This window comes from Ruditapes philippinarum, unplaced genomic scaffold (genome assembly GCF_026571515.1).
Source record: "Ruditapes philippinarum isolate M1 unplaced genomic scaffold, ASM2657151v2 ctg220_1_1_1_1, whole genome shotgun sequence".
NCBI lineage: Eukaryota > Metazoa > Mollusca > Bivalvia > Venerida > Veneridae > Ruditapes > Ruditapes philippinarum.
The window spans coordinates 22,916-95,004 of NW_026858141.1; the positions used below are offsets into that span (position 1 = coordinate 22,916).

Below are 72,089 nucleotides of genomic sequence, written 5' to 3' on the forward strand. Positions count from 1 at the left end.
GCTGACTTTTTTTGCTTTGTCATTTGGCTAGTCCTTATTGATTGCTTTGTTACATTTTTGCTAAGAATATTTATTTGACATATTCTTGTTTTTGATTTTTTCCTTATTTAATATTTATATATCCGCCTCTTTAAATCGTTGTGTACTCGTCAAATAGAATTCAGTAAAACAAATTTCAATGACCTCATACAATCGGATGATGTTTAAAAAAAAATGACTTTGAGCTTTCATAATTTTATTTATTGGCCGTAAGTTTCATAGCAAAGATGCCATGAATCAGGGACACATAGTCCCTTGCTGACCATTCTGTTACAAAATAAATCATGGGTGAAAAAGTTACAGGTTGTGGAAAAACTAACAGGTTTGTAACATGACAATAGTGAATAAATAGTGCATAATATTTATATCTTGGATATATGCTTCACAAAGCTGCCAACATTGCTGACATAAGAATAAAATTTTGAATGTCTCCTTAAATTTTCGGAAAATATTGAACGCAGTTACATTTTTGCAATAAACAAGCTAGTATGACTTTTAGCATTAACCGCTTGCATCGCCTTTTCTATTATAGTTTAGTTTATACAATTTTATTTGAGTTTTTTTTAATCGATCGTGTTGGAAGTTATCAGCTTATTGAAATTCTCTTAAATCCGTTCCTGGAACGAACCAGTACTAAGCAATAAATGTAAAGTTTCTTGCTCAAGGAAACAATGGCTTGCCCCTGACTGTGTCCGATTCCACGCGGTAGATTACTATAGCATTTTCTATTTATCGCTTAACTCAATAAAAGAACAATTCAGCTCTGTTTTGAGAATAAAATGATAATTTTATCATTAAAAACTGAATAACTCATAATTAAGCTTAAATTACATTATCTCCTTCCAGTCAAAGATGGAGTGATATATCTTAATAAGGATATACATATATTTAATATTAAAAATATTCAAGTCACTCGTCACAAATGTTGTTCCTTTGCACCTAAAAATTACAAAGTTTTGTCAAAATGTCTGATTATAATGCAAATTAAAAAAAACCCACAGTATGTTGTATCCTTAACAATTAACAATGCGGCTGTGTATTTGAAATATACATTTATATACGAATACGAATACGAATACGAATTTTATTAAGCATAAAACATTAAAAGATATATATATACTACTAGTATTTGGATTTTATTGTATTCTTTATTATATGAGAATATAACCAATGTGATACAATATATACAATATATCAATGATACGAAAACACAGTTAAACATATTTAATTAAAAACAGAGCACATTGCCATTCTCTAGAGACTATGTATCTGTATCTGATAATATCAAAATATTATACTAAAATCATTATTATGTGATGTTGTATTAAAATTCACTCATTAATCTACATTTTGAATATGGTAAAGTATATTCAACGGTTTGCCGCAACAATGATTTTACCTTAGTGTATTTGGTTGTTAAGAATATGACATAGTCAGGATAAGGATCAGGACAAGTTATAGAAAGAGAATCGAAACATGATGCTATCTGATTTGTACGAGGGGAATGTAGCCCCCGAGTATAAATCAGACTGCCGAGTGTTTTGACGTTTTTCTTTGCATCAATACAAACACGTTCCATGTCGTCAAAATATTCAACCTCAGAAAAAGGTAACCAATGTACGAGCATCTAAATATGACTTCTCTATTGTTCGTCGCAAAATGTAAACCCCAGAAAAAAATAACCAATTGACGAACATGCTCTAGACCGTAAGTATGGGATAACTAATACATGCCCTCTAGTGAACGCACTGTACATATATTGGTATACGAATTAACTCTGAGCAAAGTCTCCACACTAAAAGATCAAGAAATAACATGAATGTAGAGAATGTAACAAAGAATATGATTGCACAGGACATGATACGAGAGAACACTGTAAACTAATGTAAATAAAATGCATTGACAGCTACAGTAACTACATATTTGTTTTAATGTTTCCAATTTTACAATGTATCAGGTAACATCCATTTCCCTTCAATTGTTAAAAGGTTTTAGAAAGGGAATAAACTGGAGCTCTTTAAGCGTGAAAAAAACATTATTGAACAAATAGTTGAACATTTTTCCTATATTAATTCTATGAGGCATTTCTCTTTGTTTGCCTTAAATGACATTGTTATCTACGGAGTGAAATGAAATTAAATTGTATAGGGTTGTACCAATTTCCGATGAGTACGTGTTGTGACTGGGACAGAAATCGGTTTAAATAGAAACGCGGAGTGAAAATCGATGGTGATTTATAGATGGTACAATAGAAATATAATCTATGGCATTTAATAACAGTTCTGTTTCAATTAAAATGTCCGCGTGTCTTTTGTAAATGTGTCCGATGCCATGTCAAAATAACATTGAATTTTTAACTTATTGGAATATTCCTATATTTTAGAACTAATGCTGGAAAGTGACGGATTTACATTCAAATAGATATTGTGTTAATTTAAATAAATACTTAGATAAGAATTGTAGTGTATATAAAAAGACTAAGCTTATTATTCAGTGTGCACACAAGTTACATTGAGTAAATGCAAGTACACATATGAAATAGGTTATTTGCTGATTTAATTGAATCTAGAGAGAGAGAAGGAATTAATGCTTTTGTATAATTAATAGTACTAATTTCAAACGTTGGAAAAATTAAAAGGATATTGGATTAACTCTAAAGTGTTTGGACACGTACATGCGCGCATTACATTTAACTATTATTAACACACAGTATTATCAACTATAGAATAAAAGCAGTTAAAATTCAAATATTGAATGTGATAATTGGTATTAATAAGTAATTAAATCATAAGCTGGGTGTGACATTTAATTAGCTAAACGGGCAGTCATATAAGGAGTGTATTTACTCGCAATGGTGTATACAAAACATAAACGTGTAACGTGTTAAAAGGATATTTGGATATGAATTTCGTACGGGTTCGAGTCACTGAAGATAGTTTGTTGTTCATTTCTCTCCTTATTTGTGCCATACTTCCTTCAGGTAAATTGAGTTTTCTTATACTTCTAGAAACACAACTTTAACTTTGCTATTTGTCTTGATTGAAAATAAATCTGCAAATGTATATTATCACTTTGTAGACTGTCAAAATTATAACGAAACAAGGTTTTAAACATTCAATTTAATTAACGAAAGACTTATCTCGTAATCAACTATATTGTAAATACTAGTATCTTAATAGTTTTTTTTTGTTTCTCTGAATATATAATACGAGCAATGATTTTTCTTCAAACTATAATTAAAGTCGTGCTAAAATCAGTTGTAAAAAAGCATATTCAAAGCTGTAGATATATGTTTTATAAAGAGTAATCATTAAGATATTTGTAATATAATGAAACAATGTTTATTTTAATTAAAAGATTCAACGAAGTATTATGTAACCTTTCTCGGAAGAAACGTGACAACTTCACCAGTTGGAGTTTTCCTTCAAAAGTTGACAGGAACAGCCCCAGGTATCAAACACGATGTCGGCGCGTGCACCCCCAGTGCCTCAAATTGGGGTATTTCTTCAGACTTTACTGCATCTCAATTCGATGCACCAGACTGCGGGTTACTTGTTCCAAATGGAACTGAGATGGCAAAGAAAGGAATTAAAGTTGAATCAGTAGATGACTTCACATTACATGTCATTCAAACAGATTCCAGTGGTTCCTGGAGTGATGGTTACATAGCTATTCCATATGATCACCTAGGAGCAACATATTATGTCATAACGTATTGCGCAACGGGTGGTGTGTGCCAATTTGCTATATTAGCAACGGATAATTATACAAAGGTCGAGGTCACGTTTTCGAATAGCGTTCAACCTCGTGCAGTTTGTATCAACGGAAGTCCAGTAGAAAATGCCGCGGCACCGGGAACCGCCATTCCTTTTGAACTAAATGAACTAGATGTTCTACACTTTGAAAGTGAGAACGATCTAAGTGGAACATATATCTCCGCTGATAAAAATATAGCTGTTGTAGTTGGCGCTCGGGATATACCAAAGAAAGATGGTACAACCTCTCATGTAGTAGAACAAATTCCACCTATCAGAAAATGGGGTACCGAGTTTGTTGTTGTGCCCAATATTCTAGATGAAGCTGGAGATATAGTAAAGATTGTAACACAAAAAGATAACACAGTTATATATATTCTTGGATATTCGCCTGTCATTATACCGAAAGCAGGAGATGCAAAAGACTTTAGAATTGACTGGAAAATGCATACAACAATTCATTCATCAGAACCTGTCCTTTTAATTCAGGTTATGAATTTGAATCTGTATAACAGTAGCAATGCAAATGATTTATCAGGGTCTTCGGCAATGGTGATTGTGCCGCACATTGAGCAATGGGTTGATACTGAACATCATTTCCAGTGTGCCGTGTCATCTGCAACAAATGAAAGCCTTATAGCAGTAGTTGCAGAGCCTGGCATGGCTGTATTATTTGACCCAACTCCTTCTGTTCACTATTCACCGTGGGAAAGTATACAAGGAAGTCAGTATGAAGTTCTGATAGCCAAACCATCTGCAAGGGAGACCTCATTAAGTGGGGGAAGGCGAAGCATGTATGGTTTTTGTGAAGGACAATATGCAGTACTCCTTGGTGTTAAATGGGACTGGGAAAACGAGGTAATGTATCCTTCGTTGACTATTGTAAAATATTTATAATCAGCTCGAATGTGTATATGTAAATACAATTGTAGGATGTCAAGGCATGAAGTAAGCTTTGATTTTAACTAAGATTATGAAATGGGACATTTATATTATTTCGATCGGTATAGAAATATTTATTTCTATTTGAATTTTATTATTTTCGAATATTTGACACCCAAGTTAAGTATCTAAAACCTCTTTTTAAGCATCTCTTCTGTATATTTTATATAACGAGCTCTCAAAAGTGTGTAATTTTATATTGGGCTGTTGGTAACGAATATAATATTCAGCTGAATGTTGTTTTCTTTACTGTCCGATGATATATGAATGTTCTAATATAAATGTAAGTATATCACACGATGATATGTCAAGGTATATCAGTGAGATATATAGAATCACATTGTTTATAGGTGTTGAATATATAGAGGATATTCAAGTTTTTTCTATAAATGTCATCGGGTGATATTCCTGGTATTTCTATTATTTTTATCAAAGTACCTGCCTTAGAAGAATTATATAAATATTGTAACTATAGAATACGGATAACGCGTGCGCGATGTCATCGTTAACCCATCTTAAATATCATTTACAGTTGATTTTTTTACTAGGGTTGCTAGGGAATGTTATATTTCGCTTCCTTATATCATGTATGGGTGTTAATTAAGTAAGAAATACAGTTTTGAATAATTCTTTCAATTCTTTATTACATAGATACAAATTAGATCCATAAATAACATAATTGTACACTTTTTATTTGTTAAAGTATCTGACACTCTTGAACATGAAACATTTAATATACTTACAATTTCTATGTACAGAAATATTTTAAATATACTTATAATTTTTATGTACAGAAATATTTTAAATGTACTTACAATTTCTTACATGTACAGACATATTTTAAATATACTTATAATTTCTATGTACAGACATATTTTAAATATACTTATAATTTCTATGTACAGAAATATTTTAAATATACTTACAATTTCCAACATGTACAGACATATTTTAAATATACTTATAATTTCTATGTACAGACATATTTTAAATATACTTATAATTTCTATGTACAGACACATTTTAAATATACTTACAATTTCTATGTACAGAAATATTTTAAATATACTTACAATTTCCAACATGTACAGACATATTTTAAATATACTTATAATTTCTATGTACAGACATATTTTAAATATACTTATAATTTCTATGTACAGAAATATTTTAAATATACTTACAATTTCCATGTACAGACATATTTTAAATATACTTATAATTTCTATGTACAGAAATATTTTAAATATACTTACAATTTCTATGTACAGAAATATTTTAAATATACTTTTATTTATATGTACAGAAGTATTTTAAATATTCTTACAATTTCTATGTACAGACATATTTTAAATATACTCATAAATTCTATGTACAGAAATATTTTAAATAATCTTATAATTTCTATGTGCAGATATATTTTAAATATACTTATAATTTCTCTGTACAGAAATATTTTAAATATACTTATAATTTCTTTGTACAGAAATATTTAAAATATACTTATAATTTCTTTGTACAGAAATATTTAAAATATACTTATAATTTCTTTGTACAGAAATATTTTAAATATACTTATAATTTCTTTGTACAGAAATATTTTAAATATACTTATAATTTCTTTGTACAGAAATATTTTAAATATACTCGTCTGTAAGTAAAAGGGTGAGTTTGAGACATAATTTGAGTTTCTAAACGCAATTTAACACTAAAATGAGCAGATTTTATAATAGTTAGAATTAGAAATGATCGAAAGTCATCACACTATTTAAGATTCAATTAACAGTTTTATTGTATTGTAGAACGAATTCGTCATTAAAGCCACATTATGCCCTTCCAAGGGTATATATAGTGAGTGAACAGGTGAAAGTCAAAAAAGTTACACTTTTCTATCATTCCTTTGAATTTTGTAATTTACTTCTCATGAATGATAAATAACTCATGTGACCCAGTGAAATTTCTGTAAATACCCAGTATGTGAGAAGTTAGCAGTTAACAGTGAGCTAAGCAAAAAGGCATTTCGATTTATATAGGGAAATCAATGATCTGCTGTTATGCTCAGCTGGGTAAGCAATCTAACAGAGCATTCCAAAATAAAGTGTAGAAATGCTTTGCTGGTATACTCAGCTGGGTAAGCAATCTAGCAAGCCATTACTAAATATAGTGTAAAAATGCTCTGCTGGTATATATGCTCAGCTGGCTAGGCAATCTAGCGGGGCGTTCCAAAATATAGCGTAAAAATGCTCTGCTGGTATGCTCAGCTGGCTAGGCAATCTAGCAGGGCATTCCTAAATATAGTGTAAAAAATACTCTGCTGTTATACTCAGCTGGCTAAGCAATCTAGCGGGGCATTCCAAAATATAGTGTAAAAAGCTCTGCTGTAATGCTCAGCTGGCTAAGCAATCTAGCGGGACATTCCAAAATATAGTGTAAAAATGCTCTGCTGTTATGCTCAGCTGGCTAAGCAATCTAGCGGGGCATTCCCAAATATAGTGTAAAAATGCTCTGCTGGTATGCTCAGCTGGCTAGGCAATCTAGCAGGGCATTCCTAAATATAGTGTAAAATACTCTGCTGTTATACTCAGCTGGCTAAGCAATCTAGCGGGGCATTCCAAAATATAGTGTAAAAAGCTCTGCTGTTATGCTTAGCTGGCTAAGCAATCTAGTGGGGCATTCCAAAATATAGTGTAAAAATGCTCTGCTGTTATGCTCAGCTGGCTAAGCAATCTAGCGGGACATTCCAAAATATAGTGTAAAAATGCTCTGCTGTTATGCTCCCTTGATAAGCAATCTAGCGGGGCATTCCAAAATATAGTGTAAACATGATCTGCTGGTATGCTCAGCTGGCTAGGCAATCTAGCAGGGCATTCCAAAATATAGTGTAAAAATGCTTAGCTGTTATGCTCAGCTGGCTAAGCAATCTAGCGGGACATTCCAAAATGTAGTGTAACAATGCTCTGCTGAATTGCTCAGCTGGCTAGGCAATCTAGAAGGGCATTCCTAAATATAGTGTTAAAAATGCTCAGCTGGCTAGGTAATCCAGCAGAGCATTCCTAAATATAGTGTAAAAATGCTCTGCTGGCAAGCTCAGCTGGCTAAGCAATCTAGCAGAGCGTTCCAAAATATAGTGTTTAAAATGCTCAGCTGGCTAATCAATCCAGCAAAGCATTCTGAAAATTAGTGTAAAAATGTACTGCCGGAATGCTGAGCTGTCTAGGCAAACAAGCAGGACATTCTTAAATAAAGTATAAATTTCGTTGGTCTACAACTGATTATTTGGTATTCGTAGACTTTCTAAAATATTTAGTGCCAATGCAGATAATGACATTTTTTACTTCTACGGGACCCTTAAGTGTCTATTTCTTTGGTCTCCGACTGATTCTGGACGATCGCAGACTTTCAGGAATTTTTGGTGTTAATGCAGATAATGACATTTGTGAATTTTGAGGACCATCCAGAGTCCATTTCGTTGGTCCGCGAATGTTTCTGGAACACTCGCAGACTTTCAGAAATTTTCGGTGCCAATGGAGATAATGACATTTTTACTTCAAAAGGACCCTCCTGAGTCTATTTCGTTGGTCTGCGACTGATTCTGAGTCACTCGCAGACTTTCAGGAATTTTGATGTCAATGCAGAAAATGATGTTTCTGACTTATTGGGACCTTTCTGAATCCAATTTTTTGGTCTGCGACTGATTCTGAGGCACTCACAGACTTTAAGGATTTTTTATGTCAAGGCCGATAATGACATTTTTTACTTCTAGGGACCATCCAGGGTCCATTTTTTTTGGTCTGCGACTTAATCTTTGACAGTCACAGACTTTCAGGAATTGTTGGTGCCAATAGAGATAATTACAATTTATGACATTTTTGACCATCCAGAGTCTATTTCGTTGGTCTGCGACTGATTATTGGGCACTTGCAGACTTTCAGGATTTTTTGGTGCTAATGCAGATAATGACATTTTAGGGTAAAAATGCTCTGCTTATGACTAAGGGGTCCTTAAAAAATAAAAAGTCATGATCACTAAACATCCTGAAAGTCTGCGAGTCTCAAGGAATCAGTCGCAGACCCAAGAAATGTACTCTGGCGGATCCCTAAAAGTAAAAAATATCATTATCTCCATTGGCATCAAAATTCCTGAAAGTCTGCAAGTGTCCCAAAATCAGTCGCAGACCAGCGAAATGAACTCTGGTGGGTCGCTAGAAGTCAAAAATGTCATTATCTCCATTGGCACCAGAGATTCCTGAAAGTCTGCGAATGTCCCAAAATCAGTCGCAGACCATAAAAATGGACTCTGGCGGGTCCCTAGAAGTAAAAATTGCCATCATCTCTATTGGCACCAAACTTTCCTGAAAGTCAGCGAATGTCCAACAATACGCTGCAGGCCAATGAAATGGACTCTTAAATGTCCCTAGAAGTCAAAAAATATGATTATTTCCATTGGCACCAACAATTCCTGAAAGTCTGCGAGTGTCCAAGAATCAGTCGCAGACGACCAAAATGGACTCTTGAGTGTCCCTAGAAGTCTTAATTGTCAATATCAGCATTGGCACCAAAATTCCTGAAAGTCTGCGAGTGTCCTTCAAAAAGTCGCAGGACAATGAAATAGTCTCTTAAAGGTCCTTAGAAGTCAAAAATATCATTATTTCTATTGGCACCGAAAATACCTGAAAGTCTGCGAGTGCCTCAGAATTGCCTAGAAGTCGAAAATGTCAATACAACTTTGGCAACAATAAATCCTGGAACTCAGAATTAGTCTGCCAACAGAGCATTCCACCAGGGCATTTTTTAACTATATTTCGGAATGCCCTGCTAGATTGCCTAGCCAGCTTAGCATTTCACCAGAGCATTTTTACACCATATTTAGTAATGCCCTGCTAGATTGCCTAGCCAGCTGACATTCCACCAGAGCATTTTTTCACTATATTAAGGAATGCTCTGCTAAAGTGCCTAGCCAGCTGAGCATTCCAGCAGAGCATTTTTACACTATATCTAGTAATGCTCTGCTAGATTGCCTAGCCAGCTGAGCATTCCACCAGAGCATTTTTTCACTATATTAAGGAATGCTCTGCTATAGTGCCTAGCCAGCTTAGCATTCCTGCTGACCTTTTTAACACTTTATTTAGTAATGCCCTGCTAGATTGCCTAGCCGGCTTAGCATTCCAGCAGAGCATTTTTACACTATATTTCGTAATGCTCTGCTAGATTGCCTAGCCAGCTTAGCATTCCACCAGAGCATTTTTACACTATATTTAGGAATGTCCTGCTAGATTGCCTAGCCAGCTTAGCATTCCAGCAGAGCATTTTTACACTATATTTAGTAATGCCCTGCTAGATTGCCTTGCCAGCTTAGCATTCCAGCAGAGCATTTTTACACTTTATTTCGTAATGCTCTGCCAGATTGCCTAGCAGCTTAGCATTCCACCAGAGCATTTTTACACTATATTTCGTAATGCTCTGCTAGATTGCCTAGCCAGCTTAGCATTCCAGCAGAGCATTTTTACACTATATTTAGCAATACCCTGCTAGATTGCCTAGCCAGCTTAGCATTCAAGCAGAGCATTTTTACACTATATTTAGTAATGCCCTGCTAGATTGCCTAGCCAGCTTAGCATTCCAGAAAAGCATTTGTTCACTATATTACGTAATGCTCTGCTAGATTGCCTAGCCAGCTTAGCATTCCAGCAGAGCATTTTTACACTGTATTTAGTAATGCTCTGCTAGATTACCTAGCCAGCTTAGCATTCCAGCAGAGCATTTTTTTCACTATATTTAGGAATGCCCTGCTAGATTGCCTAGCCAGCTTAGCATTCCAGCAGAGCATTTTTACACTATATTTAGTAATGCCCTGCTAGATTGCCTAGCCAGCTTAGCATTCCAGAATAGCATTTGTACACTATATTTAGTAATGTCCTGCTAGATTGCCTAGCCAGCTTAGCATTCCAGAATAGCATTTGTTCACTATATTTAGTAATGTCCTGCTAGATTGCCTAGCCAGCTTAGCATTCCAGCAGAGCATTTTAACACTTTATTTAGTAATGCACTGCTAGATTGCCTAGCCAGCTGAGCGTTCCAGCAGAGCATTTTTTCACTAAAGCTAGGAATGCTCTGCTAGATTGCCAAGACAGCTGAGTATTGCAGCAGAGCATTTTTCCACTATATTTAGGAATGCCCTGCTAGATGCCCAAAACAGCTGAGCATTACAGCAGATCATTACCTTCCCTATATAAATTGAAATGCCTTTTTGCTTAGCTCACTGTTCACTGCTAACTTCTCACATACAAATACCCATCGGAACTTTCTTGTAATGTTCAATTCATAAAAAGAGTGTGACAGTTGTTTTTGTATATTTTAGGCTGATTTATATTTTATTTCATTTTTTTTTTCGAAATCAACTGTTTGTCAATCACCATAATAACAGTCAATCATTAGCAATATCTAGTCAATTCAGCCCAACTAAACAATGAAAAAAAAAATGAACATAATTTAACTATAAACTACGCTTTGCCAAGCACTAAAAAACTTCTAAAAACATAATGCATACTAGAAAGTGTTTAAATTATCGATATTTAAATAGATGACAATTTACAACAAAGCAAAATGATGTAATGAAACCGCTTTATTTGTCATTAATCGCGTTACAATTCTATACAAAATCGAATTTACAAAAAATATATATGAACTGTAAACGTTGAACATTTTCGACTGAAAATAAACACTTTTCTAACCTGTCAAATTTATTACAATAGCTTTTTACCACGGATCAATTAGAATAAACACGTTCGTTTTCCAGCAGTAAATTGTTCAAAACAACGTTAATTGATCGATTTTGATCGAAGTCTAAACAAAAACTTTTCCTTTTCTATTTAAACGGGTGCTAATATAATGACGCACTAATGTAATATTTATTATGTCTACAGTTCTTTTAATATTTAAAAGCTGGCTTTGTAAGAGAATATTAACCCAATTTACTAAACGTGGCCGACCTCGATACTATGGTGAAACACGTGGCGACGTTCGATATATAAAGAGAAAATTGATATATTGAATGACCGAGTTGAGAAATGTGTTAAAATTGTTCTTAAATATAAAAACAATCCTAACAAACACGAACATTTTGTTATTATATAATTCAAACGTTTTGGATAGATGCCTTCATTGATGCACAACATAATAAAATTACCTGAAACGGCGTCATAACGAAACACACGTTTAACACGCGAAATATTTTCTGTATGGCGTTAAGCGGCAGAAAGAACTAAATATTTTCGTTATTTTAAAGGTACAGTCGCTCTACGTCGCTCCTTCTTAAATAGTGTAAGATTTATTTCTTGTTAGCGACTATGACATTGAGTATGTCTAGTTATGTGTTTATATTTTTTCTTCTTGCAATTTTAAAACAACTAAATGGTTAATTAAATATTGTTTCAAACAGTTCATATGGGAAATAGACATCTTATTTTTTCTTAAGGTTTTTGCGTTCTCGTTGAAAATAAAATGAGCCGCGCCATAACAAAACCAACATAATTGGTTTGCAACCAGCGTGGATTCAGACCAGCCCGCGCATCCGCGAAGTCTGATCAGAAGCCATGCTGTTCGCTATCAGTTTCTCTACTTGTTATAGGGTTTGTAAGCGAACAGCATGGATCCGCGAAAGCGCAGGCTGGTCTAGATCCATGCTGGTCGCAAACCCATAACGTTGGTTTTGTCATGACGCGGCTCAAATGGTCAAAGATCTTCAGTATCCACCCATAGAGCATTCATGATACCTGTATCATACATGCCATTTTCTGAAGCATTCATTTTGTAAAATTCTTAACTACCACCTAAGATGAAATGACAAGAAACAAAAGTAGTACTTTGTTTTGTTTTTCCCATTTAATGAGATTAATTGAAAACGAATGTTTAAATATATGTCATTACATCTTATACATCTATACATCTTAAATCTTTACATATATAGCAAACATAAATCCAGTCGCTTATAATAATTGTCAACTAAAGAAGAAGAAAAAACACTGCATTTACACTGAATATCACTGAAATTAAAAATTGTATGTGGGTATGAGTAGATTGTGTGACTATAATTGTATTTTAATATGTTATTTATGTGCACGATGTACAAGCTGTACATGTGAAATAAATGTTCTGTTCTGTTCTATTCTCTTCTGAACAGACTAGGTCCAATTTTTCAATGTAGCTACATAATACTTAGAGATTGCATTGTAGTTTCTGTATTTAAAAACCTTAAACAAGCAGCTTTAGGCTAAACGTTTACACTGCATTTACAGGATATAATTACTGTTACAGTCAAAAAGTCAAAGTCAAGACAAATAATTTATTAGCAAAACATATACATGTTCATCGTCAAGTTACAATTTAGCGGTACAAAACAAAGTATAGAAAAGTAAGATACATTATTAATTATACATTATGAATTAAAACATAAACATATGTTTCCGTATGTTTCAGTGTACAATTATTCAAAAAATGTATTAATTAGATTCAAGTGATGTATGAACAAATTTTGCTATGCTAACAATTTCATTTCGTGTTTGTACATTTAATTATTGATCTGAATTTATTTGAATTAGGCCATTAGCAATATTATATTGGTTAATATATTTTCCTTAAGTCATTAAATATGGACATACTAATAAAAATGATACTCAGTTTCGATTTGTTTCATATTTCATTTCGTACATAAACGTTGTTTTTCCACCAATATTTCTATGTCTACCTTCTTCTATAGCTCATTTGTGCGTAGAGCACCTACACATTGTTAACAGTTTACCATGTTTAAAATTATTAACACAACTTAAATATTTCTCTTGGGTAAATTCAATTTAAACAAATTATAACAATGTACACCAATAGCTTGTTTTCAAAATTGCGAATGAACATTTCCGATGTCTAGTGCATTATGAAAACCCCAATCCTCTGAACTATATGTAAGAAACGGTAAGGCCACGCTATCAATCTGTTCTGTTACATTAAGGGCGATTGATTCAAAGAATGACATTAACAGAGGATAGTGCATTTAGTGTTTGATAAGACATGTAAGATAAAACGTTTTTGGCTTGATAAAAAAATCCCATTAGACGAGAATGTAATACAAAGATAGGTGAATGACTAACCAACGCTACGTAGCTCATTATGAGAAAAAAATATAGCATCGTTTTATCTACATTCACCACAATACCCCGCTTAGTGCAATATGCATTCAATCCTTCCTTAGCATAAGAAAAAAAAACTGTATCGTACGCAAACAATATTAAAAAATATTTGTATATCATCTAATGAAATTGACTCAATATTATCTTCTTGTAAATTTTCATGCATATCATTTGCGAAGAAAATAGATAAAAGAGGTGATAGTGGCTCCCTTTGTTTAAAGCCCACTTAAGTCTCAAAACTACTATCTGACAGGCAACCGTTTGCTCTTACACAAGATTTCACACAATTATACATACGGCGCAACATTTTTCAACTTTATATGATACACCAGATTCAATCAATTTAAGCTGGCTAATATTCAAATTTGGGATAGAAATCAACAAAAGAACGAATCTGACAAATTCCTAAGATATTTGTGCTGAAAAAAGTTACCTCTAGATTGTTAACGTATTTTTTCTATTTTTCCGGCCATTTTAGATGACCCAATTTCCAAAGACCTCCGAATAATAACTTAGCAAATCTTCTGTCTAAGTTTTGTGACAATTAAGGCAAAATGGGATGAGCTGAAATGAAATAAACAATGTTTTTTAAGGTTGCTTGCACTATATTATTCGAGTGTTGACGTTTTTTGTTAGACTCTTTTACAGCAATGACACCCTTTACCACAATTAATCAGTTAATTGATAAATATCACTCTCCTTTGGTTAGAATAGATTTTTTTAAAAGAAAATCAATCAGCCGACGTAGGTTCTTTTATGTTGTCTTACATGGCTTGTTTAAGTTTAGTTTCGATAAACAAACGGCAAAACATATGTATTATTCGTAAACATTGCTTATTCAAAACTAATTAATGTAAAATGTAATGCTTCATGAAAACAAAATTTCAACGGCTTTTGTCTGCCATTCTGTTCCTTAGAGAGCAACTAGAATTTGTATGCCTCCGAGAAAAGAGGAACGCTTAAAGAAAGAAAAAACATCATATGTTATAATACCTTTAACGGATGTTCATGACTGAGTTAGCATACATTTTTAAATGTGCATTAAGCCTCGGAAATTAAAATTATTTTTTCCTTCTTAAGAAAGGTATACATGAGTTGTATAATGTTAAATGAGCCGCGTCATGACAAAACCAACATAGTGGGTTTACGACCAGCATGGATCCAGACCAGCCTGCGCATCCGCGCCGTCTGATCAGGAGCCATGCTGTTCGCTATCAGTTTCTCTACTTGTAATAGAGTTGGTAAGCGAACAGCATGGATCCTGATCAGATTGAGCGGATGCGCAGGCTGGGCTGAATCCATGCTGGTCGCAAACCCACTATGTTGGTTTTGTCGTGACGCGGCTCAATTTAATAATGGTTTCAGAGCATGTTAGATACTTATCACATGTAGAAAGTAGCACTGAATGTATATTTTTTATTTGTCATAAAAAGTAGCAAGATGTAAACAAAGTAGTATTTTAACTTCCATAAAACTAAATTACTATAACTGAATTTATTCCCAGAAAGCAGCAGAAGTAAATTGTGACACAGATACAAAGTCAATGAATAGCTTTTTTGAAACCTTTAACAGGACATTAAATATAAAATATTGTGATGTGCCACTCCCCACCCATTTTTATGAACTGTTGTTTTAAATAAACAGTGTGCTTATTAATAAAAACTTTTTTAGTTAAGTTCAAAGTTTATCATAAAGTCAAAGAGATACATTAACTTTATAATTCACGAGTAATTTTACCGTTAGATTTATTAATTATTTCTCTATTCAAAGAAGAACATTCTAACTTGTAACCATTGTATTGATATTCCGCCATTTTGTTTGCTTACAAATATGACGTCACACATTAGTTGATTTATGACATCATCATCTTGTGCAAAACTTTTCTTTACATGTGGGGTACAAAGTGGGGTTACATTTAATTTATTAATCTTAAAATTTCATATCTCCACACATAATAACGGTATTTCACTTATTTCATGTTTTTATTAATTCCAATAATTATTAGCTTAATGTAATATGTGTTCAAATATGTTGTTCTATGTTGTATTTTTATCTTTAATGTAAAGTTGTGGGAGGTGTTGGATCTGTAGGAAATCCTTTAGGAGCCTTTCCTACATTTTTCTTAAAGTTTCCCACAGTGTGGGACAGTGTAGGAATCTTGACTATAAAAGCGCAGTTTTCCTGTCGGAAGTGACTCCGCTCAGATCAAAACATTAGAAGCAGAATCTCATTCAGATATTATTAAGAAATTATTTACAAGTTACATCTTTGGTAATTTTGATAGCGTATTGTTTTAAATACTTAAACATTATTTATAAAGATTTAAGTAATAATTTTTGTTCTAAAAGAGTATTTGTTGCATAAATTTAAGCATAGAAACTTCAGAGTTCTTTGAAAGTTTAAACAGTTGTTTTAAATTTATTTTGCAAAGAGCACATGAGTATAGTATATTAAAGATGAAATTTCCATTAAAGTAATATTTTTTATTGTTAATTTTATTGTATTAAGTTGCCGACACCTCACAACGTACGCACACAGATCTATATTTATAAAGTTGTTTCGGTAAAGTCGATATTTGAAATAGTAATTGATATGTTATTTTAACAGCCGTCACTGGTAGAGATATACATCATTTTACCGAAGTAATATAAATTCGGATATATATATAGATTGTTGTTAATACTATATAAGTAGCAGAATTTGTTTAATATAATTATACAACATTTGTTCAAGATTAAATAATATAGTTCATTACGGTGAGTCCGTAAATAAACATCGTTAACTTGAAATTGTCTTGGTTGTTACTGGAGAAGTTTTATATTAAAGACCCTTTATATATCATCCAAAAATAAATTACAATAAACTGATGCGGAGTCATCCTCTGATAGCCCAATCTTAGGAATTTTTGTGATCACTTGGTGTCCGTCCGAGTCCGTCATATAAATATATAAAATACAGAAGCTCTATACCAAGGAGACCTATTCTTCTGAGTTAGCGAATACATGCTGGTAGAATAAAAGACATACAAGAGACAGCGGTACGCAACAATATGTTGAGAAATAAAAAGAAAAGCCATTCTAGGGCATAGTTGGCCTTTAACAATGGAGCTCATATACACCGCTAAGATTTCTGTGTGTGTTATGTAATTTTAGAGTGTAGGGGTACAGAGCAGGGGTGTGGGGTACAAAGTCGGATTTTCTTTTGATGTATTTGCATTTGCTGTCACAAAAACTGTTCATGTATTTCTTTAGAAGTACTTGTTTAGTTGGCAATATTGAGAAATCTGTTCTTCGGTAATGTTGGCAAATATGTCAGTATAATTTATAAATTTATCTTATATCGGATTTTCTTATCTATTGAAGTTGTGTAAGAAGACAATATCATCACCAGGTGACGATGTAGACAATGATTGTGACGGTGAAATTGACGAAGACACCTGTACTGATGCTGACTTTAGTAAGAATATTGCAGACTTTTGTGTTATGATATCACACCTTATTGTCATTTATATTATGATGATTTAACAATATACCTTTACTATGACATTATATCCATCCAAAGGGTATATAGTGAGTGAGAATAAGATTACTTTTTTTTCATAAATATTCTCAATTTTATAAGTAACTTCGCAAGAACGTTAAATAACTCAAGTGGCCCGTGGATATTTTTATAAATATCAATCGGAATTTACCTGTAAGGTTCAATTTATGAAAAGAATGGGGCAATCACCATTAAACAGACAATCTTTTAAAATATATAGTAGATTCATCTCAACTTGACAAATTGAATGAAGAAAATGAGCATAATGTCACTTTTACTTAGAATATGGTTGATTATTTGTTTTTAAGATCCTGTGTGTTGTAATTGAGGTTGCATACCACACTTAAATGAAATTATATATATATGTATATAATTATGCTAAAGCCACCTTATAAAATTTCAAACATCGAAGAATATGTAAAATACGTACTGCAAATATTTGTACAAATTATATGTAATCATTTTTTTTTTGAAAAATTTGACTTAGTATTTATAAAAAAATATTTTTTTACTTTCTCCCTTTATTTACATAAAATGTTAAATTCGGTAATATCTTTATAAATAATGCTTTTTGGAACTTACAAAATTGATAAATCTTAATTTGAGCATCTAATTTATGATATTTAACCATGAAATATTGTGTTACAGGATCTTTAAATAGATTCATATATACAGAGCTTTGTCCAAAGTCTTTGATTAGCGCATAGAAGAAGCAGTACAATTATTTAATATCCCGTATATTTTCCTTTCAGGTTTCAATTTTACCGCTTCTCAGACCAGTGACGGAACCGTAACATACAAAATAGTAAATGCAGGTAAAGCTGGACACATTGATTTTACTGTATCCACATGTGATATTGCAGTGGTGACTCTCAGGACAACTTCCTCTCCTCATGCTTATATAACAGTCAAGGTATTATTTTGCCCATGTTTGATAAAAAGAAATTAATTCATTATCTAAAGCTTGTTAATTTGAAACAGTTACACGTTCTTGATAAAATCTATGAAATATCTTAAAGGCACATTATAACTCATAAACGAATATTTTTCTCATTCTTGAAAAGGGCAAACATATATTTGAATAACGTTTAAGTGATAGTTTAAGAGCATTTTAGATGCTTATCGCCTTGAGAAACTAAACCTGAATAAGAAATTATTTGTCATAAAATTAGCAAAATGTAAACAAAGTGGTATTTTGACTTCCACACAAAATTCTGTATCACTATATTTCTACTTATGGACAAAAAAAGCGACAAACAAAAGAAGGAACAGGTAATTTGCTAATGAGAATCGTCTTTGAAACATTTACGGGGCTTAAATAATAGAAAGCTGCTGCATGATGAAAATATAAGCATTCCATACGACATATTGTGCCTTTAATATTTCCAATTTCCAAGAAATCAATCACAGTCAGAATACAACAGCTCTTTTAAAATAACATGATATGATTATATATTTTTGTATTTTTTTTTTGCTTTTTTTAAAAACAAGATATCCCCGACATCAATTGTTGAAGAGATATGTGTCCCGAAGTGTTTTCCTGCTGCACCGGAAACCAATGTTGTTGCAGACTGTATCAACGATGTACAATACTATTCAATTGAATGGTTTGAAGATAGTGTTGGTTTAAAGCATGTGTTTGTGAGTATATTTCTTCTGTTCGTTTGTTGTTGTTGATATAAAAGTCGCGGTGCATTTTGGGATAGATTGCATAAATTATGCAAATGAAAAAGAGCCGACAGAATCCGATCACGACTCGGGATTATTGGTAAAAAATATTCGGCGATGATTGTATGCAAAACTTTTAGCCCATTTTTTTACATTTTAAAAAACATTTTCTAATTATAGCGTATGGATTTGATGGATTTTTGGCGTTGCTGGCTTTTTTATGATACAATGGTATCGGCGAACGCTTATGGATCTTTAAGAAGTTATATCGGTTTAAGCGGTGTTTATCGGCTATTTAACACCGGTTTGGTGCTTTGATTCGTAGGAATTTACCACGAAGGCGGTCGAGTCATATTCACGAGGAATGTTAGAATTGATTAAATGAAGGATTATATTATATCCTTAACAAAACTTAAGTACCATGATGCAAAACTAACAAAATGTTACATGTATGGTTAGAGTAATTTATTCAAAGTACCTGTCGCATTAACACAGCAAAAAAGTAATAAAATGGTACAGTTTGGTCAAATTTAAGGAAATCAACAAAAACAAATGCCTTGCAATGAATATTCTGAATACAACAAGACTAGTATAGTTAATTACCCAAAAACAAATTGTTCCATATCAAAAATGTTCAAAAAGAACCGCCAAACATACCAAATGTTCCGATATATTCGTGCAGTTTACCATATGTTTCGATATTTCCGCACAACATCAAACGTTCCGATATTATATCGAGAACATAACAAATCCGTGCATCATACCAAACGTTCCGATATTACCGAGATCATAACAAATATTCCAATATATCAGTGCAACATACAAAATGTTCCGATATTACTGAAAACATACCATATGTTTCGATATCTCCGCACAACATATTAAATTTTTCGATATCTCCGCAAATAACATATCAAACGTTCCGATATCATATCGAGAACATAACAAATGTTCCGATATGTCCGTGCAACATACCAAACGCTCCGATATTACCGAGAACATACCAAATGTTCCGATATCTCCGTGCAACATTCCAAACGTTCCGATATTATCGAGAACATACCAACTGTTCCGATATGTCCGTGCAACATACCAAACGTTCTGATATTACCGAGAACATAACAAATATTCCGATATGTCCGTGCAACATACCAAACGTTCCGATATTACCGAGAACATAACAAATATTCCGATATGTCCGTGCAACATACCAAACGTTCCGATATTACCGAAAACATAAACAAATATTCCGATATGTCCGTGCAACATACCAAACGTTCCGATATTACGAGAACATACCAAATGTTCCGATATATCCGTGCAACATACCAAACGTTCCGATATTACCGAGAACATAACAAACGTTCCGATATTATCGAGAACATACCAAATGTTCCGATATATCCATGCAACATACCAAACGGTCCGATATTATCGAGAACATACCAAATGTTCCGATATATCCATGCAACACACCAAACGTTCCGATATTACCGAGAACATAACAAATATTCCGATATGTCCGTGCAACATACCAAACGTTCCGATATTACCGAGAACATACCAAATGTTCTGATATATCCGTGCAACATACCAAACGTTCCGATATTACCAAGAACATAACAAATATTCCGATATGTCCGTGCAACATACCAAACGTTCCGATATTACCGAGAACATACCAAATATTCCGATATATCCATGCAACATACCAAACGTTCCGATATTACCGAGAACATAACAAACGTTCCGATATTATCGAGAACATACCAAATGTTCCGATATATCCATGCAACATACCAAACGGTCCGATATTATCGAGAACATACCAAATGTTCCGATATATCCATGCAACACACCAAACGTTCCGATATTACCGAGAACATAACAAATATTCCGATATGTCCGTGCAACATACCAAACGTTCCGATATTACCGAGAACATACCAAATGTTCCGATATATCCGTGCAACATACCAGTCGTTCCGATATTACCAAGAACATAACAAATATTCCGATATGTCCGTGCAACATACCAAACGTTCCGAATATAACCGAGAACATAACAAAATGTTCCGATATATCCCTGCAACAAACCAAACGTTCCGATATTATCGAAGAACATACCAAATGTTCCGATATATCCCTGCAACAAACCAAACGTTCCGATGTTATCGAGAACATACCAAATGTTCCGATATATCCCTGCAACAAACCAAACGTTCGATATTATCGAGAACATACCAAATGTTCCGATATATCCCTGCAACAAACCAAACGTTCCGATATTATCGAGAACATACCAAATGTTCCGATATATCCGTGCAATTTACCAAACGTTCCGATATTACCGAGAACATACCAAATGTTCCGATATATCCATGCAACATACCAAACATTCCGAGATTACCGAAAACATACCAAATGTTCCGATTTATCCGCACAACATACCAAATATTCCGATATTACCGAGAAAATACGAAATGATCCAATGCATACGTGCAACATTACCAAATGTTCAGATATGTCCGCACAACATACCAAATGTGCCGATATATCCACGCAACATACCAAATGTTCGATATATTCACGCAAGGTACCAAATATTCCGATCTATTCGCGAAATATACCAAATGTTCCGGTATATCAGGGCAACGTACTAAATGTTCCGATATAGACGCGCAATATCCCAACTGTTCCGATATATCCACGCAACATACCAAATGTTCGATATATCCACGCAACGTACCAAATGTTCCGATCTATTCGCGAAATATACCAAATGTTCCGGTATATCAGCGCAGCATACCAAATGTTCTGATATAGACGCGCAATATCCCAACTGTTCCGATATATTCGCGAAATAGAGCAAATGTTGCGATATATGCGTAATACTTACGGAATCAGATGGGTAATGTGATACTTAATCGCATGTCCTATTAAATATGTTATGCTCAAATACTTTAATTAATAAATAAAAGGCTGTTTTAGCTTCCAAATGAGTTGTATTGCAAAAATCATTCATGCCTCGTCTGGTTCAATACTTCCAGAATTTGCAATACTATTATATAAAAGACCAAATGATTAAGTAACATGATTTAATTTTATATTGGCAAGTTTGCATATATATGTTTCTTCGAATACATATAAATGAAATAACAGTAAGTCAATGTTTGAGCATCCCTCATCTTTGAAATAAGAAGTGCACGATTAAATAAGTTGTCTCAGTTTAGTTGAATTATTCAATTTGTAACTTATTAGTAGGGTGATGGGAATTTAAACAACATCTTTTCACCACATGCATGTATCTTTCTAAAACAAATACAGAAAATAACGTTCATATTTTATTAATACTTCAAGCACACTGATACTACGGACTATTACTGGGACATTGATAATGTTTTTGGTGTCGACTACGAGGAACTTGTCCTGTCAGCCATGGCCGGCTCCGCAGCTTTTGTCGTCGGTAAGTTCAAGACGATATTATCTGGCAAATTTCTTCTTAAAGATACCTTTTCTATTATACTATTTCTTTATCATTTCTATAATTATAATATATATATAAACAACTTGAGTCCGATTTTAATATGTTTTATTTTAAAATCATAATTTTACATAATAAAAATCTAGTTTATGACATTTGAATATGTTTTATTTTGGTAACGGTTATGTATTATTTACAGATTTACCAGATAAAGATTGCAGTAAAATGATTTCCGGTTAGTAAGTTTAGATCATGTACTCGCCAAAAGAAAGAAAGAAAGAAAGAAAGAAAGAAAGAAAGAAAGAAAGAAAGAAAGAAAATAAGTGGATAAAAATTCTTCACCTTGTGATTTTTATAAATATTTTTTAAAAATAATTTTTGTTTTAAATACAATACAAAACTAATGTATTGTACATCTTTAATACCATTTTTGGTTTAAATTCGTTATGCACTATTATATGTACATCTATATACTCTCAGTGACCGGCTACAAATCGTAATTTGATCGTATAGTTCAAATAATCCGGTATTTAATAATAAATATACATGTAATTGTTCTATTTATAGAAACGGCTGATGCAGCTGGGAGGAAGTTTATTATACCTGTTTCTGATGGTGATTCTGATTTCACCATTATTCTTACTACACGAAATGATTTAGCAACGACGCTCAATATCCAACTAAATGTTGACAATTCCCTTGGTACAATCACGATGACCTTATCTCAGACGTTAACAATAACAAAAGGGGACATAACCGAGCCTGCTTATAGTAGTGTAAGTCAGTATGAGTTATTCATCTTTTACCTCATGAAAAATATTACAGCAATCTTTTTTTTTTGTATTTGCAGATCCAAGAAATTGATGCCAGAGAATATTTTCTTGCATATCAGACAGGACTGATTATTTTATTATCCTCGAGCAGACTGTATGGGTAAACAATTCTGAGATGTTAAACTATTTGCTACATTTCAGTGCTCACCCCTTCCAAGAACTTTTATACCCAATACAGCAAGTGTTATGTGCTGGGTCGCAGCTCCGGTACTATCTTTTAGTGTTGATACAGTTGTCTGGTTCTTAGGGATGATTGATTACACTAACAAACTTCCTTTAAAAGCCGGGGCTTGGGGCGGGCGGGGCATTAAAAATGTTGTATTTTTTTATTTTCTCTCATATACAGACTCTACTGCTTCTGCGATTTTAAATTGGTTATTTCGTTTATATTGCTGTTAGGTAGCTTTCTTTTCTAAGACTTTTGCAGTTGAAAGATGATTGATTTGAAGGTACGACGAGCGGTGTCATACAGGGCTATTTGTTGTCGCATTTCATAATTTGTCTAATCTTATCAACCTGATAATTGCTTTGCTGATAAACGACCAATGTAATTAATATATATCAATTATAAGTAAACAACAAATTAGTCTAAGTGCATGGTTCAACACAACTGGGCAATTAAATGTTTCTGATACCATAAATATGTGCAATAGAATGTTTTAGTGCAGTTGCCAGTGGGCGTTGATATTTGTCTATCGGTTTTAAAATTAAGATGAATATCTAATAAACTAACATCTTACTTTTCGTGTATTATGACCTCTTGCGGTTGGGGTTAAGGGAAGTAAACTTTTTCTTTCATTAACTTTTTATGAAAGCATAATTGACACATCAGTAAAATGATGGACGAAAATAAATCATTATATATCAATTTATGTGGTCTTTAAGGGGGCAATAAGCGTCAGAAAAATATTTTAATATTTGTATTATAATTTAAATTTTTTATTCTGTAGCAAGGGTAATTCTGTACTTTATAAGGTTGAAGTAATGGTTTTAGAACATTTGATACACATTGATTATATACCGTCCGTGCTTTGCCTTGTGTCCTTCCTGTTTTAGTTTGGGATCCTCCGGGCTCCTGGCCGCTAGTCCTTGTTCCTGGGTCGTGTTGGGTTGCGTTTATTGAACGTTGATCTTAATTACCATTTTTTACCTGAAGACAATAGTGCTGAAAAAAGGTAGCAAAACGTAAACCAAGTTCTATTTTGACTTCCATACAAAATACTATATCAATAATACTGTACAAATTGCAAGAGAAAGTAAATAATGTAAGATAACTTAGTTTAAAGGGTATTTTTTATTTGTAACAGGACACCGATATTGAAAAAGCTTTTACATATTACATAGTCGCAGAATTTAAACATAATAAACCTTAAAATAATTTGTACGACGACAAGGCTTACGACAAGTAAAGTGAAGCCTTAGGGGACACTACAGTTTTATATGGAACTGATATAATTAAGTAGTGCAGAATTTATACAGAGGTCATATACTAATAATACGAGTACCTTGCTCAGAGTTTAAATGTCTCGATTTTCCGTACGTGACATGTTTTTAATAAACTTTTAGGCTATATCATTTCCTTTAGGGGAGAACTACTTTTACATACTTGGTTTATACAGAATTTATTTTAGTTTGATTGTGCAGGAAGCTATAAGTTTATAGACGTACCTGGAACCAGTACTGAATAATAAGTTTTTTGCTAAAACCACTTGCCCCTGACGGGGTTTTGAATTCGCACGACTTGCAATCTATATAGATTAATTGTCCGACGCGTTTACCATTCGGCAATGCTGCCACTAGAACTACTTACATAACCTGTTGGAGTAATGTTCTTTGTTTAAGAAATGATATATCCCAAACTGTGATTTTATTGCTCAATAACATCACTGTTTGGAGTTCGGATGAGAGGAATTATATCACGAGGGCGTAGGGCTCCGGATGATATAATGATGCGCATCCGAACGACAAACAGTGATGTTATCAAGCAATAAAATCACCGATTTGGATATATTATTTCGATTCTAACACGACATCAACAAATAAATGCTGCCGTATCTGATATTTAGCTAAATTGGGTCTGATTTGTTTCCGTACTTATTGTCAGCGCGTCACATTTTTAGTGGTTACGTCACGTGTATAATGATTACGTCACATGTCTAAATATAGAACGTCAAACAGTGATTTTATGTATATGTTAGTGTTCATCCATGCTGTTCTACAGAAATTAGAAACTTCGACGAGAGCGACAGGAGAATGTTTTTAATTTCTGTAGAACAGCTACGGATGAACACTAACATATTTAGTGTCAAGCTTTATTTGGCCCTTGATTACGTCACTACGCGGTACTATGAAGCACTATGAAAAATAGAAGGCGACTATGAACGGATTTCAATATAGTATCGACTTTTTTTCTTCTATGAAAATTAACACACATAATTTTTAAGAAATACAGCGTTTTCATTGGATGACAAATAAAGCTGGACACTAAAACATAATAACACACACTTTCGGTTCTTCTATGTTCAATAGGGAAAAATGCGAGTCGTGTTAGAATACGATATAATTAGTGATATGTACTATATCTATTATAGTATCAAGTATTATACTATATACTGTTGTAAATACTTTATACCTGTTGTTTTCTTGTCAAAATAAGTTTGTAAAAAAAACACCATAATTTACTAAATCTAAAGATTTAGAATTTATTTTGTTTACAGATAACAGTTACCAGTACCAATGGGGAACTTATGGTATACTTGCTGCGTTCTTTAACCAACGGTATTGCACTAGGCTTGAGTATTCTACCCTCTGATATACTTGGCCCTACGTACCTTTTGTTTATTGACAGTGTAGTGAATATAAACGATGATACAGGTCAGTTTTTAATCTTCATAAATTAATAATAGTTTTTTTTACTAAATTTACATATTTCAAAGAAAATAGTTATTTATTGTTATTATCAAAAAAGATAGGATAGAAAACAAACATTAAGTCAAAAATGCAATAATATTTTGTTTGCATTTTTGTTTGATTTTAGAAAACCACAATTTTGTTTAAAGTATACCTTATAAAATGTAAGTCGCATGTTCACATGTCCTTTTTTGTATGGTTTATTCATTTAACTTGTCTAGTAAAATAAAACAATAAGTTTTTGTCTTCAATTTTAATTTCATGTCATTATTTAGCCAAATAATTTACACTTGTGTTGCATCAATGACCTCTTGAACATTGGTCAATCTTTGTCCAAACTGAACATAAACAACATTAAAATTTTATTTTTACTCTTTCGAACTTGAAATCTCTAACTTGAATTAATACCGTCCTATTTACAATGAACTTATTTTGAGTTAATATTGTATAAGTGAAATCAAATAAAATATACTGTCTGACAGAAAGGAAATTGACAGATGTTTCCTAATGGTCAGTGGTCAAGAGGTCAGTGGTCAAGAGGTCAGTAGTTAAGAGGTCATTTTCTTTAAACCCTCTTTATTTATAATAGTACTGTCATTTATCAAAACCCACCTAAACACAAAAAACACCAAGTTAAAGGGAAAAGAATCGTACACATACTATATATGAGCCGCGTCACGACAAAACCAAAATAGTGGGTTTGCGACCAGCATGGATCCAGACCAGCCTGCGCCTCCTCGCAGTCTGATCAGGATCCATGCTGTTCGCTTACCAACCCTATTACAAGTAGAGAAACTGATAGCGAAAAGCATGGATCCTGATCAGACTGCGCGGATGCGCAGGCTGATCTGTATCCATGCTGGTCGCAAACACATTATGTTGTTTTTTTTCGTGACACGGCTCATTTTACATTTTACAGCTGTAATTTGTGAGGCTGTAGCTACAGACAGAGCAACTGTTTCAAATAGTGGGGAATACATAGGTAGAGACGTGTTGACAGAAATCACAAATGGCATATATTCCGAAGGCAATTCATGTATGTGAACATTTTAGAAGATATACTATGTTATCTTTAAGTAAAATAATTTTTCTAGCAGAAATTTATTAAAATCTATAAAAAATTCTTACTGAACATGTCTTATTTAAGTAAAAGACGTACAAACTATGTAGTAAGGAATCAGAAATCCTTATTACGGTCAATTTAAGATGGTTCTTTCTTAAAATAAACTGGCAATTTTAATGATAGTGTGTCCACTAATAGTGTGTAGGATTTAGACTTTACATATCTACATTGTGTTAAGTCAGAACACGTTTATTCTATATTTACAAAAAGACTGTGTAGCATTTATCATTATTTTCAAATATGAAATTTTGAGCAAAACAATTTTAATATATTTTTTATTTTGTCTTATTTTTGACACAAAGAACGCTATCTGAATCTGTAATTTACACCCGAAGTTTACTTTACATAACGTTTGTTTTTTTATTGGTCCATTAGAATCCTAAAGCACATAAGGCAATGACTGGTTGGTTTCTAGTAATCTTTTTAAGCGCGCTATGCCATACAGCATAAGATTAAGTAATATTATTAGCGGACGTTTATAAAAATGCGTCATCAATTCGCTGTTCAGAGCAAAACATCTTTTAGCAACTGAAGGATGAAATATTTCCAACTTGAGCGTTCCAATCTTTTTTTTTTAAATAAATACAGTAAAACTTAATGAAGTGAATATGTAAACAAGTTATAATGCAATAATTTATATAGTTTATGAACCGCCGTAAGAACACGTCCTCGGATGTTTCCAAATTCAAAATTACAACATTTTCATGTATAAATGTTGATTTTTGTTTAAGCCAGTGTTAGAAGGCGTGGACAGTAACCTGTGCATTCCAGTATCGTCAATGAACAGAGCCAGCCATATTTTCAATATTTTCATTCTGGACGTTTTTTTGGGATTCCGTTTTTTCTTTTTTGCGTAACAACCAAATGCATTGGCACAAAAACCTTTTCAGATTTTTTTTAATAAAATACTTCTATTAATCATTTTTTTGTCAAATACGTAGTTTCTAAACTAAATACATATTCAATAAAATAGATCAAAATATTCTTAGAAATTTAGAGTATTTAAAAAATCGTTTATTCCTGATGAAATTAATTCTTCTTTTATCTTACCAATATTGGTTCTGCTCTACACAAAAATCACTTGCTATTGACAAAGATCTTCCATAGACGGTAAAGTCAATCGTAACTCTATATAACGTACGTCTGTTTTAATGAATATAACCTTAAGAGTCGCGATCAATGTCAGTTTTATTGACTGTCACGTGACCGCGTCTCGACCAATCAAAACAAGTGATTATTGCTGGTCATTAAATAAATAAATAGTTTTCAATGTTTTCACACACATTTATAATTATCTCTGTCCGTGAATTACAGATCTTGGTGTAAAACACTTGTCAGCAGACCGCCCACTTGCTGTATTTTGTGGCAACTTTGCCGACACATTGGTGCAAATGCCCCCAAAAGAAACGCTTGGCACGGAGTTTTTTATACCCAGTTTGGATCTCAGCTTACTCAACGCTGTTGCAGAGATACACGTTGTGATTACAGAGGACAGTACGGTACTGGTTATCGGCGGGGACTATGATCAAATGGATCCGGTAGATTTTACCGGAGATTTCTACATCAGAACGATAGAACCAAATACGGTATGTTAGCGATATGTGATGCTAGCTTCGTTAAAGCGAAATGCCTCCAGATGAGTCAAAATATTTCAGTAAAATTAAACTTGAGAAAAATGTACTAAGATGTAAGGAAAAGTAAAAAGTTTCAAGATTCAAGTAATATTTTACATTTAATGCGCGATTAATGGCTGACTTTTTCAGTATATACAATTATATTTCTACTGCGTTAGTAACGCAGTAAAGGCTTTTTTTGCATATTTGATCACTTTTTAATAATTTACGTGGTTTGTAAGTGCCTTTGATAGTGTGTCAATTGCGTTCATTTACTCCGTCTGGGATAATGGTTCGGGGTTTACAAATGACCGTTACAATGTGGGACCAAAAACCTTATGTGTTCAAGCTCGAATACTTTCTGGAGCATTGATTACATACACATGTTACCATTTAAACACTGTACATTTCTAGATATACAATATCACGGCGAGTAAACCGGTTCAAGTTCATCTAGAAATGAGATCGACAGCAGACAGCTGGGCATCAGCGGTGGTTATTCCACCTACCACGCAGTACAGGAGTAGTCACGTGTTTCCGGGATTTAGCAACTCTCTCTTTGGACTGAGGTTGAGGCAAGTATAAATTAAATTTATAATTTGTTTGTTTGTTAGTTCGTTCTGGTTAAATAAGAGATCAGTTGTAGTTGACACATTACTTGCTATGCATACGTCGTCGATTTGTCATGTATATGAAAATTTAAAAGAAAACTAATAAAATATAAACATAAAACCTTACAAGACCTGCCTTTATAATACCCTGTTCCTACCTCATTTTATAGAATTGTTATAATAATGTTATCACGTTACCTTTAGTTCAACCAAGTAATTTGAAATGCAAACATAGTCTGTCCAGAAATATATCGGTAGGGGTGGGGAGGGGAGAGAGAGTTTGAGCCGCTTGTTAATTCACTGTCTTTCATTTTTTTTTGGACAGTTCGGCAGTGGATCAAAATGGATTAGATGTTCCAAGCCTCGTGACTTCATCTGTACTAACTGGAGCATCATCTACCACGCTTACGTATGCTGGTCCGACGTTTTGTCTCTCCGTGTTGGGTTATGTGACGGGTCATACCGGAAAGAAGATTGTAGTTTCTTGTGACGTATTATATGCCGACAATAATGAGGTAATATTATGACGTAATAATACCCCAGAAACAAACCAAATAAATTTTTGCTTCTTAAGAAGGGCAAACATGAAACAATGGTTTTGGAGAATGTTAGATATTTGTTACCTGAAAAAAGTAGTGATATTTGTGATATAATTTTCTTTATAAAAGTTACTATAGTAAAATGTAAGCAAAGTAGTATTTTGACTTCCAAGGGATCACTTTTTACCAGATATTTGTATACATATTTTTTGTTTGTTTGTTTGATTGGGTTTTAAGTCGCACCGACACAGTATAGGTATGTGACAACGTTCCAGCTTAACTGTTGGAGGAAGACCTCAAGTTTACAAAGACATAGCGCTAAAATAAATTCCTTTTAATCTTTATTTATATTTTGACAATTATATTAATAAGAATAAATTATACTTACCCAATGAATATTCACCACCTATAACATTAGAAGCGTTGTTTGTGCCGTGTGGAGGCTGTAAAAAGTCGCCCCGTACATTCAATCAGAGATCTTATATTTCCGATCCTTAAAGATCGTTCTGCACGACATTATTGTTGTGCTTGTGGTAATTTAGTTCTTTCTATTTAGCTATTTTCTTGTTGGGTGGTTCCGGTATTCCTCACTTGAATACCGTTGAATCACCCTTAGGATATGTGGCCTGCTTTTGAATTTTGTCTTTTGACGTCTTATCTGTGATATGCAGGCTTCATAACCTCTGATCCCCTTTCAAAATTCCATTTTATTTAGTTCCGCCCATTGTTTTCTCGTTTAGGGCACACGCATTTTTTTACTTGGGGACCATATGCCGCTTTTCATGGAATGGCACTAACGTGTCACATTGAAAGTTCCATGATAACCGCCATATGAACACATCTGCGGATGTTTCAAAATTCAAAATTGTACCAGTTCATGTTAAATGTTGAATTCTGCTTAAGCCGGTGCTAGGGGGCGTGGACGGTAGTTTGTACTTGACAGTACCGTCCATGAACAGGCTCAATCAAACCGAGCCTGCAACATTTTCAATTTTGCCGTGTTGGGCTTTCTTTAGGGATTCTTATTTTCTCTATTTTACTAAATTAAATACATGCATATATTCACTTACAGATATGCATAGTATCGAATGGAACTGCTGGTGATGGTGTAGACAACGATTGTGACGGTTTAATTGATGAGGAGTATTGCTCTGATAGCCGAGAACCGGGCACATTTGGTGAGTTGATATTATAGTAGATAATTAAAGATCTTGGTACACATTTTTTATGGTTTTATATCATGAATATGATGCTAAAATTAAGATTTATCAATATTAAAGGTTCCAAAAACCATTATTTATAAAGATATTGCCAAATTTAATATTTCATGTAAATAAAGGGAGGTAATTAGAAATTGATTTTCTATAAAGTTTAATAAGAAATGAATGCATATATTTTGATGATTACATATAATATGCGCAGATAGGTGCAGTACATATTTTACACATTCTTTGATGTTTGAAAGTTGTTTTATTAGCATAATTTTATACATGTATTTAATTTCTCTGATTGTGGTTAACCACTTTGATCACAACATACAGGATCTTTAAATGATTGTACATTCTAAGGTAAGGAAAGAAGAAGAAAAGTGCTCATAGATTATTATTAGATTAAAGAGAGTAAATGTAACTTTATAAAGATAAAAGCATGTGTTAGCTATATGTATGCCTTATTGTCTAGCCGTTTGTAAAATTCACCGGTGCGTTTCAAGTCATTGTATCATAATTATCTAAAGGCAGATACAAAATTTTCAGGTCTGATTTAAATTTTGTGTGCTTTCGTTCAATACGTGATGCTTTCAATATTATAATGATACGATGATCTTGACATAATGCATTGTTTTTAGCATGTAAGACGGTTGTTGTTTTGCTATACATTTCAGATTACGATATAGACGGTAGTTTAAATGAGGACTGCTCGGCAAATTCTACTGGTATGGATTAAAACTAGTTTTGAATATCGCCTTTTCTGAAAAATTGATTTACACGTAAAGCATTAATAAAAAGTTGTTACTGCATACACTGCAATTTCAAACGCAAATAATTTCACGCTCCTCCTTGAACACATTGACTCCATGAAAATGTTTTAAAGCTATTTTATTTAACCAATCTTGCGTATCTAAAATAATGCCATTGGTGCGGAGAGAGTGGGGAGGCAAAGATGTTAACGGCTGGAAATTCACCTTATGACCATGACAGTGACGGGGAGACTTTTAACAAGACGTTAACTTTGCTGTATACGAATATAAACATACTTTTCATGCATTATAAGAAAAGTCGCAAATCATAACCATTAGCAAACAAATATCGCTATCAATAAATACTGTTGACAAAGAGGTTAGCAAATCATTATTAGCACAACTGCAAGCTTGATTTATAGTACACTTATATTATTTTTCTTTCTTTCCAAATTGGCTTATATAGCCACAGGTTTAAGCAAAGAGATCGCGATTCCTTTATCAATGTTAACATGTTCTTCAAGTATTAACAATACAAATACCAGTGACCCTTCAATAACCATCGGCCCTGGTGCACCAACAAACACCACTCCAACCAGTTTTCCTACGTTATCACAAGAATTGGAATCTGAAGCTACGTATGATCCTATCATAGCAAGCACATCGGGTTCTATTAGTGTACCTACAACCGCTCCAGCTACTGGGAACGTTACTGGCAATTCCTCAGGTTTGTAACTGATTGCTTGATTATCATTTCTTTAAAGAGTTTCAGGATACAAAATGTTGTATAATTAATAAATTATCAATACTATCTATTTGTATGCTAAATTTGCATACTGTTTATTTATTAGCGAATATGGCGGAATTTACATATAATGTGCATTTGCATCATTAATTCATTTTGCTTATTATGAGATTAAGATGGACATATTAACCTAAAATGATTGTTAATTAAACTGATGAAAAATAAATTAAGCGAAATTAAAATGCAGTTTGTAAAATGATTTAAACGAACTTATACTCATATTACTTTTGTTTGCGACTTAATTCAAGCAAAAACGGTTACTATGAATATCGTTCATTGTTTTGTACTCAATAACCTTCATCATGTCCTTTGTCTTCAGCTGCCCCTGTAAATATATGCGTGACTGAATGTGTGTGTCCGTGCGGATGGGTAAATCCTCCACAAAACTACACTCCTGAAGAACTTGCGGAAATAGTTGAAGAAATACAAGAGAAACTTAAAGTTAGCAAAGCCGAACTCAGTTCAACGGTAAAATATTATCCTAAATACAAACAAGCATAAAGATATCGATGTTAAACTGAATAAACTTTGACAATGTAAAAATTCAGGAATTTAGCTCCCCCCGAAAAGAAATTGTATTCATTATTTACATACTTTATTATAAAAAGCCGAAAATAATGGATAGGTTATAAATTCTTAGTTAAAACGTTGGAACAGTTACAAAAATAGACCACGTGATATAACCACATGATTATCTACCCGGTCCCTCATTTTCTGTATATTTTGAGCATTACAAGTCTCATTCTTACTGAAAACAAAACAAGATATCGTTTAACGTCCGTTATATTACCAATTAACCACGATAAATAAGATGAATGCGATACAAGATAAATAAGACCTAATGGTATCCCGTCCGTTGTTTGCCCGTGTGCCCTGTCCTGTTAGTATCCTGTTGGGCTCCTTGCTGGTGCTAATTTGTTAGCGAAGGATGCGTTCATTGAACGACACCCTTTCTTGTTGATCTTGTTTTTTTAACAACCACGGTGAATTTCAAACCGTTGAAAGTTCGATTTGTTTTTTTTTTGGATGATAGAGGTAATTCAAGTAACCTTCAACCTCCCTTGGCATCATCTTAAGCAGACCTTATGCAGATCTTTAAACATGATAAAAGTGTTCAGTTCAGAATTTCGTAGGTCCTCATTCTGCATTTCAAGCAATGATTTGTCCCCAGAAATGCAATATATGTATACCAAATTATAACAAAAACCTAGAGTCGGAACTAAATAACCTAATATTTTGTAATGGATTGAGAACGCACAATTTATTTTGGAATATATTTGTAGAACTAATTACAATCTGTATATATTTAATTTCTCAGATCCGCAAAAAGTCAAGCGCACCAGACGACCGGCCGTCTGCCACCGCTGTAGGATACGTTGGTTTGGCGTCGATCATTTTCACCTTGGGGGCAATGGCGCTCTTAGACATTACAACTGTATTTAGAGATGTGCGAGTGATGATTAAGAATCTAAGAGAATATTTTCAGCCATGACTGCGTTTTGTTCTCCGAATTGTACAACCTCATACTGGTAGATTATCTGTTATGTGATATTCAAGCTTTTTCTCCAAATGTCTACAGAGTGTTATATGGTATTTAGAGGATTCCGATTGGTCTGAGTAAAATCACAATTGTCTCAACTCTAGATGCATAATTTATTAGTGTTTGTTTCGATTTGACCCATTTCTAAATTACTTTCCTCTATTGCGTCATTTTGGCAAAACAAAAATCTTCGTTGGTTTTGATTATGCATTGTACATGACTGCACGAAAAAGTTTCGTTGATTTTGATAATTATAAGCAAAGTGAATATTAAAGAATACATACTGCGTCCAATTATATATGGAATTTGTAATTTTAAGAGTGTTTTCAAAATTAGTTTATAAACTGTGTGCCTTCTCAATTAGTGTATCTGTAAATTTACCTAAAGGTGTATCGATGGCTTTGTATGGACAATTGAAGAATGTGATGCAATTGGTATATGGTTCACAATCAATGAATCAATAAGTTTATATCTTATCCTAATCTCCCGAAACAGATGTATCTGGTTATTCTAGTTTTAGTTACAGAGGCCTAGCCTTCTAGTTTTGTTGATGAATTATCTTTCTGTTTAGCTGTTAAAAATCTAGCCCATTACTTTTGTTGATGACTTATGTTTTGGTTTATATATCACAACCCTTTGAATGTCGTCATTTGTACAATTCGAAAGGAATATTTCCAAATCCTGTCTGGGCAATTCGTTGCTTACATGAAAAAGAAACTTTACATTTATTGTTTAGTACTGGTTGGTTCCAGGAAAGGATTTAAGTGTTTCAATAAGCTTATAGCTTCCAACACAATCGAACAGAAATGAATTTGTAAAAACTATATATAACTAACATATTTTTGTATACATAAAAAGAACTATTGCAAAGCAACAAAAACAATGTTTTTCATCTGTTATTCAGATAAACGGTAAATTCGTATTCAAAATGATTGATTTAATTCATATAGACTATAACAATATTCATTATATTCACTGTTAGACACAATCTTAGTGAGAAATAACAGTTATCCAATCTCTAATTATATACTTATTAAGAGCTTACATTCCAGAATGTATAAACTGAAACATTTATTATTCTGTTACATTTGAATACCAACCATGACAAAGGTTTTATAAGTATTATAAGTATTTTTGATTTATATCGAGATACATGTAATTGTATAAGTTCAATACAATTTCTTATTTCTTCTTCGTATTCGAATGGTATTGAATATACTGTGTTTAATATATAGATTTTGTAAACTCATAAATTACAATGTAACTGAAACCTGTAATGAGAACATCAGTGCGTTATTGTGTATTCTGTAAACATTATCGTTGATATACGATCAAGAACAATATCTATCATTCTGTCGATATCATGTTTTTCCGTTAATAAAATGATTTTCATAAGAATTGTCTTTTTTTCGATTCTAAGTGTTATAGGATTTAAACATTACTTCATTACTCGTACAGGAAAACACACAAAAACAAATACAGAATCAAAAACATGCCTATTATTTTAAAAACAAACAATAATGGAAAAAGGTTTGAGAGCATATCAAACAAGATCAGTTTAATATCATGCATTTATCACATAACCGTGCCGATTTTGCGACTCCGTAAAAACGGTATTGCACGACAATGCATATATTTTGACGTGACGTCATTAGCGTTATACAAACAAAGTGTTAAGACGCGCTAAACGTTAGCGTTATACTTTAGGCGCGTTAGTGAAAATGACACTTTTTTCACTTTAAACGGTCTTTGTTTTGGGTGTGTGATAAATAGAATATTAAATTCGTGTAAGTTAATTACTGAATTTATTGAACTCGTTGAATAAAATAATATTATGCTCGCCAGAGACTCGCATAATATAATTTTATTCAACTCGTGCAATAAATTCAGTATTGAACTTACACTCATTCAATATCCTTTATATCTGTTGAATTGAAAGTTTCTTTTAAACTACTAAACAATTTCAAATTTACATTCATACTTTATTATAATCTGAATTACTATAATAAAACCATTTACTCCTTGTGTTTACTATATTGAAATAGTATTCATTGAAAGGAACCTGATATCAAAGTTACTTTACTTACATGATTACCGATTCATTTTCGTCGGTTTTCATGTTTGTACTATCCTTAGTTATCTTTCAGCTGCTCGGCTGCCAGGCTGTTAGTCTGCTAACTTCATAAATTTCTCGAAGTGTCAGAATGTAAAAAAAAATTAAGTTCAATATTTAAAAAAATAAAAATCACGATATTAAAATAAGACATGGAATGGTCTAAGTATGTGCTACCGATTCATTTCCGACGGCTTTCATGTTTGTACTATCCTTAGTTTTCTTTAGGCTGTTAGGCTGCTAACTTCACAAATTTCGAAGCGTCAGAATGTAAAAAAATAAAGTTCAATATTTTAGGGAATAAAGATCAAAATATCAAAATAAGACGTGAAATGGTGTGACTATGTGCTACCGATTCATTTCCGACGGTTTTTATGTTTGTACTATCCTTAGTTTTCTCTAGGCTGTTAGGCTGCCAACTTCACAAATTTCGAAGCGTTAGAATGGAAAAAAATAAAGTTCAATATTTTTAAAAATAAGATCATGATATTAAAATAAGACTTAAAATGATCAAAATATGTGCTACCGATTCATTTCCGACGGTTTTCATATTTGGACGAACCTTTTTTTCTATAGGCTTCTAGGCTGCTAACTCTACACATTTCGAAGCGTGAGAATGGAAACAAATAAAGTTCAATATTTATTTATGAAATTTGTGAAGTGAGCAGCCTAGCAGGATAGTACAAACATGAAAACCGCCGGAAATGAATCGGTAGCACTTACTTAGACCATTCCACGTCTTATTTCAGTATCGCAATCTTTATTTTTTAAATATTGAACTTTTTTTTATTTTGACGCTTCGTGAAGTTAGCAGCCTAGCAGCCTAAAAAATACTAAGGATAATACAAACATGAAAACCGTCGGAATTGAATCGGTAGCACATACTTAGACCATTCCACGTCTTATTTCAGTATCGCGATCTTTATTTTTTTTTAAATATTAAACATTGTTTTTTTTTTTTTTTGACACTTCGAAATTTGTGAAGTTAGCAGCCTAGCAGCCCTTTATATATATAGTAAATACTTAAAAAGTCTTCTTTTAAAAAACCCTAAGAGCTAGAGCTAAGATATTTAGCATGAAACATCTTCTAATGGGTTACTACCATTTTTGTTCAAATAAGAGCCTTGGGGGTTAAAATTGAGCCCGCCCCGGGTATCATTGATTTTCCTTATATGTATCTAGTAAAAACATAAAAAAAATCTTCTTTTAAAGAACCCAAAGAGCTAGAGTTTAGATATAAAGCATGAACTACCTTCTAGTGAGTGACTACCAAGTTTGTTCAAAGAAAAACCCTTGGGGACAAAATTGGCCCCCGCCCAGAGGTGGGGTTCATTGTTTTTCCCTATATGTGTATTGTAAAAACTTAAAAAACTTCTTACAGCTAGAGCTTAGATATTTATCATGAAACATCTTCAAATGGGTGTCTACCAAGTATGTTCAAATAAAAGCCCCTTGGTTAAAATTGGCCCCGACCCGGGGATCTATATACAAGTGAGTGAATTCAGGGCCATCATGGCCCTCTTGTTTAAATAAGGATCGCAATATTGGAATAAGACGTGAAATTGTCTAAGTATGTACTACCGATTCGTTTCCGACGGTTTACATGTTTGCACTATCCTTAGTTTTCTTTAGGCTGCTAGGCTGCCGGGCTGTTAGACTGCTTACTTCACAAATTGCGAAGCGACAAAAAAAAAAAACAACAAAAAACAAAAAAACAAAAACAATGTTCAATATTTAAAAAAATAAAGTTCGCGATACTGAAATAAGACGTGGAATGGTCTAAGTATGTGCTACCGATTCATTTTCGACGGTTTTCATGTTTGTATTATCCTTAGTTTTCTTTAGGCTGCTAGTCTGCAAGGCTGACAGGCTGCTAGGCTGCTAACTTCACACATTTCGAAGTGTCAAAATAAAACAAAAAAACAAAGTTCAACATCTTAAAAAAATAAAGATCACGATATTGAAAAAAGGCCTGGAATGATCTAAAGAAGTGCTACTTATGTATTTCCGACTGTTTTCATGTTTGTACTATTCTTAGTTTTCTTAAGGCTGCTAGGCTGCCAGGCTTCTAGGCTTCTCGCTGTCAGGCTGCTAGGCAGCTAACTTCACAAATTTCGAAGCGTCAAAATAAAAAAAAAACAAAGTTCAATATTTAAAAAAATAAAGATCGCGATACTGAAATAAGACGTGGAATGGTCTAAGTATGTGCTACCGATTCATTTCCGACGGTTTTCTTGTTTGTATTATCCTTAGTTTTCTTTAGGCTGCTAGGCTGCTAGGCTGCTAACTTCACAACTTTCTAAATGTAAAAAAAACAACCCAAAAACAACAAAAAACCAAGTTTAATATTTAAAAAAATAAAGAACTCGATACTGAAATAAGACATGGAATGGTCTAAGTATGTGATACCGGTTTTCATTTATACATGTAACTGTATTTTCTGATTTTTACATACATGTACAAGCATTAAAAAGAATTTCGATAACTATTCATATTGCAAATAACCGTTTATATACGACCATATAACCTGTCGGATTTATTTATAACGAATTCATAATACTTTTACATCAAGCATTATTCTTTAAAGCGAGAAAATTTCATACATCGATGGCAGCCATGTATATGAAAAAAGTACATTATATATAAACGTCATGATTATCCAATGAAAAGTGACGTAACAAACGTGCAGTATTATATATTCTTTAAAGATATACTATGCTCATCTTTGAGTAAAATATTTTAATCGAAGAAATTAATTACAACCTATGTAATTCTAACTGAATATGTCTAATTTGGATAAAAAATGTATAAACTGTGCATTGGAAGTCACGTTCTCTATTATAGGACAGGTAAAGTTGGTCTTTCCAGTGTTTTTAACGACACTTTATATTCATACTGTGGTGACCTGTAGTGTGTAGAGTTTTAAACATGACATATCAACTTTGTGTAAAGTCAAAACATGTTGATTTCATATTAACAAATAGACTGTGTAGCAATTATCTATATTTTCTGATATCAAATTTGAGCATAGTATATCTTTAAATGGCATGATGCTAGAATATGATAACATAAACATTTCGAGCGAAAAAAACCTAAGGGTCACCGATCTCATTTTCTGTACGTGAATTTGATTTTTTTCCTTATTTTGGATTATTTAAGGGACAGATAAGTTAAATATATGTCTGAAAAATCCTTTTTCCGCTTGTTATGTTCTTTACTATATTTGTGTACATTTTCAAAGAAACCGTAATTCCATAAAATATTTCTGTTACCTTTTTAATTTCTTTTCATACTTAAAATTCTTTAAAAATATACCATATTTGAAACCACTTGTCTTCGATAAATGTCACAATTTAAGATAAAGAAGAAGAACAAAAGCTTTATAACGCGCATGTCTTTACAAAAGTAATAGAGAAAACTTTTCCTGAAATAACTCGTACGCTGTAAAAATAAAATTTATATATATTAGTGTTCATATAACACAGTGACATTCAAAACTAAGATTGTTTTTCGTATTCAGGAATCTTTACGAGTTTCTCTTTTATATGTATGTATGATAAAAACATTGTTGAACCTGAAACTTAAAGTCTTTTTAAGTGCAAGGTTGAACGTGAATTATTCTATGATAATTACGGCGAAAGGAATTTTCAATGGAAGGAAAATGGAAGCGGAACTCGGACATCTATTTGTACGAGTGTATATATAATGATTAATATTGTTTTAAACATCAAATAAACACGTTTCTCAGATGCCAAAGTAAGAAAAGGTTTGTACTCAATTGAAAAGTGTGTTACGTCAAGTTAAAACCTCAAAATATACATAAATTTTATCGGGCCCACCGCACTGCGTTGCAATCAAATCCACCGCCGTCTGCGATGAAATCATTTTTTTTCATTCATTTATAACCAGACAATAATGATTTTCCAAATTTCCAAAATATGTTTATTTTGTGAAAGTATCATACATACGATATGATGCCGTTGTAAATATTGGGGTCGTTTTGCACACATTTGTACGTGCTTTAACCAAAATAAGGCAAAAGTGGCGCCCCTCATCAAACTGTACAAAAGTGTTTGCATAAACGCAATGAATTGCACCGTATGCATGTAATAAGTTGAAAGAGTACATATGTGGGCTCCAGTCTCACTAAGTGTTTCCAGTGAAACATTAAAACATTAAACAAAATTCAGTCAAATACTTACCGACAACAGCAGACGGCCATATTTTATCCACCGCTTCTGCGACGAATACTCCATCGCCGCTGCAATGGACCCACCGCTTTTGCGAAAGCTATGGCCAGTGTGAGTACAGTGTCTCTGAAATGTTGCTTTCACCGTTTGGATTCCCGAAATTTGACATGAAGAATGTTGTTCAAATTGTTTCAAAAAGACATTTTGCACAAAGTAAGATCTAAATATTTGAAAAAGCATAAAAAACTAACAAAATTAATCAACGAGACAAATTTTATTTCTCACAAGGTGAAGTGTCATATATATAATTATTTTTTTTTCTGTTTAGACGTGAAAGCACTGTACCCAAGTGTCCCACGAGCAGAGGCACGAGGTGCGGATGCACGTGCATTAAATCAACGTGCCAACCCTAGCATACCCACAGAAGATGTTCTTAATATGATGGACACTGTCCTTGAAAATAACACTATAATTTCATTTGATGGAAGAAAATTCACATAGACAGAAGGAACAGCGATTGGTTCACGATTAGGGATAAAATTACGCATCTAAATATCTTGGATCATGGGAATCACAGCTGATGGAGATGTCGGATTAACTTCCGATTGAGTACTTCCGGTATGTTGATGACCTATGGGGATTTGGACTCGAGGCATCAAGTCTTTGAAAACATTCCACGAGCTTGGGAATATCCTTCACCCCAGAATACAATAAGAGTTAAGATATTCCACTGAAAAGTTTGAGTTCCTTGATGTGATGACAGAGATTCAGAATGGCATTTTAATAGCAGACCACAGATAAACACCTGTACCTACACAAAGACTCTTCTACCCGGAAACGACAAAACAATCAATACTTGATGGACCTGCCCTCCGTGCTAAACGAATTTGTACTAATGAATCGACTTACAAACAACATAGGGAGAACATTAAAACTCAGTTACGTTCTATGAAGATCGACATATTGAAACCGAATTAAATAAAGTAGATAGTAACGAATGGAGTGACATGAACATAAAAAAACACTGAAAGAGTCCCCTTGGTACGAGCGCTCCCGAATATATGAACATAGTACGATAACACCTACTTGACACAAACACCTCAGACAAAATGCAAGAAATATTCAATTACGGCATTCAGAAGAGACCATTACCTACAGGACATTCTTGTCTATAAAAATACAACAAACTATTCTTTCAAGAGACGAATTCCCGCGCTCCGTGCAGATCGAAAAAGTGTGCGATTTGTCCATACGTCATTAAAGCAGACACATTTATTGGTGTGAACGGGGCCTCGTACAAGGTACGCAAGATTCAAATCACGTGTAAATCTACGAATGTGGTGTATGCAGTTTATTGTAAGCGTTGCGAACGTTATATTTATGTTAGTGAAACAGGAGATACGTTGTACCTACCAAAGACATCTTCTTAATATATGCAGAAAACGGACTATAGTCCGGTATGAATTAATACTCCAACACGTCCACTATAAAACTGCTGACTTGTTCTTTGATTTTAAAAGGAATTTGTTGCTTATATTTTTACAAACAAAAGTAAGCGTTACTGATAATTTAATCTTTTTACACATTTTTGTTCACAGGTTTTAGCTCGACTATTTGCAGAATAATCGAGCTAATGCAGTAACCCATTTGTCGGCGTCCCTGTGGTTAAGTTTTTGCGTGTGCCATTTTTGGAACAATTTATGCATTCATAGTAATAAAGCAGTGATTCATTCTATAAAACATCTTAATAACAAGCCTTTGTACCTTTTCGGACAATTTTGTGTATTCATATAGGTAAGCATTATTATACTCAATGAAACACCCTTGTGACAACTTTTCGAATAGTCGAGCGTTACTGTCCTCCGACAGTTCTTGTTTATAATTAATGTGTATTCTTGTGTACAGAAGTACTTTTGCTATCATAACTATTCACATCTTTATTAAGACACATTTACACATTGCAATTTGACCGAATGTGTACTTTGTGAAAAAGTGGTTTGCTTTGTTCAAATGTTTATTTACTTTTATGATATTCAGTTTCTTATTGGTAACTTAAGCTTATGATGGCATCTTCCATTTTGTATATTCATAAATACTTATAAAAAGTACCAGTTGTTTCATATATAACTGCATCTTTTTGAATAAATATTTCAATTTTCACTTGCAGTACTTCAAACTTCTTTTCAAAAGTCATGTTCATAATAATATCCTGATAAATATAAAATGCATTTTCACTAAACCAGCCGAGCTAGCGTATAGGTAGAATGCTGGTCTGTCAAAAGGTAGACCTGTATTCAACCCCTGTCCTTTCCATTAGTCCAGTGCCATTATTTTGATAACTGTTCTTATTGTCGAGCATGCTGTCATCGGACAGCTCTGATTTGCTTATTTCCAAAATTATGCCCCCTTTTATACTCAATGAAACTAATGGTTAACTTTTTGCTTGTAAGCTGGTATCTCCCTATCTACTGAAGGGAATGGAATGAAACTTAACATACATTTTCACTGTGATTGTTTTTAACATGAATGGCATAGGTCCCATAACTCTGATTTACTTAATATTTACATTTTATGCCCCTTTTATACTTAATAAAACATCCTTGTGACAACTCTATCGAACAGTCGAGCATTGCCGTCCTCCGACAGCTCTTGTTTTATATAGATTTACTGTCTCTGTATGTAATAACATTCCAAAACCAGAACTAACGACCCATCAGGTGATAGAATTGTCAAATAGTTCGGCTACTGTATAACAAATTGAACTTGACGAAAATCCGCATTTTGAAAATTCTGATAAAAGGTAGATCCCTCGGAGAACAACAAAAACAGTAATTGATAATCAGATTCAGTTTTCTGTGAGGTTATGTAATATTTAACGTCTCCCACGCCCCCTTGCAATTGCATAAACGTAATTCAATTCTCATCACAAGAAGTATAGAAATTAATGATTTCTACATAGACCAGAACAAATATGAAAACAGTAAGATGAAATACGGGGCAAATATTCACATCTGCCGCTCGAGCCAATAAAAAACACAGTTTAAAGACCATTAACAGTCACATTTTAAAAGCTGCCATTGTTTTAAATTGTTCCAGTGTTAAGTTCATTATGTTAATTAGAAATGTGTATCATGTCACTAAGAGCTTTAAGCAAAATGTTTTAGTTTTTTATTTTCGTTTTATATACTTTGTACTAAATTATGTTATAGTATGCTTTTTTTATATTTTTATTGACCATTTGACTGTATGCATATATAGATGGCACGTACTGTGTACGCATGTCCAAATGTTTCGAAATAAACTTTAGTAAAAAAGGTTACATTGTTTATAAATTCTAACTACAGTCAAACCTTTTTAAAGACCATCTCTAAATAAATATCACCATGTGTATAAAGGCCACTTTGATTCAACCCTTCATTGATTATAAAGAACAAAGTGACCTTAAAATTATGATCACTTAATTGTCTATAAAGGACATGTTGGTCTCGCCATGGGATGACCTTTGTTTTCAGGTTTTAATGTTTCATTATTCTATTTTTCATTGGTGTTTCATTGTTTGAGACGATTTGTATGCCTCATTATAAGTTTCGTGTTCTTTAAAGGCACATGCCTAAGAAACTATTTTTGTCCTTCTTAGAAAGGGCACACATGAGTTTTACAACGTTAAATAATGGTTTAAGAGCACGTTTGATGTTTGTTATCTGAAGGAAATAGCATGTAATGTGAAGTAGCAAAATGTAAACAAAGAAGTATTTTGATTTCCATACAAAATATATACCTAATCACTATATCTGTACTAACTGCCAGAATGCAACTGAAGCAAAAATTAGTTCAGATAAATGGATTAATTAGTACTTTTTAAAACTTTAACAGGACATCAAAAATGAAAGCTTTCGAGATATGAAAATAAAAGCATTCTGGGCCATAATAGGCCTTTAATGGAGAACTTTCGGTACTTTCGGTAGGACCACTGTCCTTGCAATAATATGACTGAAATGTACAAAACATGAGATTTCAAAGTTTTGAGAAATGTTCATGTATAATAAGATTATTTTCGTTCTTGATTCTTCCAAATGTTTTTCTGTCGTGTTTTCTTCATTTCATGGTTAAATCGCATTTTGTGTCAGGCGGTTGTCAACGATGTGATAAGAAAACAGAAATATTTATGTCATGCATAAGTCAATGGTAACTACGTACCCCATCCCTAAAAAGGTAAATTATTAGTGTACCACTTTGTGCTACGGCTGGTGACACGTTTAGGATCCGTTCTGAAAAGCGAAAGCTGCTTTTTGTGCTTTAACGGGCAGATGAACCCTCAGTATACATATATTTTTTTAATTGTTTGTTTGTTTGTTTGCATGTCGGATGAGACTTCATAAACGGATGTTCCGTATACCCCTTGCATATAAAATGACTACAGTTGTATTTGTTTCTCCTGGGCTGGAGTAATTTGTGTATTCGTTTGCTCCAGTAAATAAATATATAAAATAAATAAAACATACTCGCAGTCATCAGGAGTGCGGTATCAATGTAAGCTTAAGGTGATGACTTTAAATAAACGTGCGTAATATATTGTATATATTTTAATGCCCAGATAAGAATAAAAAAGTGTGAAATTCAATAAGGAGTCTTGTGTGACTATACAGCTGCAAAAAACACTGTTTTCTCAAGGTTTGTGCTTCCTTATATTTGGCGCCGGATATATCCTTACTATGTTTATAGTTAACATAGTTAAAGGGAGATAATAAAATTTGCAATTGAAAGCCGTAGTTTTGTTGTATTTATGTGTAGATATAACTCGTAAGAACAAACGGTGATTCTTTACAGCCGTCCGGTTAGCTCAATAGGTAGAGCGTTGGACAATGCATCGATTCTCGGACGGCGCAGGTCACTTTTGTTGTGAATGATCTTGAAAACCTTTCTACAATCATTCGCGCAGTACCTCTGCTCAAGCATGTACAGAAGTTTCAGAAGTTTCACTCCCTTGCAAAAGTGAGGGCAACTAGTACTGGTAAACTGCTTGACAGCCTGCCCAGGAACGATGCGGTGGTTTAACAGTGCTCTGTCTTACTGTCGTGATCCGGTGTGAAAACAACCAACACCACCACGGTGATTCGTCTCTCTTCACCTCTGTATGTGCACGTTGTTGTGAACGCACAGGGCACCTGCAGATGTCCATATTACATCCTCTATGATGTTTAAGACTAATACTCAGTGGAAATTGCCTAGAGGTAAGTTCGCAAAAGGATAAAGAAACGATTTTGTTAAGAAACATTTCAAAGCAATAAACTAAACTTGAGATATTTTCTTTTATTTTCGTGAAAATCCAGACCCTTAGAGAATAGCAGACTTAAAAGTTTCAGAATAAAACCCTTTTTCTTTTTCTAGTGAAATCAAATTAGGAAAAAAAGATATATACATTTTTTTCTAGTGAAATCAAATTAGGACAAAAGATATATACATATATTTCAATATCTAGATTTTGATTTAAAACGATGTTCAGGCAGTACATATGTGTCATTGGCATAAATACTGTTACCCTTTCTTTCTTCAAAGGTAAATGCATCCTAATATTTGTGCCGATTAGAGAAAAACATAGACAAATCATTTTTAATGTCTGTAAAGTATATTAAAGGTACAAAATAATATACTTTATACATGTAGTGATTTACAGTCTACCTAGTTAAAGGGAGATAAAAAATATGCATATTAGAAAGCTGTAGATTTGTCGTAATTACTTTTGTATAAAAGTCATAAGAACATTTTATTGTGACACACGAATACCGTGAAACTACAACCTCCTTGTAAAACTAAGATTTAAACCGGTTAAAAGGAGGTTTACCTTGATGAGTTGGATGCAAACCAACCATCTCGTGCCATTGACTTAAAGCAATGGCATCAGTTGTGCACTAATGTTTGGTGCATGGCAATAAACGGAAGCAGGGACTTTCAAATTAGAACACCCTGTCTGAAGGGAGATAATCTTCCCCTTGTTTTTAAAAACTTTCATCGAAGGTAATTTAGAAAATGAAAAAATAATGAAATTTCAAAGACATAAAACAGTCTTGAGCTATTTTGTACCAAAAAAGTCACTATTTCTTTAAAAGATAAGCAGTTCTCAATGAACAAAGTCCATGTTCTTATGAATTGGTTAAATAGCTGAGATAAAATATATTCTTGAATTTTTTCATAAACATCTTTAAACATCCTCCAACAGCCCCTACCAACCACCCTACAAAGTGATTTTTATATATAGTTATTAATATATAACAATCCAACAACTTTTTAATTTGCATATTTTTATTACCCCCCTTTATCAGATATTCCTCCTTGATACATCTCCATACTTGAGTGCCTGTTTGATATTTCCTTGCATATTAAACAATATCATAGTGTCAGTTTATTGAACATCCTGTTGGAAGCATAGTGACTGTCCACAGCAACATTAGCTGCTGGTGTGAGCAATCCTCTCGACCCATGGCACATTTCTTTATACTGTGACTTGCCAGTTTAAAATGTGCATGCATGATTATGTGTTTACCCTCGTCACCGGAATAATTACCATATGGACGAGCAAATTTGTATTGCTTATTTGTTTGTTCTGTCTTGTTTATATAGTCATCCTAGTTTGACAATGTAACTGGCATTAAAATTAGCATAATTGTTAAATTACCTCCCTTTATTGTATCTTTTGACATGAAATGAACTTGAAATAGGGACAATGGCATCGTCTTGGCGCCATCTGATAAACTAGAGATAAGGCCCTTGATATACATAACAAGTTAACCTTAGTTAGTATTGCCTCATTTACTTTAAGTTGACTCCTTGCCTCATTGCCAAAACAATTTACACTACTATTCATTGCAATAAAAAGTTAACCCTTGTTTGTTAGTATTGCCTCAACAAAGTTAATTTTAGCATTGTCTTTTGCCACAACCAAAATTTACTTTTAAGTAGTGGTCTCATTGCCATAAAATGTTAACTTTAGTATGCCTAGTTTGCCCTAAAAAGTTCACTATACAGTCAAACCTTGTTTAACAAAGGCAATCGCAAGGGAAAAGCCTAAACATGTTCTTTATCAACCAAGTGGTATTAAAATTTAATGGTCACTTTGTTCTTTAAATAATCAATTAAAATACATGTTTGTCAAATGAGTTTGTATTGAGAAAATGCCTATATGTTTGTTAATGTCATTAATCTGATGACTTAGATTATCATGTCAATAAGTAAATCAGGAACAGACAGGTACAAGAAGTAAGCAGAACAACTTACAGCTCACACACTATTTGAATAGCTTCCTGTCCTAGAAGTATTATAAATGTGACCTTTACCACAAACATGTGACCTTGACAACAAATATGTGACCTTGACAACAAATATTTGACCTTGACAACACATATGTGACCTTGACAACATATATGTGACCTTGACAACATATATGTGACCTTGACAACATAGCTGTAATCTTCACCACACAGATGGACCTGATATAACACCCCCACCCTGAATTTTATCAAAATAACAACAAACTAATAAGTTATTGTATCCTGGAGATTTTGATTTTAATAAACTTTTAATAATATACATTAGACAATAATAACTCACAATAATCCAATATATACACAAAACAGTCATAAAATCTAAATATAGTACACATTTACACTTCTAATTAATAAATACAAAACATTTACATTTATTACAAGAAAATGCTGTATACAGGTTTAATTACCTTGAATATCAATAAAACATATCATTCTAATATTTATTTCCTGTGGAACTTTATATCTTCTATACGTAAATTATTACTAAAAAATATAAAAATAAACATTCTTGTGATTGGTCAAAAAAAACAACAACAAAAGTTCAACCAATCAGAAAGCATAAATTTTTTAAAATATTTTAAATCAATCTCCAACCAATCCGAATGTGTGAAAATTTAAAAAATCCTAAAATAAACTACAAAAAGTAGAAATTATGATTGTGTAATCTAACATGGTTTTCATAGAAATATACATGAATGAATAATAAGATCCTTTATGACTGCAGGGCAGATTTAATGGAATAAATTTCAAATGTTAGATACCATAGTTATAAATTATGAGTGACTTTGACATAATAACCTTACAATATCTTATTTTTTTGTTTTGGCTCTAAATGAGTTTTGTCAATTTGAAATCACACTATTACTCGCAATTACCCAACAATTAACAAATGTTGAACCCTCAAAACGTACATGTAAGTTTGTTTATAAAACAGAATATTTACCCTTGTTTATATTGCTCTTTACTAATGTTTAATAAATAGATTTTACTGAATTTATTGTCGTTTAATACAACATTTAATACATTTACTAAATTTTTTAGTGAAAAACTTTTTTCTAGTTCATTTATAAATTATTTCTTATTTATACAGATTGTAGTATCTCAGATTATAATAAAAACATTATACATGTAATAAAAAAGTTTTAAATATAACAACCATATTTAGAAAAAAAAATTTTTAAGGGAAACCGTTTTTAAGCATTAAAATGTCCATCCATTCTCAACATTCTTCACATGACAGGACTGAATTTTTATTTTGTTAATTTGTGTACAATAAGATGAAGGTCTGGATAAAAAAATAACATGCCAAAATTTCAGATCATTCACTTACTCCATTTTTCTAAAATATACATTTTTTATTTTTTTTTTACGGAAAATGACCAAAAAAGAAAAGCCTTAAACACTTTTAAACTCATATGGAGCTGAGGATGAGTAACAAAAATTATCCATTTTAGTTAGATTCCGTTTGAAATTATTTTTTCTAAATCATTTTTTGCATATTCTTTTTGCTTTGTGTTCCCCCAGTTGATCTATGAAAGAATTTCATTTTTTTGTTTTAAGGCTGTTGGACCTAGTGGAGTTCCTTTTAAAATATTGACATTATAAAGACTAAATCAGATATGGATGAGCAAGGGTTGGCCCTGAACTATAATGGTGGACATGAGGGGTTTTTTTTTTAGTAAAATAACTAAAAACAAGCACGCCAGGGAAATTGGGTTTACACTCACTTTCAATATACTGGAAATACAAACTTATGTTGAGTAACACTTTCCTAAAAAAAAATAAATGTTTCTAATAACATGATTCTTTAAATTTGTTCTTAGTAACAACTTTTACTTTTAATAAATGACTTTTCTAGTAACAAGTTCCCTTAAATTTAAATTTCTGTTCCAGTAACATTTTTTCTTAAAAATTAATTTCTGCTACAACTACAATAGTTCTTAAATTGAATAATCGGGTTCTAAGAAAGAAATTGAACTTGGGTTCTTGTAAAATGTTTTCTTCTCTTATGGGAGACATGTCTACTAAATGAATGAACTGTTTTCAAGTACAACATTTATTTGAAATGAGGATGAGCAGTTCCAAGACCACATTTTAATGAATAACTGTCCGAATAACTTTAAACTTAAGAGGACTTTTTTTAAAAATCACGTAAGTTAAATAAATTCCGCATTGACAACATTTCTTAAACCCCTTTATGTCTGTGCTATAGTCACATATTTTCTTAAATGAGTGACTGTTTTTAACGAAAGTAAATGTTGAAATATAACCCAATGCTTTAAAAAATGGCATGAAAAATTTTTTTTTTTTTTTTTTTTTTTTTTTTTTTTTTTTTTGAATAAAACTAATTTTCATTAATGATGAAAAAATCAAATTAATTCTTATTCTAACAAAAGTCCAAAAAATAATTTTATTAAAAATAGTATATCATATAACTATAATAATAACAACACAATATAGTATGTATAATAGTTATAATTGAAATACAATCAATTTATTACAAAATCATCAAAACAAATATATCAGTGGTGCATCCTTTAAATATTTTTCAAATCATCTTTAAGTTTTTAGTGCAGTAACAGGAAATGTAAAAGGAGTTTAACCTGTTACTGCACTAAAGTGACAAAATGATCCTCTTCTGCAAATGTTTGAATTCCAGTCTACAACTATTAATGTACAATGTATTAACAAAAGTTTTAGATACAGTCAAGTTCTGGTAATACAACTGTGACAGCGACTAATAATAAATTTTATAATGATGATAAAATCTTTGTATTATTTTATTACCCGTGACAAATCTGTCATTGGAATATAAGATAAATGGATGGTTTCACAGAATTTCTTTAAACATTGCTGGATATTTTTCTATCATGTGAAACACAGAAATTAGTTTAAACATATTTTATTGCATTTAATACATGTTTACAAATATAGCATACAAATAAAGTATATATATATATCAAAATGCAAATGGGTTGGGCAACAAGTTCTCGCAACATTAGATTAAGACCTTCCCAGGAAAATTACATGTCATGCTTCTTATGGACAGTAAAAAAAAACAATTACAAATTTGTTATCTTACTAAAAATTACCATATACATGTACATGTAAATTTTCTCATAAAAATCAGAAAACCTACTCAAGTCTAAAATGACAGATAAAATTTACAAACAAACTGATAGTAAGACAACATGTTCGACTATTCTCAAAGATTGACAATAAGAAAAGGGGCATAACTCTTTAAAAACGTTAACTCAGAGTAATGTGCCCCAGTGATCATCATGTTAGCTAATCAAAGAGAAAAAGTTTGTGAAATTCTAACCTATTCCCATTAGGACGTTTTAAAGAATACTCATTTGCACAAAATAACTAAATCGAAGTGTGATTGCGACCGCAATGCATACAACAATAAGGACGCCATGGCGAGCACAATAGCTCTCCCTTTTATTTGATTATGGGAGCTAAAAATTGAAAAAAAAAAAAAATAAAAAAGCATGACACTATAGAAGATGTCTCATTTTACTGAATAAATTGAAATTATGATAACAAAGAGAGAGAGAGAGAGAGAGAGAGAAAAAATGAAACATGGTGGACATTATTGATGATTTTAGTTATAACACTAAAAACAAAATTAGCTCCGATGTAAACACGACATAATTGGTGTAGGAATACCTCAGGTGTACCTACATGCATTATTTTAGGCATGGCAAGCACCTGAAACAGTAATTGTCTGTAAGCTATCTGGATTACACAAATGAAGAAAAATATCAGCATAGCACATTACATCAAAAGAGATTTCTTTTTAATTCTTAACCTAGCATTCCTAAAATAATTTCAGAGACAGAGTGTGATGATCGACAATCCTGGATTAAATTAAATAAAGTATAATCCCTAAAAAATTAAATATGTCACAAATCTCGGATCATCTTCAGCACATCCAATACAATGAGACCATAACATTCACATACATACAACTAAACGAACACATAAACATACACCTCCATATAAAACATCAATTTTATAGTCACAGTAAGTTATCACATGTACTTAAAAATTAACCTCCTACAAGTACACACGTTGTTGCCTTTTATAAATGTATCAAGCATTTTTACAGAAAGCCTATACTGTATGTATGTATATAGCCAACAATGAAAACAACAAATCTTTATTACAATTATGGCTTTAAGTGTTTTAATAAAAATTCAAACCTTCTGTTTGACTACTACCTCTGTATACGTGTGTGATGCCATTATTTGCTGATCAACCAAACAGATTGCACAGAAAAATATGTGTTTTAACCCTAATCATGGACTATAATTGTCAATTAAGATAAATTAAAGTATTGCCCTAGTCAAGCCAAATAACAGACTTTAGCCCATCTTTTCCCACTTGACAATTTCATTTTATGCTATTTAGGGAAAGTTTCTTAGTCTGTACAGACTGAATATTAAACTGTGTAAGCCATGATCAGATGGCACACAGTGTCACCTTAATGAAGTAATGGATTAAATTCTGCTATATTTAATAGGAGTTAACCAGTTATTTCACTAGCCAGCTTATTTTGATCCAGACTGCTTTCATGGGTAAGTCTGCTGCTGGCAGCTGTCCAAGCATTGAACTATTTTCCTAGATGTGTCTAATGTATTACTTTACTTTTATTGTGAAAGTATTTTCATAATTTTTTACATTATTGATTCCCATTACACAATTTATCAATAAGTATTATCAAAGTAAAATGTATGCAGCCTAAATATGGTACTGAGTCAGAATTACATGACAAAAACCAAAAACAGGGATCTACTTTAAAACTTAAAGGTATGCCACTAGAGATAAGAAAGCCAAAAATAAATATTAAGAGCTTAACAAGGCAGTCTGAAGGACAGCTAAATCCCCTTCCGCTGTGAACATGAATGTGTACTTCTTAATCTTTTACCAACCATGACCTTGATGTTTTGTCATGTACATCATAAGCACATAGTCTCATGATGGTAATTATTTGTGCCAAGTTATTTAAAATCTCCCATAAAGTCAAAAAGTTATGGAGAACATATAACCTTGACCTTGGGTGTAGCAACCTGGATGTTGAACTCTGCAGGTTGTGTCATGGTAGAGATCATTTGTACCAAGTAATTTGAAAACCTTTGAATTGTCAATAAGTTATAAAGCTGACATGACATGAATAGAATTTTTTACATTGGACCTTTAAGTGTGACTCTGACCTTGTTTTTTGACTTGGTTATTGTGCTCTGCCAATGATGTCATAATGGTGATCATTTCCGCCAAGTTATCATAAAAACATTGCAGCTGTTAAAATGTTTTAGACAGACACGAAATGTAGACTTTCTAACATTTGACCTGTAAGTGTGACATTGGCCTTGGGAGTAGCAATTCAATTATTGCCCTCTGCATATCGTCTCATAATGGTGATCACTTGTGCAAAGCTATTCAAAAAACAAGAGCTGTCACCCAAGTGACGAATGCCCCTGAAAAGGTTTCTTAAGCATGTAGGTATTATGAAAAGAAAAGAGAATGAAAGTAGCTAATTGCGAAATATTGTTCTTTGTATTATTGTACCTGTAATCTCTTATTGTGATAGCATGAACCTTCAAAATTTAAGTGTGACCTTGACCTTGGTTCCTGGACGCTACAAACTGTTGTTATGAGATAGACATTTGTGCCAAATTATTTCAAAATCCCTCAATGCATGACAAAGTTACAAGTCTGGACATGATTGTTGTGTAAATGAGGACACACGGACAAACGGAGTTCTATTTTCACTTATTATCTGATACAACTAAACTGGAATTCTCAAGCAATAATGCTTGTTATTCTAATGAGTTGCACATGTATACATTGTTCATCACAACAGACAGCCTTGTTCCACTTATCCTGTCATATTCAGCATTATCTTGTGCTCAAAGCCAGGTCACAACAACAATGAATTAGTTATATATCAATTGCATCATCTAAGTTTGTTTTTTCTTGGAATCACTTATTTTTTCAAATTCTCAAGAATTTCTTCATAATTATATGTTCACAATAATTGCTATTGGGATAATGACTGTTGGTACATATGTCCTTGAATAGACTGGGAACCAAAGTCACTTGAACTGGGTACCATATTTTGAGAACACATTGGTCCCATTGCTTGTCCATATTGTGAATGTAACGGAACTATGTTCACTTTATAAGTAGGAATACTCTGTTGGGGTGGAACTACATTTTGATGTGGATGTGGTTGTTGGGGTTGTGATTGAACTGCCTTATAATCTGGCTGCTGACCTGGTAAAATTTGTGTACTGAAAATAAATAAAGGTAAAATTAGTAACATACTACAATTCATTATGTCAAAAGAGGTCGTGTGTGAATTACATGAATGGCAAGTTTCTTTCTTGGAAGAACTATCAGCCTTCAACCTGCAATTCCTACACACATTTCACAAGAAAATATATTTGATCATATAATAGAGTTGTCCTTAACTATGCTACTAAGTCTTAGCCCCTCTATGTAAAGTATATAATGTAACATACAGAAAAATGAGAAATATTCACAAATATTTGTATCAATTTCAAACATTTTATCCTTTTTTTCCTTGTCAGTGATTAGGTCTAACAATGTTACCTTTGCTTTCTAAACCTTTGCTCAAAAAATTGATTATTCCGAAATGGGAACATTTAAAACTAGATTAATAGAAAACAAATCTGTGGTAGCATAGCGCGAGTAGAAACTAGTATTAAGACAAAAATTTTTAATTTTTTGATTTCTATATACTCTTCTAATAATAAGTTTTTCATCTCCTCTGATATAAAACGTTGTAACTTACTTTCGTAACAGATAAATATATCAGTTCATACAAACTTAAAATCAAAATTTTAACGTTTTCCTATTATAAGGCATAGTTTACAGAAGTTTTGTATCAAAAAAGTCGAATTGTATCACAAACAAGAAAAGAAGTTATATAATGACTAATTACTACTATTATTTTAGTTTGCTAAGAGGCTGTTGTTATGTCTGAGGTTGACCTGACCTCGAACACTGACCTTGAGACATTTGTCCCATCTGTGCTCTCGGTCCAATCTGACCTAGTACCATTGGGTCATTTGTGGCATTTGACTCATGGCTGCTGATGGCATGTATTGGATGCCATTGAATTGCTGAAATAAAATGTGCATCAAAATAATTATACCAGCATTTCTTGTTTATTATGAACCTTAACATACCTTTCATATTAACTGTATGTTTCACATGCACAACAAATATTATTACCCTACAAAAGAAGAGCTGTTCGTTCAACTTTTCTCAGCGCATGACAGTAAGAAGTGAATTAGCTCTGTAAATAATAACTTTGAGTTATGAACTTTTTCAAAACTGTATGATCATATTATTATTCTTATATCTCTAATGGTTTTTCTAACAAAAATCTCTGTAAATAATAGCTATATAAACTTTAAAAATGAAACTAAATATGAGCCGCGTCATGACATAACCAACTAATGGGTTTTGGAAAAACATCCCGCATCAGCACCCGCGCAGTCGATCAGGATCCAGCGTTCGCTTCTTTTTCCCTACTTTAATTAGATTTTGGGAAAGCAAACGTAGGGATCCTGATAGACTGGCGGATGCGGGGCTTTCTGGATCTATGCTGGTTGCAAACGCACTATGTTGGTTTTGTCGTGACACGGCTCATATGAATAAAATCAGTAAAATTATTTTACATGACCTAGTGAATGTGAATTACGTTAAAAATTAAGTTCACAACAAATCAAACTATTGATCAGAGATCCAATGACCAATACATACTTGATCTTCTGACGTTAATTTTCTTTATATATAGACAATATAGTAGGTATAAAAACAATATTAACACCAATCTGTGGCAAAGATCCTGAATGCATCGTCATGCTTGAAGCAGGGTTATATCCCGACATAGACTGTTTGTAAGCATATGGCATCGGTGTCTCCTTCATTAAGTTATGGTACATCTGCAACGCTTCTAACACCTTGGTGTTAATTAAACAAAAGGGCCATGATGGCCCTGGATCGCTCACCTGACACAACCGCATACAAGCAATGTCTTAGACAAGCATCATGGCCAAGTTTGATGACAACCGAGTCAAACATGTGACCTCTAGTGTGTTAAAAAGGTTTTTCCATATTTGGACAATGTGACCTAATTTTTGACAGGACACGACCCATATTCAAACTTGACCTAGAAATTATCAAAACAACCTTCCTGACCAATATCCAGGAAATTTGGATCAAAACTGCAGCCACAAGAGTGTTTACAAGATTTTTCTATTTTTAGCTCCTGTGACCTTGTTTTTTGACCGGACATGACAAATCTTCGCCATTGACCCAGAAATCATCAAAACAACCTTCCCGACAAATTTCCAGAATATTTGGTTCAAAACTGCAGCCACTAGAGTGTTAACAAGCTTTTTCTATTTTTAGCTCCTGTGGCCTAGTTTTTGACCGGAGATGACCCATCTTCTAACTTGACCTAGAAATCATCAAAACAACCTTCCTGACAAATTTCTAGAATATTTTAATCAAAACTGCAGCCACTACAGTGTAAACAATCTTTTTCTATTTTTAGCTCCTGTGACCTAGTTTTTGACCGGAGATGACCCATTTTCAAACTTGACCTAGAAATCATCAAAACAACCTTCCTGACAAATTTCAAGAATATTTTAATCAAAACTGCAGCCACTACAGTGTAAAAAATCTTTTTCTATTTTTAGCTCCTGTGACCTAGTTTTTGACCGGAGATGACCCATCTTCAAACTTGTCCTAGAAATCATCAAAACAACCTTCCTGACAAAATTCCAGAATATTTGGATGAAAACTGCAGCCCCTTGAGTGTTAAAAGCTTTTTCTATTTTTAGCTCCTGTGACCTAGTTTTTGACCGGAGATGACCCATCTTCGAACTTGACTTAGATATTATCAAAACAACCTTCCTGACAAAATTCCAGAATATTTGGATGAAAACTGCAGCCTCTGAAGTGTTAACAAGCTTTTTCTATTTTTACCTCTTGTGACCTAGTTTTTGACCGGAGATGACCCATCTTCGAACTTAACCCAGAAATCACCATAACAACCTTCCTGACAAATGTCCAGAATATTTGGATGAAAACTGCAGCCACTTGAGTGTTAACAAGCTTTTTCTATTTTAGTTCCTGTGACCTAGTTTTTGACCGGACATGACCCATTTTCGAACTTGACTAAGATATTATTAAAACAACCTTCCTAACGAATTTCCAGAATATTTAGATGAAAACTGCAGCCTCTGGAGTGTTAACAAGCCTTTTCTTTTTTTAGCTCCTGTGACCTAGTTTTCGACCGGAAATGACCCATCTTCGAACTTGACCTAGAAATCATCAAACAACCTTCCTGACAAATTTCCAGAATATTTGGATGAAAACTGCAGCCTCTAGAGGTGTTAACAAGCTTTTTCTATTTTTAGCTCCGTGACCTTATTTTTTGACCGGAGATGACCATCTTCGAACTTGACCTAGAAATCATCAAAACAACCTTCCTGACAAATTTCCAGAATATTTGGATGAAAACTGCAGCCACTATGAGTGTTAACAAGTTTTTCTGTTTTTAGCTCCTGTGACCTAGTTTTTGACCGGAGATGACCCATCTTCGAACTTGACCTAGAAATTATCAGAACAACCTTCCTGACAAATTTCCAGAATATTTGGATGAAAACTGCAGCCACTAGAGTGTGAACAAGCTTTTTCTATTTTTAGCTCCTGTGACCTAGTTTTTGACCGGACATAACCCATCTTCGAACTTGACTTAGATATTATCACAACAACCTTCCTGACAAATTTACAGAATATTTGGATGAAAACTGCAGCCTCTGAAGTGTTTAACAAGCTTTTTCTATTTTTAGCTCTTGTGACCTAGTTTTTGACCGGAGATGACCCATCTTCGAAGTTGACCTAGAAATCACCAAAAACAACCTTCCTGACAAATTTCCAGAATATTTAGATGAAAACTGCAGCCACTAGAGTGTGAACAAGCTTTTTCTATTTTTAGCTTCTGTGACCTAGTTTTTGACCAGTCATGACCCATCTTCGAACTTGACTTAGATATTATCAAAACAACCTTCCTGACAAATTTACAGAATATTTGGATGAAAACTGCAGCCTCTAGAGTGTTAACAAGCTTTTTCTATTTTTAGCTCCTGTGACCTATTTTTTGACCGGAGATGACCCATCTTCGAACTTGACCTAGAAATCATCAAAACAACCTTCCTGACAAATTTCCAGAATATTTGGATGAAAACTGCAGCCACTAGAGTGTTAACAAGCTTTTCTATTTTTAGCTCCTGTTGACCTAGTTTTTGACCGGACATGACCCATCTTCGAACTTGACTAAGATATCATTAAGGCAACCTTCCTGACAAATTTCCAGAATATTTGGATGAAAACTGCAGCCTCTAGAGTTTTAACAAGCTTTTTCTATTTTTAGCTCCTGTGACCTAGTTTTTGACCGGAGATGACCCATTTTCGAACTTAACCTCGAAATCATCAAAACAACCTTCCTAACAAATTTCCAGAATATTTAGATGAAAACTGCAGCCACTAGACTGTTCACAAGCTTTTTCTATTTTTAGCTCCTGTGACCTAGTTTTTGACCGGAGATAACCCATCTTCGAACGCGCTGTGTATTTAATTGAGGCAAACATTCTGACAAAGTTTGATGATGATCCAATCAAAACTGTGACTGCTAGACTGTTAACAACCCAATTTTAGACGACGCACGACGACGGACGCCAGACATAGCCCCATCACTATACCTCACCTTGACCACTTCGTGGTCAGGTGAGCTAAAAATTGAAGAAATATAATTAAAGAATAGTTCTTAAATTGAAACGACGTCTCCCCAAACAAGTGCTTAAGGTTAAAGACTTCAAATTACTTGCCTCTCATCACTATTTGTTCGAATCCTGTCAAAAACTTTCACCTGAGGAAATAACCCAACAAGCACTAAAATGGTCAGTGGTTCTCAAGCCTAAAATAATGCATGAAAGCGCATCTGAGGTATTTCACCACCAGTAAAGCTAGAAAGTCCCCATTTAAGTTTAACAAGCTAGAAAGTCCCCATTTAAGTTTAACATTTTTGCTATAACTTGAAACACAGACAAACAGTATTGCTCCTTGTACTTTCAATATATTTGATTTGACAGAACAAGTAAATTATTGTCCCAGTCACGGCTATGCAGGGATATTTGAATTCTGGATTTTCTTAAACTCATGGTTAATGGCTTAATGCCTGTCATGCCGAGACTATAAGACGATTATTATAGCTAAACTCCTCATGCAATTAGAGTTTAACATATATTTAGATGCCAAAACAAAACTATCAAACTTCCATGGCAATACTGATGTATACACACAAGGTAAGATCCCTAATCATTTGCCCAACTATCATCCGTTGCACTGCCCAAAGCATGGGAACACCAATGTTAGAATTGACTTGTAGTATATTAAATACAATATAAAGACATACTTATCAATCTTTTCCAGTTCTGCATCTATAAGTGGACCCATTGCTTTACATTGTTCTAGAAAACAAAACAAAGTTGAAAGAGTATTTCCTTCATACTGGATGGCACAAATCCAAATGAGCTTGGATGCTGATAAAAATCAGAACATGTTCAACAATTTAAATCAGGCCCTTTAAATCTCTACGCAGAATTAATACTTACATGAAAGGCCAATTATGCCTCAGAAATGCTATCAATCTTATTTCTCAAAAACTTTTATTTTGGTATCTTGTAACAGTTTCCACAAGAATACTCATCAGCTATAGTCATGAACTATCTTTGTTACTTTTTTTTTGTTAGCAATTGGTATAATTATAGTAAATAAGTATTTTTATTGAAGTATGGAAGTCAAAATACTACTTTGTTTACATTTACTACCTTTACAACACATTAATACATGCTCAGAGCTACTTTCCTCAGTTATATAACATCTAACATGCTTTAAATTCATTATCAAAACATTATTAAACAAATATTTGACAGTTCCAAAGAATTTAAAAAAATATGAATTTCTGAGGCATAATGCGCCTTTAAAACATCATTGAAATTTTATTAATACTTAAAGATTCATCATTTATATTTCACTTCTTATTATTACTTAAGTACAATGTCAAATAAAATCGAAGCATTTTTTTGTTACCAACACCATGAGTATATTTTCCTGCAGCAGTGTAATATCATTTATATTTCACAGACAAGTACAGAATCAATAAATTCTGATCATATACATTTCCATGATTAAATACAATTATCATTTCACTAAGAAGTATATCAATAACTTCAAATAGTAACTTTTCCATAGTAATAGATCTAGTCTAATATAACATACACTTCAAAGTTTTAAAAAACAACAATTTATAAAATCAATACCTTCTAACTGTAACATTTCTATGATATCCAGACATGTTTCTCCAGTGAGGTCAGCATTCTGTATCTGCTGCAGCATTTCATCTATCTTTGACTGAAATAATGACAATTTTTCTTTCAAGATGAACTTAAAGATGGATTATAGTGATTTTTTGGCTTATTTAAGAGCCGTTATTGGGTCATATTCCCAACTGAAAATAGTAAATTATTTTCCCAATCTGCAGGATAAAATTTCAAATTGAAAGTTACACAATAAAAATATTGAATAAAAATTCTAAAATCTTTGAAAATAAAGGTGTCTTCACTGTAATGGTGCTTAAATGTTTGAAGACATCCTAGACAGTGATTGAAACTTTCATTTAAAGATCTTTTCAAATAAAATAATTACAATTTTAAATTGAAACTGGAGTTGATTTCTATATTCAAACTTACATTTAAGCATTGCAAAATTTCAGTCATGCATTTTTCCCCAATTTTGAACAAAACACTGCTGAAATTCCCAATTCCATGGGTATGGGTCATGTTCCCAAAATCCTGGAAAAAATCCCCGGATAATGAAAAATGAAAGGTACAATTTATGATATTAACATTTTTGTTGAACTTAGAAATATGCTCTCTTATCATCAACAACTGAGATTGAAAATCAATCAGAATATAATGCTTGTTTGTTTTGTTTTGTTTGAAGGGATATTATGCTGAAAACGGGAAAGATGATTTTGGCTAACCTCAGGTGTTACAAACTTAAAGCAACACTAGTGGTCAAAACCACCCTCATCTGCTGGAGCTAAGAGAATCCAGTAATTTGAACCAAATTTGTCACCTTTTATGATCACGCATGAATATACAGTTGGTGTAATTCTGATGTCGGCAGCATCGCAGCCACAAGGGGAAAAGTTGAGGTTCGTTTTTACCATTATGCATTGTCAAAATGACTGAGCTACGGTATCTCTATTTGAACCATTCTTACCTCATTAATTTGAAGCTGTTCTGGTGCCTCAATCGTCCTTACTTGAACTTCTTCACTAAACTCTACCTTCCCTTTTGCTATACAAATATATAGAATAAATACATGTACTAAGATTAACATTTAAGCTAGAATATTATGACTTTGCTAACACCATAATATCTGGTGGTCTTCAAGTCACACAAAAATTGGTCAATATCATATTGGTCCTTTCATTTATTCCCGTGAAAAAAATACTCCTTGTGTTTAATTTAAGACATAAGCTCCACATTGCAAAATTTCAGTCATGCATTTTTTCACAAATTTTTAACAAAACGCTGCTGAAATTCCCAATTCCATGGGTATGGGTCATGTTCCCAAATCCTGGAACAAATCTCTGGATTATGAAAATTAATAAATGTATGTAAAGGTACAATTTATGATATTAACATTTTTGTTGAACTTAGAAATATGCTCTCTTATCATCAAAAACTGGGATTGAAAATCAATCAGAATATAATGCTTGTCTGTTTTGTTTTGTTTTAAGGGATATTATGCTGAAAACAGGAAAGATGATTTTGGCTTACCTCAGGTGTTACAAACTTAAAGCAACACTAGTGGTCAAAGCCACCCCCATCTGCTGGAGCTAAGAGAATCCAGTAATTTGAACCAATTTTGTCACCTCTTATGATAACGCATGGATATACAGTACAGTTGGTGTAATTCTGATGTGTCAACCCTTAAAGGCAGCATCGCAGCCACAAGGGGAAAAGTTGAGGTTCGTTTTTACCATTATGCATTGTCAAAATGACTGAGCTCTATTTTTACCATTCTTACCTTATCAATTCCCAGCTGTTTTAGTACCTTAATCGTCTTTACTTGAACTTCTTCACTAAACTCTACCTTCTGTTATTGCTATACAAATATATAGAATAAATACATGTCATAAGATTAACATTTAAGCCAGAATATTATGACTTTGCTAACACCATAATATCCTGTGGTCTTCAAGTCACCCAAAAGTTGGTCAAATTATATTGGTCCTTTCATTTATTCTAGTGGAAAAATACTCTTTGTGTATAATTTAAGACATAAGCTCACCATCCAGGATAGTTTCCTCTGACACATATATGCATGTATCAAAAAATCATCTTCCTGACATGGTCTTTAACCCATTTTTCATATAGACATCTTTTCACGCCATTCCCCCTCTTGTTTTGAGGCCTCAAATAGTGAAAAAATTATCCCATTTAGACACCAAACACTTGTTGTCGTTTGACGAAATGTTGTTAAAAAGTTGCATCACTTTTTCAGCGCCATCCCCCATCACTCCAAAACAATTTTTGCACTTGGCGTGAGACGGCCCTAAAACATGGCCCAGTCAACCTTAATAACATTGCTAACCAACCCAAAAGCCTCTTGACTCTATTTTAATTCCCATTGAGAAGTTGCAGACACATTGAAATCAGTTTTTGATTGAAAAATCATCGCAAAATCTAATAAATTTTTGGCAATGTTTTAGATGTCCTCTCTTGCCATGGTAAAAGTAAATTCATGCCCATTAGAAAGCTATACGGTCTTAGTCAACATCTGTGTCAAGTTCATGCTTATACCAAGTCAGTGTGACAGCCCTTTTTTCATAGTTTTCAATCAAGTTTGAACTTGTTTACACCAGAGCGACTACTTCAATGAAAGCACATCCATTTTTATCATATTTCATCTCATAACATACTTTTTTAATGCCCCTCAAATATTCTACCTTCAATATATCTCTCTTCGTACATCGCTGTCTTGACTTACAAAGCACCTCTTCTGAGTTTATATGCTTTGTAATATAGAAAATAAACATTTTTACAATACTACAGCATACATGAGACAATAACTTGCATTGGCATGGACTATCCCAATACAAGCATAGCCTATACATACCGTATCTAGTCTGGTCCCCACTGAGACAGCAGTCTGTGATACACAAACGATCCTACGCCGGGGATCCAAGCCCCTCTCGTCTCTGACCCTATACAACCACTTCACCTCTATCCACCCAGTAGAAGCGGAGTCAACAACTGAAATATACCATATGTCTTTCCAATTAAAATTCTCGAACAACTCACAAACACAATAGTAAATAATTTAGGCCACTCACCGAGACTGACAGATAGTAACACACTCGAAACAACAGTGCTCGAGACGACGGTACATACTACAACCTCACACGTCCCATTACAAGCCGTGGCCGCTGCACAATGCCAACCTGAGTTAAATGAGTGCCTCACATGCGACCGTAGTTTCGGCTAAACAGTATACCACGCAGAGTCTTGATATTTCCGTCCTGTCATCGACAGCCACAGGTTTGATTCTTTTTCTTGCAATTTTACATATCAGACAGAAGTATGAAAACTGATATTCTCATTACGCCCTTTTTCCTTTATAGATATCGTATCAAATTACAACTTCATTCCATACGTAAAATGGCGTCATCCATAAGAACCCGCATTTTTTTTTCATAAAGGCGAGCGGCGACCGTACATCATTAAAAGCACACGAACTTGTCTTGACATTAGGGGTCTGTATTAGACAGAGTTTCACACCCGCGTGTAAACGGTGCTTAGATAAATCCTGACCTGAACCTATGCAAGATCTAAACCGTGTCCTCTAAATGTATACAAAAATTGATTTGATGCCCATCAGACTGTCAAGTCTGCAATTCTTGAACCTGTTACATCGATAATGATAGCAAACATAGTTTTATTTATCAAACAGCAAAAGCTGCACACGAGCTAAGGCGACGTCGAGGGCAGCGCGTCCTTTGACAATTTTCAGGACACTTCAATAGCTAAAACAATTGCCTTATATAATGTAGAATCTATCGAAAAACAGCCGAACTAACTTCTCTATTGCAAATTCATCCTAGCCTCTGTCCTAGACCTATCAACCTTGGATACAGACCTCCTATTATGCTCTCAAATAAGTGTGTAAGGTTTTAACCTGATCAAAGTGTGACACAAGCCCCAACATGAGTGTAATAGATCCGAGAGTTAAATTTTAGAGTAACATAAGAACAACAAGAGCTGTCACAGGAGGCAGCGAAGCTCGACTAATGAAATACTGGACGCAGTAAGGAGGACAAAACAATGAAAGAAAAATCAATTATGTATAATTATGTATTAAGTTATAGTAAAAAAACAACATTTGTTAACATAAATTCCAAGATCAAGGGGAATAATTCTAGAAGTAGTCACGCTAGAGTATGAACCTTGTCACAAAACATGTGTGTCAATGATAAAGAAATATATATTTGAAGTTTCAAGAACATACCTTAAAAAGTAAAGAAGTTATAATATTTCTAAAAAGAAATACCTAAGCTTCACAAGAAAATAAATCTGTAAATATTGCTTCAGGAGTTATAAACATTGTCACATTAAAATATATTGATGATAAGGAATAAGTATTTGGAAGTTTGAGGCTAGATACCTTTAAAACCTAAAACACGTTTATAGTAAAACAACAACATTTTACTAGTAATAAAAGTCTAAGTTTATGCGGGAGATAATTCTCTGCAAAATATGGTGCTAGAGTTATGAACGCTTGTCATCAGGTAAGATCGTTATGATCTGATAACGTACATATGTTGTACAGAATGAGAGTTGATCCCTTTAGAAAATAATTAAGTAAACAGGTAAAAAATCCAATATCTTTTAAGAAAATTCTAAGTTCAAGGGCGAATGATAGCAATCTTGAAGATCATGTGTGCGTAGATTATGGCCCGCGCCGCCACGGACCACCCTTGTCACATACCCAACACCGGCCATGATGATAAGGCGTACATAAATTTTATATTTGAAGTTATGACGGTTGCATCCCTATAAGAAATAAAGACAATAACAGCGTAAAAAATAGTATTTTTTAGTAAAATTCTAAGTTCAAGGGGAAATAAACTCGTAGAAAATATTGGGTGCTAGAGTTATCAACCTTATCACATAAAGATCCGTGATTGTTGATTAGGTAACTATAATTTGAAGTATGAGTTGATCCCTTAAGTAATAAAGACCAGTAAACAGTTAAAAAACTAGTATTGCTTTATGGCAAAATCTATAAGTTCAATGGAAAAGATAAAATCTGAAAATACTTAGTGCTAGAGTTATAAACCTTTCACGTAAGATGTGGTTGATGATAAAAGGAACACCTATATTTGAAGTTTGAAGTTGATACCTTACGAAATGACAAAGTTATAGTGAAAAATAGTTTACTGCACCAAAACTTTAATCTGAAATCTGGACGCGGACGCCGACGCCGGGGCGAGTAGGACAGCTCTCCATATACTTCGTATAGTCGAGCTAAAAATGAAAAAATCATCCGAAATTCGGAGTAGACAGGTTCCGGATCTGAAATGTTTTTTAATAGCTATTGAAAATAGAACAGATAAAATCGGGACCGGACAGTCTTCATTTAGATAAGAAAGAATTCCGGATTAGAAGGCTTCAGATTAGCAAGGCTCCACTGTATCTTTAAACTGTTGGTGTTGTAGGTAGTTAACATATTGAGCATCAAATATTTACCAGCTTTGATCCAATATCTTTATAGTTTTTTAATAAATAAGGCAACGATTGCCAATTTGCGTTGACTGTCAACAGTGCTTAAAATTTCATGAGAAACGAAAACCCTTGGTTTAGCATCTGAGACAGTATGATATGAATGTTTAAACACGGATGTTTACATTTTTTCTTTCGCTGTCAAGTAGCTAACATCCTAATGCACAGGACTGTTAGGTTAAAACACTTTTAAGCTCAAAACTGTTAGTGGAATTTTTCATTAAATTGTAACTGACTGTTCCGTTGTTAGTCGCCGGTAGAAACCGGCGACTATATTTGTAACAGTTTAATATTATATCTATGGTAGGAGAAGGCCTTAAAATCTGAATATAAAAGCAAATCAATTACTGAACAAAGATCCTGTATGTTTTGTGATCGATATTGTTACTGTATGTATCACACACTTGCAAAATATTATATATGTATATAATTATGCAAATAAAACAATTTTCAAACATCCAAAATCTGATGTAAAAGCGTAACTGCAAATATTTGGCAACCATTATATTTTAATCAATAATTACATTGCATTCATTTTCTTAATGAATTTGGACTTGATTTAAAGAAAATAAATTTCTAATTACCTCCCTTTATTATTATCGCACTCTATATATATATAGTGTCGCTCGTCACGAGGTAGAGATCTTTTAGAGGTAAGTCTGCGTTATATATCCACACAGATCTACAGATGTCTATATTTGAGCGTAAATATTTATGAAATAAGCCATGAAAAATATGTGTTCACAGGATCTTTAAGGACCACACATATTGAGTGTGTGTGCTCAACATTCATCTAAAAATTCACACGACTCGAGCTAACGTTGCTAAATACAATCTAAATATACAAATCCACATCTTAAAAAGCAACATTACCAATTGTGCGAGTGAGAGAGATGACCGATATAACGCGGATCCTGGATGCGCGCGTGATATTGACCAGGTCAGCCAATGAATGTAGAGACTACATACACTATTCCTCTATATTCCCTCACAACTTATATTCCATACCATCGCATATATAAAGAATTGCACCCTAAGATTATGTTGTGGTGTTTATAACTCATCTGCAATTGAAGCGCTGATCATCAACATCGATGTGGTGAATGTGTAACATCGCGCTACATTAACCCCGTAGAGAGTGCAGCGATACACAGTCTGCGTATATTACATTGTTTATTAAAATCTATAAATAAGTAACAGATTTGCTGATAAGAGATACAAGGAACTTGGGAATTAGTTAAAAGGCTATTAGGTACGGCTGATTAGAGGCAAATGTATATAATAATTACAACTTATCTTTTCATTAATCAGTTCATATTTAATTCATCTAGAAAGGTCCTGTATACTCATAATATGCACATAATTCCAAGAATAAGTTTTACACAAAACCTTTTCGTTTTTTCTTGGTAAAGGCGTTAAAACTTGCACCTTCTGACAACGTTCAATTACTCTTAGCTTTCAGCCGACCCATGACACATCACCAAAATAGCATTTAGTCAGGCCTACAGAGCGCACGATGAGTTGGTTAATCGTCGTCTTCGCTAAATCCGTCAATTTCTGTCGCGCAGCCGTTACCAAAACGGAACTCCTATGACGTCTCAGCTGATAAAATACCGGAAACCTATTAGACTACCATAATAAAAGAAAAACCTTAATAAATATCTCTTCATAAGTATCAAATATCGTTCTATCGAACTGAAAGGCAATTCAAATTCGCTTAACCTATATATCGCTATGTACAACAGAATATTCATTTCAACTACCAATACTTTTATTTGTTTCGAATAGCACATTAAACCATATGTTTTTTATCTTTGCAGATACCACTTTTACGGTTTGAACTTGCCATTGTTTCATGCAAAAATTAAACAGTATAATTTTCCAAGCTCATCTCGCCACTGCGCACGCCCTTCACTCCATTGGCGCGTTAATTATCGCGCATTCTCGAAGTATACACTTTACGAGTTTCGATGTCTTGGCCTTATAACGGTATAGTGTCATCTAGCATGCTCGAAATACAAGCGTAGAATTACAAGATTATCACTCGCCCTTACCAAAATAATCAAACATTAGTAAAATATAAATAATGCTTAGAAATGAAACCATCGATTGTATCCACTTCTATGTATTTCCAGTATAGTCATAAAGAAATAATTAAACAATATTTTAGTGAAAACGTGTCTATGAAGGATATCATTTCTAAAGATTTTTCCTTAATTCCCTTTGTTATGTTTCATACCTATTTCGATCCGGAAGCTTTATCAACAAGTTTTTGACGAGGTAATCAACTTGAAAAACTTCATTAGGTGGAGGGATCTCATTGACGGAGGCAGTCGCAGTGCACAAGAATTTCATATCACACAACACACATAATTTACTGATCAGCTCTCATGCTTCCGACAACATAATCTAATTCACACACCCACTCATCAACATACACCACATGAAACAACAACGACATATAACATCAGAAGATAAATATCTATATATAGTCTCACCTCATCATCGGTGCTGACTGGCCGTCGTGACGCGTCCAGTAAGTTCTTTTGATCTCATCCAATCCACCTGAGTGGAGCATAACTCAAAGTATCACACACCTTTTCACCGACGCGACATTCTTAAGCAGACTCCCCGCCCTCGCTGAGTCCGGGCGTGGAAGTGTATAATATGTCTCGCCTTGCGATCCCCACTCGCACCTCCCTCAATACTCTGTCAGGATCTGCATAGTCCACTGCTAAACAACATAAGTATATAATAATATACTCCAACTCGGCTATATCTCCTAAGATGCTATATAGCGAGACAACCCCTCGTGCATAGACTATTATACATCTACACTATATACCAAGACATGCCAACCAGTATCATCGAGACAGTGGAGAGACTACATACACTCATCATACTACCCTCACATCAATTTTTCTCACAACACACAATATACATATATAAACCGCATGTATCCTGCGCAGTATATATATCCTATATCAAATCATCACGTAGACCGAGTAATGGCCAATTGACGATGCTGCTCCTACATATCTAAAAAAAAGGTACCGTCTACCACTCTCACTGATATATATAATATAGAAGAACGAGCAATTGTCTAACGCAACTGTGCGACATGAAGAATGCGCGTGTCGCTAAAAAGGCTAGCACTAATCAGACACACGAGAGTGTGACAGTGCCCATCAAAGCTGTCGAGACAACCAATACCCACGCACACACGTATCTTCTAAAACAATATACGGGATCCCTGGGAACGACCAGTTCAGAATATAGTTGTTTCAGAAAAGCCGGATTCGTATTACAATATATAAAGATCCCGGTAATTGGCCAGTTTAAAGAAATAGTTTTCAGAATAAGCTGGATCGACATAAAAACGTTAAATATATGCTATCCCGGCATGTGTCACACTATCTCCACACACTCCGAGTGCATCTCTCTCAGCTGCGGCGATGTGAGAGTACATAATAGCTCGTCCTACTATGCGCTGAGTATAGGCACACTGGCTGAAGATACCTATTAGGTCAACCTCCATAATATTTCCCCCGTTCCACCATTACTTACAATAAAAAAATAAAAATTCAGATACTATCATCGCCCTGTTCATACATACACACCTAATCAAATTCATATCTCTCTATCATATTATGATCATTATAATATAATCAATAACACTTCCCTCTAGCTCTAATACGCGTCCCGGGACATCCCCGATTCCCCCCCCCTTCATAATAGCTTGACAGTCGTGTGATGCTATTTCAGCGAATTCTCAACACCGCAAGTAAACACCCCTAACAGAAAAACAATTTAATTTAAGACACAAATGATATATAAGAATCAAACACGACTATCTATATATTATATATATCGCTGCAGCGCGCTCTATATCCAAATCAAATAACTTAAATTAGCCATTTACCTCATGCATAAATGCGTCACAGTCCTGCTGAGCGTATTTCCAGTCCCAGTCTCACAAATTGTTGATCAATGTTCAACTGTATGCGCCCAATTTGGACTGTATGCATTGCATACAGAATACTCATAGTCAATGTACGTGGTAAAAGAACAAGCATCACAAATGCACAATACCAAACTAAGTCTCACGAACACCAACATTAAAAAAGCAAGGGGAGTACACTATTGATAGACCCTCTCCCCACATATTGGGATAGACGTACCACCCAGTATATATCCCGTCTCACCACTCAGAGAGTTAGCGGAAGAAGACGAGCGACGCGTAAGAACACTTATGAGCACACACATATACAGTGCACTCGTAGTCAATAATAGCATTGCCAGCTGCAATAACAAATAATATATATATATATACCATAACCGCTAGATACGGCGCACAATACGGCTTGTCCCCTACCAACACAATACATCTACAATAATCTCTATCTCATTGACCAACACGTAGATATAGTGTACCGCCATATTATATAAATACAGTTAGCGTCTCGCGTCATTCACTCAATGCCAAAAATAATGAACATGACGTAATGCCGACCTCCGACACAGATGGATAGACAGCAAACAAATATGTCACTACAAGCGCACGTCGAATAAAAGTGCAAGCATGCATAATACTGTATTAACAAGAATTGTTAACAGATATTACCAACGTCCCCGCCTCGGGGACAGTTTTATATGCAAGCAAAAAATTGCTGCCTATTTTAAAAGATTGAGGTATGGATCAAAGGAACGCCTTTTCTGTCCCAAAATTTATGCATCAGATGTCTATAGCTGCCAAAGCAACTACACAATACATTTCTACTGAAAAAAATAAAATGCAATGTTAAGCTCTTGACCTCTTAGTGCTGACCCTTTGACATTGGCCGGTAGGTCCGGGGTTCGCTCTAGACAATCATGCGTGCGCTTGTTCCATACCTTCAAAATATACTTCAAGATCCTCTCAATATACATCCAAGGAGAGTGAGTGAGAGAAGAAAGCTCAGTGAGCCACCCAATAATACACAAACAACCTATATACTCTCACTACATGTGACCTATCCTTGATAGGTCAGACACATCTCGAACACATCTCCTTCATATCAACAAACATGTGACGTGGTGTGAAGAGTGATGTGTCAGACTTTTATTGCCCTCTGTGTCCGCCCTCCCAGCGTATCTATATCTCATATGATGTCGTAATCTCATAAGGACTCTAGACGACGCGTGTGGAGGAGCGTGCGATCACAAACAGTATATATCAGCGACCGGCGAATTTCATGTGCCTCCACGTTCGCACATCTCTAAATGTGTCATCTCACAAAAATCCCTTGAACTTATGAGGATCCAAGTCAACTACAATATTGAGTGGAGCGCGCGTGTGCGAGTAGACTATGTAAAATTTTTGACCTCAAATGTGACCTTGACCGACTCTAATCCTCAATCATCAATATTGCGCCAGTGACGAGCGAGTCTGATGCGTGGACGCTGAGCTTACCTTTCAACACAATTTTCATACCTAATACACTGCCCATATATTCTGAGAGAGTCTGAGTATGCACACACACACACATACAACACGTGAATAAAGCAGACTATAGTCTCCCTTGACCAAGTGCTGGACCTTGACCTGGGCAGGGTGGAGTGAATCACCCCGATAGGCCGATCTCGCCTCGAGCGACCAAACGTGTCTTCTGACACAACAGATGCGATGTAGTGTAATTCTATATCAATCGCAGTATGTACTATGCTGGCACAGTATTTACAACAAGTCCACTTCAAAGATATGCTGGCAAGAAAGTTATATAGACCGGACACAACATATACCCTCAAATCGAAAATGTTGACCTTGAATGAGCAAGTACGACCTTGACCTTGGAGGTAGGCGTCTGGTTGTTGCGCATGACACATCCTCTTATTATAACAAACATTTGTGCCAAATTATTTTAAATTCCTTTGATAAATGACAAAGTTATGGACCGGACACGAAATATACTCTTTAACAAACTTTGT

At 33.7% G+C, this 72,089-nt stretch overlaps 1 protein-coding gene across 1 annotated transcript; it reads left to right on the top strand.

Moving 5' to 3' along the window:
• Positions 1-1,812: 1,812 nt before the first annotated feature.
• Positions 1,813-35,929, top strand: LOC132752265 (uncharacterized). The gene is made up of 18 exons (XM_060742583.1): positions 1,813-3,019; positions 3,397-4,652; positions 17,277-17,370; positions 18,207-18,367; positions 18,946-19,095; positions 22,483-22,588; positions 22,806-22,841; positions 23,174-23,382; positions 26,157-26,313; positions 27,269-27,385; positions 28,787-29,058; positions 29,500-29,660; positions 30,022-30,211; positions 31,308-31,413; positions 32,118-32,168; positions 32,659-32,919; positions 33,317-33,465; positions 34,316-35,929. Exons 1-18 carry the CDS (start codon positions 2,941-2,943, stop codon positions 34,487-34,489), a joined length of 3,729 nt encoding a protein of 1,242 aa, XP_060598566.1. The 5' UTR covers positions 1,813-2,940; the 3' UTR covers positions 34,490-35,929.
• The last annotated feature ends 36,160 nt before the right edge of the window (positions 35,930-72,089 follow it).

Excerpts from the sequence above, each read along its gene's own strand:
- LOC132752265 (XM_060742583.1), top strand. The coding sequence starts at position 2,941 with ATGAATTTCGTACGGGTTCGAGTCACTGAAGATAGTTTGTTGTTCATT. Across the intron at positions 3,020-3,396 it reads TTGTGCCATACTTCCTTCAG|ATTCAACGAAGTATTATGTA; the intron begins GTAAATTGAGTT and ends TTTAATTAAAAG. Across the intron at positions 18,368-18,945 it reads ATGCTTATATAACAGTCAAG|ATATCCCCGACATCAATTGT; the intron begins GTATTATTTTGC and ends TTTAAAAACAAG.